This window comes from Rhea pennata, chromosome 3, assembly GCF_028389875.1.
Source record: "Rhea pennata isolate bPtePen1 chromosome 3, bPtePen1.pri, whole genome shotgun sequence".
NCBI classification, from domain to species: Eukaryota; Metazoa; Chordata; class Aves; order Rheiformes; family Rheidae; genus Rhea; species Rhea pennata.
This window is the reverse complement of record NC_084665.1, coordinates 36,417,014-36,487,869: the sequence shown is the minus strand read 5'-3', so window position 1 is coordinate 36,487,869 and position 70,856 is coordinate 36,417,014. Positions and strand designations below refer to the sequence as shown.

Here is a 70,856-nt window from a genome sequence, read left to right as displayed (position 1 = left end):
AAGCAGAATTTCAAAGAGGAGCTCTCTGAGAGGGTCTAAATCAGCACTGCTTTGCTATGCCACCAGGCCCAATCTTCAGCAAGCAGATATGACCCAGCAGAGTCCCATGGAGCACCAGTAAGCGGGCGAACACAAGGTCTGTGGGGTCACCCCAGCTGGGACCAGCAGGGTCCAGGAGTCCGGTGGGAGGGAGATCATTCCTCTTGGCCTCTGCAGGACATTACCCACGTCACAAAGGACGTCAGCTCCAAAACCGCTGATAGGAGCAGGGATATTTCTGAGTGGAGGAGTGCGTAGGGGAGAGATCTGGAAGAATATACAGACTCAGCACCCCTCCTCCCTGCAACCCTCCATTTGGGGCCCTGAACTGGGCCTGCCAGCAAGGATCAGGGAACTGGCTTTACAGCACTCATTAAATAGAAGTGGTAGAAACATGGCGGAAAAGGACAGGAGGGGAAGGTGTGGGACTGTGTCCTTCCATAGTGCTGGAAATGTGGAGAATTAGATGTGAGCAAGCTGCTGGGAGAAAACTCCACCTGAAAGAATGCAAAGCCCTCTCCATGCTTCTAGGAGCACTGGTTTGAACCTTGCAGACCTCACCTACCTCTGCTGCTTATTTGAGACATCTGAAATGGTTGCATCTTACTTTAGAAGAGTCCAAGAGGGACAGGATTTGTCACTCTCAGTGCGAACATTGCTAGTGACAATAGTAAAACCATACATAAGTGTGGATCCAGCTGCATTAAATGCCCCTGAGGTCCTGTGTTATGTGTACTAGCCATGCAGTTAAAGACTTCTCTCCTACCAGCTAATTGATCTTTACTGGACCCTTGGGCAATCTCTCTTAGGTGTTATTTTAAATATGCAAGCCCAAATGATCCCTATTGCATACTACCTGAGGTCACTGAATTTGCAGCAGGGATGTCTTTGTGTGCTGTGGCCCTTTAGGGAAATTGGTACCTTGAGGCTGCTTAACATGCAAACTACCATCCTTCTAATTTCATCAAAGGAGAGTGATCCTGATGTTAGAGGCTTGTCTTTGGTTTCAAGATAGCTACCTCTATTTTGCAGACAAATACAGCTACGCAGGCCTCCAAGTGCTTTCTCTGAGGCCATTTCCTTCAAGAGTGAAAGGAGACTGGGGGCTTTCCAAGCAAAGATGTTAATGGGAGTAAGCATATGGCATATAAGTGTAAATTATAACTCAGCTACGTGCTAACATGCCAGCACCTTCCCGGCCCTGTTTCCTGGAGTCTCCCTGCTGCCCCAGGGGTGAAGAGCTTCATTCATCCTTTAGGCCACCCAGCTCTCCAACACAGAAATGCTGAATTTTTAAGTGATGGATTTAGAGCTATTGGAGGGAAATGGGATTAGCTGGGCTAGAGGCCTTTCAGCCATGTATCTGTGCCTGCCCATGATGCTGTGAATCTCTGTCACTCCTGAGGCACTTCCCTCTGTGTCCCAGATGAAGTGCCCTGTCCTGCCTTGCAGGAACATCTCTGTTGCTCTCCTCATGCTGGCCCAGGGCAGTGCCTCTGCTTCCCAGCTGCTGGCCCACAGTTGTGGCCTGCCAGAATTCAGCCGAAATTCACACAGAGTGGAGAGGCAGCCTCTGTGTTGCACGACCTATTGTGTTTTGCCTCTCTGCTTCAAGCTCGTCCTTGAGGAAGCCCTCACCTCTGAGATACCCCTTCCTCTGAGTCCAAGTCCCACAGCTGGAGACTGTCATTTCCATGCTGACGGTCATTGTGCAGGGGGAGTGAGGGGATGGAGGAGCCAGGCGCAGAGAAGGCAAATTTTCCTTGTTGGGCCCCTCAATCTCAGCTCCGAGTGGCTCCTGCTGTTCCAGATCTTAGTTGTAGGCAGTTTGGCCAAGGACTTCTGATTTCCCCTGTTATTCCTGCCTGGACTGTTTGCCTCCCTCCCTCCTCTTCTCTCCTACACCTCTGTCCTGCAGACACCCCAGCTTCCAAGTGCCATGGTAGGATCTGCCAGTGCCCCTCACCCCTGCCATGCCCTAGACCCTATGCACACCCCAGACTGCCACTATCCCACTTCTCTCAAAAGCTGAGCAGGACAGCTGCTATGCGAGGTGAAGCCATGTTTTTTGAGCCTGAACAGAGAGGCCTAAGCCCGTTTTGGGTGGCATCATACAGTGTGGTTGCGCTCCAGCGGGACAGCCCCAGGGTAGACACTCGGGGCGCTGCTGTGCTTCCTCTCGTATTGTAGCATTGCGATTCAATAGCAGAGCGAGCAGAAGCTCTTTTTGAAAGCAATTGTCTAGCTTACATGCTGAGAGAAGGGCTTTTGTAGCTGGGACTAGTCCCAGGCAAGAACACCCCACGGGAATTGGAGCGGCCCCACTGGGTACAGGCAGAGGAAGGGGAGGGAGGCGTCTTGTAAGAGATGCACATTGTAATCCTATTTATAAATGCTGCCATTTCACTTGCTGAGTATAAAGCTCTCGTCTTGTTTATTTTTCATTAAGCCCCAAAGCTATTTCTCCTGTGACAAAGCGGAGAGGGACAGAGAAGCAATAGTCTGACTTGGTTAAGCCATCAGGCCTGTTGAATGGCACAGTGTAAAGGGAGAGAAAAGGGCCAGATAATTAGGCCTTAATCTCAGGCGCTGTTAGGAGCTTGGGCCAGGAATGGAGATGAGGAGGCACCTTCAGGCTTAGACCAGGAATGGAGATGAGGAGGCACCTTCACACTGAGGAACTTCACCCATGATCAAAGGGATGCAGCAACCCGAAGTAGGCAGTGAGCAGCCTGTTTCCAGGCAGGGTGAGGATGGTATCCCTCTCTCTGTCCTGCTTCCTCAGGAGGGAGGTGATGCCTGGGGGTCAGACATCTTCCCACCAGCTGAGGCTCCTGCCCTGCTCCCAACAAAGTTTTCCCCAGCTCTTACCATCTTCTGGAAAGAAAAGGCATGGACTGGAGTAGCTGAAAAATCTGTAGCCACCCTGCTTTTTTTTTTTTTTTTTTTTTTTTTTTTTTTTTTAATCCAAATCAGGAAAGTTGAAGCAACTGGTTCCTGCATCTCTCATGATAATTCATAAAGAAAGAGGTAGCCAGTGGGCTGAACGGGGACGTCCTGCACTTCAGTGTTGCCTAGAGCACCTCCTGCTTGGAAAGCTGAGGTGGCAATGCGCCCGCAGTCACGACCATTTGACACCCTTCTCGGTGTGTCCCAGACCTTTAAAACAAGGGGGAAATTTGTTTTAGCAGGAGGCAGACAATACTTGGCTTTGAAGACCCACTGCAGAACTGGGCCTTGTTTTTCCCAGCTCCCTCATGGCACTGGTGGCACTGCTGAGCTGGTTGGACACAGGGACCAGGTGGGTGCCCCACCACTGTGGCTGGCTGTGCGGTGGTGTGGGGAAACACCGGCTGGTGAGCCAGGGCACTGTGGCAGCCGCAGGCCGTCGGGCAGCCCCCGAAGCCACGGCTCCCCCCAGCAGCTTGTCCAGCATCCACCGGCCCCGCATACCTGCGGAGCCTGGAGGATTTCACGGGAACCAGGCCTGCTCCGCGGGGGACCTTATCTTGGCCCGAGGTCACTTAGCAGCACTCTCCCTGCTCTTTGTCCTTCCTTTAACACGAACGATGTCAAATTGCCCTGATAAGGGGTACGGGGAGAGCGCAGCCCCGGGTGAGGCCTGATTTACGGCGCTTTCGGTCTCCTCGTGCACACACACTCGCTCCTTGCCACTGCGGCTCCGGCGTGAACCGGCTGGCCCTGCAGCTCGCTGTCTGCAGGGGATGGGGCTTTCCTGGGAGACAGTGTTTATGTTGCGGGGGGTTGCCCGTGCCCTTGACAAGGGTCACATTGCTTTTTAATTTCTTGCTGGAACCGCATCTGGAAAGTTTAGTCAATTACTGGCTGGAAGCCTCCCTCACAACGCCAGCGGTATTTATGAGTCCCTTCAGCTTGGGGGGTGCTGACCGCAATTAGATGAAAAGAGGGAGTGAAAGTTGCCTGTGGTGAACTCCAGGGATGTCCAAGAGGAGGAATAACCCACTGGTCACCAATGGGGAGACAACAGCATGGGTGGTGGACGGGAGAAGGGTAATAGACCTACCGGCCAGAGGAAGCAAGATGGTAGCAGATAGTTTGCTGTGGGTTGAGGTGGTGGAGATGGAGCAGGATGGGAAAGGCAGCGGCAGCAACGCATGGCACCAAGTGTGATGAGTGTGATAGACGCAGATAGGAGAAGGAGTAGAGAAACGCCTACTCAGATGATAATGAAGGCATGGGGCACATGAAGAGGATAGTGCATGCGTATATTATATTGACCTCATTTGTTGTGCCCAAGACCCCAGTGGGATTCAGTGTGTAATCTGATATAACAGATGTTGAGCTTGAAGATTTGTGCCTATGCTTAGCCTTCTCAGGACACATGGAGGGGCTTCAAAGCATGCTTAAATGTCATTTATATCCTTTAAATGCTGCATGCTGATGAGGCAGCATTAAGAGGTCATCAGCCTGGTCCAGTCCAAAAAAATGTTTGCCTGCATAACCCTATTAATTAGGGAAGGAAAAATCATCCTGTCCCTCCCATCAATGTAGCTATACTGGCAAGAGTCTTAAGACGATGTGCTGTTCTGCTGGCTCAAATTCATTTGGAATAAGCCACTTTGCCAGTAGAAACTGAGTCTCCATGGAGAGGGTTTGCTACAGTGGCTGGCGTGTTCTTAGTGCGGACAAGGCCTTGCTGGAAATGAGAATGAGGTGTCTTGTGTGGCAGCAGGCAGAGAAGCTTGTGGAAGCTTGAGCAAGTCAATAAGCTGAGGCAAGAGATGGAATAGGACTGATTTGTGGACCACTGCACTTGGGCACTGCTGAAGAAGGCTTAGGGACCAAACCACACGGCATTTGTTTCCCTGTCCCCACAGATCCTATCTCCTCCGTGATCATGTTAGCGAGTTAGTTACTGCCCAGCTGTAACCAGTGTCCCTTGCTAGTCCATGCTGCCCCATGTCTCACATGCTGCATTAGCTGTGCTGCTTGAACACATGCACCCATCCACGGAGCTTGTCCTTGCCGGCATGTCAATGTGAGAGTAGGTACATGCGTACAGTAATTGAAGAGATCAAGGCTGAGTGCGCCCAACAGACCGACAAAGCCAATTACCCCTCAGGAATTTCTGCTCCTCAGGCTCGGATGGTGATTACAAAACCTTTGCCATTAAAAATTAGCCAAGGGAGAGACTTGTTGCCAGAATCCAGCAGGCATTTCCCATGCCCATCTGATACAAAGAGTGACCACAGAACATACACATGCCAAACCATGCACACGGCCTTTCCAGCAGGCCCAACATTCCCCTGCGCTTAAGGAAGTGGATAATATGACACTCAGATGCACGTGGATCTACAGACACATAGCATGCATCCACATATGTTGGCATGCAGAGCAAATAAACTGTAAAGCTGCGGTAACAGGAGGTTGTGAAACCCACAGTGATTGCGCTGACAGCTCCCATTTCTGGCTGTGTGCTCCAGGCCCAGCTGCGGGGTCGCAGGGTAGAGGCAGAGGAGGGAGGATGAGTAGCTGCAGTATAGAAAGGGGGAGGGTACTCTGCTGCTGTGATCCCCTGTCCTGGAGACTGACAGCAAAATCTCCACCTTGCGCAGGTGGCACTGGGACTGCTGGGTGCATGAAGGCAACAAAGGTGGGAAGGCTGCAGGCTACAAGCCTGGCTGCTTTGTTTCTCTTTTCAAGTCACTCTGCCTCCCTGGCCTCCCTTCTTAGGGTGGGTGTTCACTGCAGAGTTAATAAGATTATAACTCCAGTGCTGCTAGTAACTTGTGTCTTATCCACACCCACATCTCCATAAATCAGAGATGCTTTTTGACTCGAGTTGGCTGGCCAGCCAAGAAGATGGGATAGAGTACAACCCCTGGATCACTGACATAATTACTCTGCAATGTGGGTGCAGGCTAGCATCTCCCCTGTGTTGCTCATCCTCCAGGGTCTTCATATAATCCTTGCTACAGGAAGGACAGGCATCTCTCCTCCCAGTTCACTGGGAAAGGGTTTGCAGAGCTGCACAGTTTCCTGCACAGTGCTCAGGACCGTGGGATAAGCCTGCAAAGGCACAGAGAGGAGCCAGCGAGGTGCAGCTGCTCTCCTGCAAAGTGAGCTAAATGGGGAGGGAAACTGAACTGCAAATGATATAGGTTAACTCTGCCACGCGGATGAACCTTTGCTGGTGTAAGCTCTGCTCACTGAAAGGCCGGCTCTTGCAGTGGAAGACCTGGAGAAAGTCTGGCTGTCCTCTCGCAATGTGCTGCCAGTCCTGCTATGTTTCATTTCTCCTCCCTGTGAGATTTGGTAGCAGAGCTAGGAAACATTTTTTAACAAGCTCTTTATTGTAGGGGTGCGGGGTGAGGTTCACTCCTGTGCAGAAGGAATAGCACAGACCCAGGCACCACTGGGAATCTCACTTATGACCAAACCATACTCAATGGTTTTAAAGAGAATTAAAATGGGTGTTAGCCTGTTAGCCCTCTGTGCCAAGTGATTGTCACTCTAGTACGCTCCCCCTCTTCCTACCCCCCCTCCCCCAGCCAAAACTTCATTCTCGTTATACTGCCTAATTTCAGTTTTAGGGTATTGCTGCTGGAAACTCCTTAGCAATAGCTCTGTATTCTGGGTATTCACTGCTTATAACCTTATAACCACAGGTCACTCTCACCATTGTGGCATGCTGCTGTTTCTGTTTCCTAATCAGGGAATAAGAAAGGAGGAGGGATGGGATCAAGTCACTTGGCCTTTGATTCTCCTGTCCAGGGGAATTAATGAGAATGATGAAATTTTTAGGAAGTTTCACACTTCTTTCCTTCCAACCTTGCTAAAAGTCACTCCTAAAAACGTAATTTGCTTGTACAACTAACTCTGGCCTTGGTCCTGCAAGGAGTAATTTGTGAGTTGACCTTTGAGCCCAAGCAGAGCCCAGTGAGTTAACCAGGCCTGGAGGCAGAGCAGGGGAAGGTACTTGTGAGAAACTCGTGGTATAACCAGAGCTTGTGTTTGTAACGCCACAGGACCTTGAGAGCAATATTCCCAATTGAAAATCCCTTCTCATAGTTGCATTGCTTTCTGTTTTAGCCCAGAGGAGAGGCTCAGAGACACTATGCTGATGCAGGGGTTGTGTGAAGGATATAGCATTTTTACAAGAGAGGAACTTTGTACTCCAATTCAGTAAGAAATAATCAAGCTGCTTTATTTCCTAGGCTCCAGTTCTTGTTTTTAAGAGTGCTCCATGTATATGCCTTGCAGTCCTTCTGTCCTCTGATTCCTATTAGGACTTTGCAGTGATTTGTTATGCTTTTTGTTTCTGCCTGCCAGCGAGGTGCCCCCACACACCACTTCCTTTGTGTTCTAGTCTTTAGTAAATACACTGCCTACTTAATTCTCCGGCATCACATAGTGTAACTCTTAATGCCTGCATTTGCAGTATCCTCAGCATGTTGCTGTTACAAATATGCCACATAGCTGTCTGGAAGCAGGAGATGCTGGTTGGATTTAACAGGACAACTCTTTTATCACAGCTCTGAGAAACCAGCCTTTGTCAATGATGTCTTGGCACTTGGAGCAGCCCTGTCCTGTGGCTGTTTATTTTTAAAAAAATCTCTACTTGATTCTGACTTGACTTAGGGGAAAGCTGTGCTGCCTTAGCAGAGAGGAATGGTCTTGGTCTATTCCTTTCCCTTTTCCTGCCCCAGGTCCAGCCTCTGCTTTGGGCTTTGCAGTCCCATGTGCTGCCATGCTGGAAACTGCTCTGGCTCCATCCGCTGAGCGCTACCTCGTGAAGCTGCCTGCTGACGACCGTTACTCCCATTTCTTGGTGCAGAGAAAGGAAGTGGAGATGAAGTCACCCTTACTCAACTTTGTGAGCTCAGTTCAGCAAGCACTCACCAAATCTATTTGCTCAAAGCCTCACTGGTGCTGCGAGGGATTGCACAATTCAGGCTTCAGGAGCTGCTGTGTGGGTGTGCATGCACTTTCCTCACTGGAAGAAGCACAGTCAGTTCCTTGTAGCAGCCTTTGTTTCAAGGCTCTGGGGAACATCTCAAAAGCCTGTCCCTCTCCTATGTCAGTCGTAGCTTCCTCTTCACGTCACTGGAACACACACAGTGAGAGGGAGATGTAACAGTAGTGGAAAGTACTCACAATGCAAATACAGTTTCACCTTGAAGAAATATCATAGGAGACCCCAACAATGGCCCTGCAAGGAAGGCAGTCTCCTTCCACCCCAGTGCGTTGGCTCAGGGCAGGTCACAGATGTTGCCTGTGCACAGAGACACTGCATTTTCTGCAAGACAATCTGATGCTACTAGCAGCTCTAATGCTGCACTTGTTTACTGCAGTGTGGTGCAGCTTTGGAAATCACAGCACAGAAACATCCAAAGGTTTTATTCTTGCTGAACATCTCACAGAGCTGTGGCTTGGAAAAGTCAAAGTAGCCCATCTTTTCTTCCAAATATTCAAGCAAAATGCTTGGAAATGTCATTTTGTAGAAAGTTTGATTTCTGGCTTTTCCAATTAATTTGAGGTAATTAATTTTGGGGTAAAAACAGAGGTCTTGGAATTTCCCAAGAAGCAGATTTTCTGTTTTTCCAGTAGCTTGACTCAGCAAGAATTTTTGCCACAGGAATTTGGCCACGAGCATTTTTACCAGTTAGACAGTTCATATGAATCTCTGAAGACAGGAAAAGAAAAAGTATCTCATAAATCACCCTGCAGTTTCTGTTTCATACCCATAAGCAGAGCAGATCATCTCACCTTTCTCTCAGTTCTCCTGTGCAGCTTTCCAGGGAACAGGCTGTTTGGACAGGTATCGGAGGACCGCTGAGGATTTGGAAGGCCAGAGCTGATGGAGCTGTTCGCTATGAATTGGTCGTTGCCTACCAGCTTACCCCTTTGTGTCTCGTTGTGAATAAACTCGGTTTTTATGGCATAGTTCGTTGGTTGCAATTACACAGAGATCTCAGCCCTTTTCATCAGGGTGAATAACTGCTCTTCACAAGTAATATTTTTTTCAGGCGCCATTTGTGCTTCAGTGACTGTGCCCCAGAAATGTCAGAATCCCTGGGTTGAGAGGCTTAGGTCTGACCCCTGTATTAAGACCAAAAAAAAAGTTATGAATGATCTGGTCTGTCTTTACCCAGACAGGATGTGAAGACCAGAGTGATGGAGACTTTACCAAACTTAATCTTTATGTGGCTCCCTCTGTCAAATTTGTCTTCTCATTATCCTTACTTTTAAACTATAGTAGAAAAAAACTCAGCCAATTAATATCTGGACTTTCTCTTCACTGAAAAACAGAAGTCTTGAGGATGTTCCTGGTATTGCTAACCAAAATTTGCTGAAACCAAGAATAGGTCAGAAGTCTGTGGTCTAGGGGCAGCTGAAGGTCAGATTAGATGTTCTAGCTGTCCCTTATGACCTTAAGAGGCTATGAACCTCGAATAAAACAATGTTACCCAGAGTCAAGTTCAAAGTCTATGAATTGAGAATTTGAGCCTGAGCCTCACTCAGTGAAAAGGAACAAATTCATGGTATTTGATGACAGTGCAAGATGTTACTAGGAAGTTTCCCTGCGTATGCATAGCAAAATCCAAATGACTGACTGTGTTCATGGCCAAAACATTTATTTTCTTTATGGAGTGAAAACAGAACCTGAAGTGCAATAAATAAGTTCTGAATGTGCCTTCATCTCAGGGCCAGTGCAGGAGGTCTCACACTTCTAAAAATTTGTAGGAACCTTGTGTTTTGATTGCTGCTGTCATAGTAGCTGCTGCCTCTTCTGTGGCCTCATAACAGATGTGTCCCCTGAATTTGTGCCTGGGCCTGAGCCTTCACTCACATCCAGTCTTGTCCACCTGGTCTTCCTCATGCCCATGATGTGGTTTCAGGAACTCTGGGGTATTCTGTGTGTGGCCATACATGTACTGACCTGCAAGTACTCTGCACCTACCCATAGGGATGGATGTGTGGAGCAGGGCTCAGGCAGTTTGGTGGGGTTTGCATCACTTCCTGGCATGGCCTCCCTTGATCTGTGCAGATGCAATCAAAATTCATACAGGTGACCACGAAGAGGAATGCAGCACGTCAGTCAAATGTATGTGAGAAACAAAATCCTTAGTGGTAGCTCATGAAATGAGATTTGTTAGATAAGAGAGCTGATTAAGGCCTAATTTATACTTTCTGTCATGAAACAGTATGACCAATGCTTGTCTGGAGCTCCCCAGACACAGTTTTGATAAAATTCATTGTGCTTCTGAAATTAAAAAGACATTTTTAACAATGAAAGATTGAAGTGCCTGAAGATGGCAAGTGGCGTTTTGACCTGGCTTTTCACAGGCACTTCTATTCCCCTCTATATTCAATTTTCAATTTTTAAAGCCAAAGAATTAGTTATTTCTGTTCTTGCTTGCAAGATGACAAGAAAAACATTGTGAGTTTTTTTTCAAAAATGATTTCTGCAGAACGATGTCTCTCACTTTCCTTCAAAATCTCAGCCAGTATCAAGGTGACAGCAATAGCTATGGTGAAAAGGCACAGGGAACAACAAGACTTATTTGCTGAACCATTTGAAGTTGTTCAGGAATACAAAGAGTTCATCTTTTCAGCTCGAAGATGAACTCTTTGTTAGAGTTTCTAAGGTGGGAACAAGGCTTTCTAAAGGACCCTGCTCTGGCTCACTGTCAGCGCCTGTTGACAGACAGATGTGCAGGACCACAGGAAGGCGTGGGTTTGGCTGTCATTCTTTGAAATGGTTTATGTAGATATTTGTGGACATCCTATTTCTTGAATTCATCTCAGCAATGAAAACAGTATTAAAGTAATTCTTAATCTAGACTAGTTGGAATTTCTGAATTATTAGTTTAAGTTATGGAAAAAAAGACATTTTCTGGATTCAGTCAGGAGACTTGTCCTTTCTTCTTGATAAAAAAATCTGTTCCTCAGGCTCTTTCTGAAAGCTGTTTGATCAGCTACCCTATAAACAACTAACTCCCCCTCTCTGACCTGTGCTTTGCTTCATTTATTTCTTTCAGCTAGGCTGTGTTGCAAGTGATGTCAGGATCAAATTCGCTGTTAGCACGAAATATGGAAGAGTCCACAGCTGGGCAGGGGACAACAGCCAAGAGAGGTTTGAGCACTGGAGGTCACAGACAAGGAGAGTATATTAAGATCTGCAGCTGGGGCATAGACAAGATCTCAGACAGAGAAACGAAGAAGCAATAGTATGAAGCACTGCCAGATTAGTCTCATCTTTGCTTCCTGACAGTGCCTTTTTGCCTGTCTCTGAGCCCTGGAAACAATTTAGGGATCACTGAAATATGGCTCTGTAAGGCTTAGAGGGAGGCTATCAATAAGAAAATCTCACCTTTAAGAAGTTGTCTCCAAAAAGAGATTCCAGAACAGTCTTAGCTGTCTGATACAGCACATGCATCACTGCCACCAAGTTAAAATGGGCTAAGAAATAAGTATGAATTTCTTCACTTAGGATGTTTTCTAGGCTCTTTTTCCAGCTGCTCCGAAAGCATATTTTTGTTTTACTCTGTGCTTTGTGAAGTTCTGCATACTTTTGCTGCCTAAATAGAAAGTTGTAACTGTGAGTGGTTAGATCTGATCCAAATCTTTTATACGTTTAGGTGTAATTAACATGCCAATCTCAAGAAGCTGGGAAACTGCCAGCACGCTCCACGGCACTGCCAGCATCTAGTACGCTGGCTTGTCAGGAATCAAATGAGATGTTTCTTTCTCTGGAGGTGGAAAGACTTTATTGGCGTCAGGACTCTGCATGGTACAGGAGGGAGAAACAAAACTGGTCATTATTTTCAAGAACATCATTTGGTGGGGTCCTCTTGACTTCCTTCCCACCCAGTCTCTGTTGCTCTTCTGCTTCCATCACAGGGCAAAGCAGAAAGGGCAGAAATGTTTCTCTTGTGTCTGAACTCGCAGAACATTTTAAGTTTGGATGAATGCCTGGATGGGATGGGTTCAGGATGATCCCATTCTGCATTACGATTCCAGGCAGGGCAGTATATGTGCTCACACTGAGAATCACTACATGCTGTCCTCCCCGCTGCAATACATGGATTCACTACTTGGAGGAATGGAATAACATGGTAGAGATTGCCTAGATTACTCTAGTCTAGTTCTTATACGGTCCTCATCACCACAGTATCTGGGTAACATATCTACCTCAGCTGTAAAACAAAGCAGATGATAATGAAGGGACGCTGGATCATTAAATTTAGGATGGTGCTGTCAGGTGCATTCACCTGTGTTAGCAACCTTTATCATTGCCTGGGGCCTAGAGACCTCTATCCAGAAATACCAATGGAAAGTGCTGCTTCCTCGTTTCACAGAAGACACCACCAGAGACCACAGCCTGCAAGTCAAGAGGCTGAATATTGCTCTCTAGTACCCTCTAGGGTTCAGAAGACACAGATCTGGGAACTCAGGGCAATGAGATGAAGTCCACAGCAGCAGAGCCACAGGCTGGGCAAGAGGATGAAGGAGACATGTTGGTCACTTCTCAACTATTTCTCTTCCCAAAGGGCTCTGAAGCACTATCTGTGCAGGGGTGTAGCTTGCCTTTGTCCTGCAGGCAGTCCCAAGGCCCTCACATCACCTCCGTCCCACCTACAGGGCAGAGCCACATAGCAGATGGGAGGGAGCAACTCTCCAACCCACAGCCAAGTTACTGAATCACGGCATTTAGAGGCAGAGGCGTGGTAAGGATACTTGGGCTAAATCCTGACTCCAAAACAATGAGCCTAAGGGGTCTTTATTGTCCATCACAGAGCAGACAATAATATTTTTGTTACCAGAGCAATCGCTAGTGGGATGTGGGGACAGCAGCCTGCTATGTACCACAAGGCACAAGAAAATATTGCTCAAAAGTTGTGTCATATTTTGGATTGCTTCTCTGATTTATTGCTTTTCCCTGGCTCTGGGGACGCAATGCTGAGGCAATTCAGGAGCAGGGATGGTGCATTTTTGGAGCTCAGTCAGGACTAGACTGTCAGCATTATTTGTAAACATGGCTTAATTCTTCTCACCAGGAATAAAAGCCACTTATCCTGCGAAGAAAGCTTGTTCAACTGTAGGTCCCTTACACTGTCACATCTCACTTCTCTTTATTTCCTAAAAAGAAGATAAGCTTCTTCCTTTTTATATTTTAATGACAGGTTAGCTAGCTTTTTAGTACTGCTTTCCCATTTCCTATGTTTGGACTTGTAGCCATCTCCAAGCTTTTCTACACTCACTCCCCCCACCCTAGCAAAAGAGGGCAAGAGGTGTTCCTGGGAAAATTAAGCCTGGCCTCAGAGCAATACAAAAGATCTCTCTGAACTGGCTCTTTCCCTTAACAAAGTCTCCAGTGGGGAAACTGGCCTCTGATCTGTGGGAAGGCTCTGCTCAGTAGGGCCGTCTGGAGTAAAGAGTGAGGGGAACTCATGGAAGTAAGGCACCAAGAGGTTTTGCTGTGTGCTCCCTAGGCTGTCAGGGACGGAGAACACGGAGTGGAGCATATTCATCCCTTGCTGAAGAGATACCCCGCAGGCCACCGCTGGGCTCTACTTGGATGCAGCCTCTAGGGGAGTTAGATCCATGGGCTGCTGTCCTTGAAAAAATGAGGCTACAGGGATGACCTTTCAGTGAGGCTAGGAATGAGAAGAACTGTAAAGACAGAACCATAAAGAATGTCCTGCCCTAAATGAAGCAAGAAAGAGAAGGGCTGTGGCTTATCCTAGGGGTATTACATCCCCCAATCTTGCCTGATTTGGGGCAGTGAAAGTAGCTATGCAGCTGGACCTTGTTTATGTAAGGGGTAGCTTGAAGAGAAAGAGGAAGCCATGGTGGGGCAGAGCAACCTGAAAACTCAACAAAAAGATGGGGTGTAACACATGGCAAAACCTGCCTTGGCATGCACTGAAGCAGCCTGCTCAGTTCCCTGTCTTGTCCCCTCAAGTGGAGGGCTTGACAAGGTGGGTAAGGTACTGCCTTGCCACAGGAAATCCTGGGGAGGAGGGCGGGCTGGGCCTGAGCCCTGAACTGGAGAAATTAAATGCTGAAGAGGAGGGAAGCAACATGGAGAAAGAAAGAGCTTGAAACCATGGAAACGGATCTCCCCCCCCTTCTTCCCTACACTCCCATCTATATTTCCCAGAATAGACACTGAACTCTGGTTTCTTTTGATAAACCAGACACTTGGGTCAGTGCAGCTGTGATTAAAGTGGTCACTGTAAGGCTAGGTGAAGCAAAGAAATGACAAGCTCAGAGTCTTCCTTGCTCTTCCTCCTGAAGCTGTCACAATGTCTAGAGTTATTAACATTCTCCCTCAAGGTCAAAGTCGAGGCAGGGATTAATGTGAGGGGCTTCCAAGCAAGTGGCCTACTTTCAACATCCCTTGCTTATCTTGCTTGATGCCATGGGCTAATTTCTTTTTGCTGCAAACCTATTGGCCTTTGAGCAAAATCCTTATGTCTTAGCTTGGCTTCAGGATTTTCTTCAAGATTTTGTTTTTGAATACACACATCTCCTACTGCTCATATCGTAGCTCCAGTAACATTCAGGCTGGTACCCTATCCTCTGATCAAGCACACAAGGAAAAATCTATGCCCTGAACTATTAATTCTGGCAGGGCTGTGGAATGTAGAGGTGAAGGATGGGAGATGGAGGGAAAGTATTACAGAGCAAAGTGAGATTTGGAGAGTAACTAATGAGAAAAGAGAAAACACGGCTGAAACTGAGAACTGGGGAGAGAGGAAGGTAGAAGAGGAGAGTCTGAGCATGCGTATGTGGAAACAGATGATGTAGCTGGAGATTATTGCTCTCCCCACTTTGATTCAGCCTTCAGAAGCAGTGTGTTCATCCATGACTACTGGAAAGGATCAGTTATGCTTACATAATGTTTGAAGAAGAAGGCAGCACTGATGGATGTCTTGTTCAGAACATACCAGGAGAATATTGGACTCATGTGAAAGGCCATATGGAGGGGGTATGATAATCATGTAATAACACAGTCAAAATCCCTTCATATGTGTTCAGAATGATCTTATCACTCCACTTCCCAAGATGAACCCAAATATCACATTTAGAGATATAACTCCTCCTTTTCCTCTGCTTGGCTTACACTAGCCAAACAGCAAGCACAAGAATCAGTGCCCCACCACAGCCCATCTCTTCTATTAGAAAAAACGAAAACAAAAACAAAAAAATCTATGGAGATCAGTCCAAAACAGCCTCTTAATATTGATGCACCTGGCTAGTTATGGTATTAAAGAGATAGATGCATAATCCAGGTAGAAAGCTTTGCACTCTGTCTTCTCCATTGCCAAGTCACAGATGTAGACACAGGGAAGCTCCTCTTGGAGAGGTGAAAGGTTAAAATCAAAGCTCTGTGAAAAATCTGAAGGTGAAAACAGGATAGAGTAAGTGATGTCTCCCTTATCAAGTACAGAAGAAATGTTCATTATATGGATGCATACAGATATACAAATGGTATATGTATATACATACAGGTGTACAGGTGGATGAGAAAATGTTTAATTTGAGATGTACTAGATCATCCAGTGATGACGGACAAACATCTAGATGGCATCATTTCTAGTTAAATGAGGTTCAAAACTGAGGCAAGTTGTTTTTATGGTGAGCAAGGAAGGAGAGGACTCTCTCACTTACTTCAAAGACTCTTGCACTCAGGAGAGGTAATGAGTACAAGGAGCACTCCTGCAACTACAGACAAACCCTGCTTCTTAAAACAGCGCTGAACACACTCTGTTCTTGGCAGCACTTGCACTTCAGCTGTGCTGAGATCAAGCTCAGCTGCACCTCTCCATAGTAATTGCGTGTGCAGATATGCAGCACACGCAGCACTGGGACTTCATGAAGAGTACAGCCTCTTAGATGGATGCTCTGATTGCAAAACACCACACTGAGCCCCCCATCGGTTCCAGGAAGTTAAGTGTACAAAGCGCTTTCAAATGTTTTCATCATGATAGACACCACAGGGGGCTGAGGAAGAAGCCTGTGGTCATATTAACCTGTGCATGCTGGGGATCCGTGGAAAAAATTATTTCTGGCCTATACAAGGGAAGCCTTCCTCTTTGCAGTGGTTTTTCTGGCATCATTACAATCCCAGAAGCTGCTGAGAGCTCCTGGCTGGAATGCTGTGGGCACCTTGATACTGGAGAGAGCAATAAAAAACAACCATGAAGCTCTGTTTTATATAAGAGCAAGAACATGCTACAGGTGCCCTGCCAAGACAAAATACAGCTGGGTTTAGGTTGTTGTTTGTTTGTTGACATTCCATGATCAGGACAAGAAAGAGAAATGGGAAGCGGGAATGATTTGCTTGCCTCTCAGCTAGAAACAACAAAGTTGTTACATTTGGGTCTTCCTTGATTTTGATGGAAGGCCTCACATATGCTTCAGAAGCAACAGATGTCTCATATCTAAATTTACAAAGCAACTGTTAACAAAGATACTATTTTCTTACCATGTTTATTATGCACCAATATTAAGAAAAACAAATGAGCCCTTCAACTTAAAATGCCTAAAAAAGCTTTACCTTTCTCTGCTATTCCTTTTTTTCTAACAACAATAAGAACTGTCAATAGGTCTCACATTATCTCTCGGTATTCAGGGTATTTGAGGCTGAGTTTGAGAATGAAGAGAAATGACTCTTTTTAAAAACACTAAGAAAACATTATTAAACATATATTTCATAAAATCTATGAATTCAAAGTTTTATTTTTTGAGGTCTACTTTAAAACATTCTTAAAGGATGATGCCATAATACAGAAACATGCAAGAAGCATTAAATTTAGAAATAATAGGAGACTTTGAACAGTTGTTTTTCCATGGTTTTGATTCCTGATACCCTTTTTTCCTTCATACCCTTTCTGTTCTGCTTTTTAATTCCTCCTGGAGGTCAGAATTTTTAGGCATCCAATTCTGATTGATTGCTGTGGAAATAACAATGAGGCGAAAGTGAGAACAGTGACATCATGGGAGAAACAGATGGTAAGAGCTGATGATCTTCTAAGAAACAAAGACATTTCTGACAATAACTGTTCCTAGAGAACAAAAAAAAAAAAAACAATCTTAGCATCGTGCAAAGAGGGAATACTTGGAAATCATTCCTTATCCATAGACTGTCTGAAAACAAGAACAACTAGCCTTTGTGGATAGCTTTTTGGCCCTCACTACACCTTTGGCTCAAGGAAAATAAGAGCAGCACTGAAGTCTGGAAGAACAGAGAGTAGAATATCCAACAGCTTGCAAGATCTCCCAGACATCTTCACATGATTAGGAAGGTAGCTCAGAGTAAGCTCACCAAAACCTTCCCCCTTTCCTCAGACATCTTTGAAACCTTTACTTTTGGAAAAACAGAGTCCTCACAATGAATCATGCTCTTCAGTTATGGGTAATATTGTTTTCTTTAATGAGGTTGTTGAGACTATGACATTGTGTGCATGTAGATGATTATGAAGAAGAGCACGGATAAATCTACAGTCAGCTCTGGTATCAAAGAAAGGAAGAAACAGGAATCTGCACAGGTGGTTGTCTGTTGTGTTCTAGTGTGAAGAAGATGAAGAAAGCAGCTTGAGGAGGGGGCTGGTAAGGCTTTTTATGTTTATCACCTGTCATGATATTGACATTACAATTACTAGGGCATCTAAATATGAGCTTTGTAATTACAAGCTTGATTAAGTGCCTGCTATCTAGAGTTCCTGGACTCTGCCTTCTATATCATCAGCGAGCAAAGTAATTGCAATGCTTATGCCTGGCATGATATGGAGTTGGTGTGAGTGTGGCCTCCTGCTTTGAGATGGACAAGATGAGGTCACAAACTGCAAACTGTGCTAACAAACGCAACAGAGCTAATAAACCTTCTTGATGTGAATTTAGTGATCAGGAGGAAGTATTTTGCCTTGCATTCTTTTTGTGAAAGATAAGCTGGCATAATGGAAGACTGCATCATATTAACATCTACTTAGTGGTTCCAGACATACAGAGCTTCCCATGAGAGGAGATACCTGTGGAGCCATTTTCTTCCGCTTGCCAAGACAGAGCAATCTGACTCCACTGATGGCAACAGAAATGCCTGAAGTGATGTTGCTGGGACTGGAGTAGATTTTCAGATGGGGACTCTAGTTGTTTACTGTCTAACCAAAACTAGGCTCCCTCTGCAGCTGCTTGGGAGAGGCAGGAGCTCCCAGGAGGTAGTTCATGCCCTCATACAGATGATCATTCAGTTGGGTGAGACAAATCGCCTTCTGGAAGGATCTATGTCTCTTGCCCAACTCTAGAGAGAACCTAAAGGAGCTATGTAGACTTAGAAGAGCTGAAGTTAGTTGAATCCAATCTTCAGTCTCTCACAACACCTCTCAGCTTTTATCTGTAAGAGAGGCATGAGCACAACGTAACAGTCAGCCCTCTAGGGACAGATAAATTCAGACTTTAAGGGAGGTTCAGGTTTTTTACAGATTTTAAATTGGTGAGTAGGAGATGGTGACCTGTCCCCCCGCCCTGGCTCCAGTTGCTGATCTCTGTTGGCTTGTGTAAGCAATGCAGCAAAGGGTATTTCAGTATCATTCATGTCCCCCCTGCGAGGCACAGCTTATTAGTCTTCATGCTTCAGGGCTCAGGTTGAGTATACCTGTAGCGATCAGTTAAGAGGGTCTACCTCTTCTGCTGTCATATCATTTTCTACAGGCTGTATCATCTCTTTGCAGAATATATTGGGTGCCTTTTGGTGTCTTCCCCCTTTTCAACTCAGTTCAGACATATGGAGTATAGGTTAGCTGCATACCTAACACTGCAGCTTAACCCTAGTCCTGTCTTCAGGCATGGGAGTAGATGCAGCTCCCAGACAATGAGGATACTATTTTGATTCCTTCATAGAAAAACCTCTTCCTTATTTTCCATTACTATTTGATCACATCATGGAAAACACAAGCATGGATATTACTTCATGCACTACAAAAGACTCAAAGCTCCATGAGTACTGAAATGCCATTGTTTGAGGTGCTTTGAGGACCACACACTTTCATCTCACCTAACTTTTGATGTCTGTATTTGAACTTACACTCCAGGCAATCTTTATAGCCAAAGGAGAGAGATAGGCACTTCAGTACTTGGTTCTTCTGAGCTGTTTTCAACATCTACCTTAAAGTGAGATTACCCATGCCCCGGAATGCCTGTTTCTCTTCGCTGACTGTTAAAAAGTCTAGACGTCTAGCTCTGATGTAAATGTCAACATCTGGACAGGTTTATCCCACCAGAAAAACGTCCCCTGGTAAAATCCAGAGCAATTACTTTGTTCTCTTGGAGGGACAAACAGATAATTCAAGGATGAGAGCAGAGAAAAGTGAGGCAGAAGAGAAATTTGGGAAGAAAATAATAAAGTGATCAAATTACCACACCCTATCTGCGACAGTGGGGAACAAAAGCCATTTAGAAGCCTAGCTCACCCTCTTATCAAGGAATTTGGTGGGAATAATTTATAGATTTCACAAGGAGGAGCAGGAAGATCTGAATATTTTGATATGGACAGTATAAATAAGCTAATATGTCATAGCCGTATATGTAAATTAAGTTTTCACTTTAGCCTAACTCTATAATAGTGTTGTAGCTGTAAAGCACAAGCTGTTAAATACCAAGAATCTACACACTATTAAAAAAAGTATAAAAGTACAATAATACAGTCTTCTAAAGGAAAACAAAGCTTCTGTGGGTTAGATCATCCAATGACAACTATCCTTGCTTATCCAAAACAGGAGCAAAACAGCAGTACTAGGTGGTGTGTCTCTGAAGAACACAGCTTCTTTTATCAGATCCCACAGAACAAAAGAGGTTATAGATAGCTGGCTTTCTCACGTACTTGAGAGTACTTGATGATTTTTTCATTTCTTTCTTGTGTATAACATGCTCTATCTTTGCTCTTCCATCAAACCAACAGACTCTGAATTTTCCCTACTCTTTAAATTTGATCCCAGAAGATACTGTACTTGCAGAGTTGCTGAACTTAACCAAGACAGTACAACAGCAGAGCAGTACTTCGCATTCACTCATATAGGAATACATTTTTATTCTTCTTCTGTTAGATTTCTCTCTTAAACATAAAGATGCATCTGTTCCTAAAGTTCTAGTATTCTATTGCTTACTTTTAAAGGAAGTTATTATTATGTGTGAGCAACATTATCTGTGTGACTGTAGTATATATTTATTATGGAGTTTTCTGATGTAATGTGGTCAGTTAAAATTCATATAGTGTAAGGTGTAAAATGTCAGTGTTACTGATGGAAAGTAAACCAGCAAGAAATGTCTTACATAGGTGTATTCATATATGACTTGTTATAAAATACAACATAAAATTTGAGAGGAAGAATGTTGCTGTAATTAAAAACAAAGGACTGGAAGCAAGAATATCTGGTTTCTGCTTGTGACTGTGTTACAGACGCTCTGTGTGGCTATACAGAAAGATCACTTCTCTCTCACTTGGGTTTCCCCATCTGGAAAATAGTCTAATGATACCTTCCAAAAAAGTGCTTGAGAAGCATGACTCATTAATATTTGTAAATATGCAGGGATGAAAGGGCCTGTAGATATACAATGTAACATATTATTATGAGGATGTCTTTTGCCTCTTTCCCTGCTCTGTGAGGATGAGCTTTTTGTATTTTTTGCTTTTGACTCATATAATAGCCCCATGGGACTACATGTTTTTATTGACTCCAGATGAAGTTTTGTCAAGTTTACAAATACAGTGATAACTTACTGACCTCCAATGCCTACTGTGCAAGCCCTACTTGTGTCTGGCTCCCAAACGTTTTTCTTCCTGGTGCATGGCAATAATCAAAACGCTGCGTTTCTGGTGAGCCGGATCCAGTTTTCTCTCCCTCATAGCTCCAGTGGAACTAACATCGAGGAAAGAGCTCTGGGCAGGAGTTTACAGAGTGAGCAGTGCCAGGCAGGCACAGGGAACCCTGCTCTGCCATAAGGAGCCGTCTTTGTTGCATTGGCAGGCCGTGATATGATGCTCTTCTAGTAAGGGTTGGTCCTGTTTTCCTGCAGTGCAGACAGTTTACTGCTCAGTCACTTCTATAGCTTCTCTGCTGTGGGGATGTTTCAGGGTAAAGAGAAGAGCCAGAGAGCAGCTCTTGTAAAGTGATTTCTCTAGTTGAACAGAATGTATTACCAAACTGGAATGGTCCTGGAAATGCCTGAAAATAACAGCAGGGTTATAAACTTTCAGCTACTGGAGTGTATGAGAAAGTATGAATGCGCTGGAGTTCACTGGTAGATAACAATTCCAGAGACTGGTTTTGTACAGTTGCAGTCAAACTGAATTTGATCAGCCTTTAAAAGGCAAAATTTACTTCAAAATTTACTGATTGTTATTTTGTTCTCCAGGGACAGCTGAAAGCGTTCGCAATCTCGTAAAATGAACAGGTAAGCTTTTGCTTGCTGAAACATTTATTTCTTTTGGAAATGGATAGAAACTGTTTTGCTTAAAATAAAGTGCTTGAATGTTTCAGATATAGCTGCATTTCTCCAAATGCACCATACAACCCACTAGAGAGGACACAAATGTGATGGCCTAAAGCCAGCATTTTCTAAATTAGGGAGAGAAGTTTTACTCAGGGGATGACTGCATTAGTTTGGGGTAATTTAAAAAAAAATTATCCAAAAATGTTATCTTCATGGGAACAAGAGGTTGCAGGAGAGGCCAGGGCCGACCACTTTGAGCAGGAAATTATTAACGATTCTTATCTTCTGGAATTTGAGTAGATTTGGTTGGTGATCTTTATAGAACAATATTTATCTTTCCCTGATGGACTTTCTCTTTGTCTCCACTAGCTATCTGAATTATAACATGGCGTTCTGCTTGAATGTTCTTGTAACTGTGAGCTGAGGGACCAGGGAGTAAGGACAATAGAATTATGGTTACGGTTGGCAAATTGTGAAGACCTTTTGTTTAAAGGTTGGATAGTAATCACATGAGATTGGGTTTTATGATTACTAATGGTCCTTCACTCCCCTTTCCCATGTGAGTCTTTGCCTGTCAAAGCTCCAGAAATTGTGTAGTGTGTGACACTCTTAAGACTTTCTTTTTTTCATATATGTTATTAATGTGAGTTAAGTTTTTAGAGGTTTTTTTGCATGTTTATACTACTTCTGTGTTTACAAAGGAGAGGAAAAATACAATTGTTCTTTGGTGGAAATTGTCTGATGTTTAAAAATTTCTCATTCGAATTTGCATCTTCCTCAGTCTCTCAACTGTCCTGTACAAAATCTCTCATTTTCTTTTCTTCCTACACCACCTTATCTGTCCTTCCTCACTGTGCTATCTTGCCCCATAAATACCCCAGAATCTATATGTTTGTATGATTTCAACTATTTTTCTTACACTATCTTGAGCTATTCCTGCTGCATATGCAATAGTAAACAATGATAGCACAAACTGATGGCGTTTTTTACTCTTTGTATATAAATGTGTCTAATCTCAGTTGTTGGGAGAAGTGGCTCTTCACTTTCTTTCCTGAAAATTGGTTATGTTGAATGGGCTAACACTGTGAGAAGTATCCTACCCCAGAGGAAATCAGTGCTGGCGCTGGATTCCTTACCAGATATGCCAGAGATATACTAAAAATGTAACTTATCACTAGTGGGGCCATGCTGTCCCTGTTACAGTGAGATCTGTGCTTTCTTATTGCTTTAGTCAAAGTGTTTTGGTGACTGTATGCAGCCCACAGACCAGACCACAAGTTGGTCTGTTCTGCTGATAGGAAGATCTGAGTCCTTCTGTATGAAAGCCTTGGCCGTACGTGCCCCTGGGGAACAAACGTCTTCTGAAAGAGAGTGGGTTTGGGTGGGGGGAGAGTCAGTAGAAGATGGCAGCATTATTTTTGCGGAAAGATACTGCCAGAAAAATGGATGTATCCCTTGACCTTCTTGAGGATGTACTCTCAGCTCTTTGCAATGAGTATATGAGCCCCATTTTCTTTTTTGGGGTTTAGCAGCTTTGTCCTAAAGTCCTCTCTAGCCAAAGAAAATACTCAGAGTAGCTTCGGCGTGCTCAGGGTCAGGCCTTCTAAGGCCTGATGGGATCTGGGGAGCACAAGAAATATGAAGTGCAAGGCCAGTTGGATTTCACTCTGGCATTTTTCCATTGCAGCTAGAATACATTCCCTGGAAAGTCCAACTAATGTGCCCCTCCATTAGCCACATGTTAATTATTACCAGTTATCTCAGAAACGGAAATCTTCACTCATTTTTTTCCTTAATCTCTGTCTTCAGCAGAAAGCTCCTGTCTTCAGAGGGCAGCTGGCAGGACAAGACTGGGTGACAGGCTACTCCTTTGAGTAAATACTCCAGGATCAGGCTTCTTAGTAGTAATAGCAACAATAATAATAATAGAGTTAATTATTAGCAATCTTTCTGCTGGGGTTATGACCATACTATCAGAGTGTACAGGTAATGGGACTGTGCTTCCACTTCCAGCTCTGAGTCATGCCAAGCATGAGGTAACATTCACGTGAGTTATGACACTTCTCTTTCCACGCCTGTCCTGTGGCCCTCTATAGCTCTCTAATGCTGTTGAGTCTTTGCTACAGTGGAGTTTACAGGCTTGTTTCCTTGTTTTGGATGACAGTGTTTCACAAGCTTCATTTTCTTGCTAGCATCAGCCAAATAAATAGGCATTCCTCATTGCTCTCCTTGTCCAGCCTGAAATTCACACCCCCCTGAAGAGCATGGGTGAGGGATGCTGTAATCCTGTATACCTCCAGGCACGAGAGCAGATGCCTTTACAATCTTTTTCTGTATTTCACCTCCAGAATTAAAAGTAGCCAGAAAACGGATACAGTCAAAAATGGGCCAGTCTCTGTAGCAAGGGCAGAGTGTCAGTGTGTCCAGCAGGGGGGAGTGTGGGCAGCACGAAAATTTAGCTGCCTTGCTGTTAGGGGAAAAAACAATCAGGCAAAAAAATACCATCCAAGGGTTTGAATGCTGGTGCAGGAGGTTGGTATCTGCTCAGGGTCAGTTCCCTTCTGTGCCCCAGACCGGGGGTATGACCCTGGGTAAATTGCTTAGCATAGCTTTGCCTTGCCTGGCTTTAGTTGCCCAAAAGGTTGACACTTAGTCTAAGCCAGTAGCACAGACTCTCTTTGTGGCCAAACAGTGTGAGATGGTCATCTTTGAGGGCCAGATGTATCTTCTCCAGATATATCTCTTTGGATGTAAAAGCTTGTTGTAGTAGCAGGGCTGGTGGAGTGTAGAGACTTAGGCAAGCTGGAATGGCCAAGGAGGTGTGAGGAGCTGGGGGTCTCTTATGAGGACTGAACCTTATAGAAAGCAGGAGGGAAGGTAATGAAATGTGCTGCTGCTTCTGGCTGAAGAGCTAAAAAAAAAGCAGAGAGGCTGTCAGGAAGGGGATTGCTACTAGATGCATAGAAATGGCATCTACTGATCAGCAGCAAGGCTTGAATCCCTAATTCAATGAGTACAAGCAACCAGTATACTCACAAAACCCATCAACTTCTATAACTATCTCATATGGTCTGTACAACACTCGCCAAAAGATCTTCCTGAATTAATTCCATATTTGAGTTAGGAAGAAACATTAAAGCTCTTTTCTAGAAAATACTGGAATAAAAGATTCACAGTTGTCAAGAAATCCACCAGAGCTTCTTATAATTTTCCACAGTTGCATTTTTGCCATATTTCTAATCTCTAGGATTGCCTTGCATAATTTTTCCCCATTGGATCATTTCATATTTTTTTAATGATAAACCAAAGGGAATCATTTGTTATTGCATTGTTCTCTCCAGTGTAAGATTTCTATACACCATAACCAAATCACCCATGACCTTCTCTTTTATACAACAAGCAGGCTGCGTCCTGGCAGCTCTGCTCAGTGGCATCTTTTCCAGCATTGCAGTCATCTTCTGGCTCTTCTCAGCACCTTCTTGACTCCTCCCCACCCAGCTCACAGCGCCCGGACCGCATGCAGTGATCCCAGCTGCAGTTGTCTTGGTGCTAAAGACTGGGATAATGCAGCCTCTTTGCTTATGCAGCCCAGGATCTTATTACCCTTGACCCCATATTTCACACTGGCAGATATATCCATAACCTCCAAGTCCTCTCGAGATTTCTGGCTTGCTTGAGTAGAAATCCCCTTTTGTTAGGAGGTCTCCTGCTTTGTTCCACGGCATAAGTCATGCATTTCTACATTAAAATGCATACTGTTTGTGTAAGCCCAGGTAATCTGTATTGTTCTGTATCAACGACATTCTGTTCATTACTTAATAGTCTCATCTCCGTGTTATCTTCAGATTTCAGCAGGAATGATTTCATGTATCTTTCTGAGCTGGATCTTGGGGACTGTTCCAAAAGCACCACCTGTAAAATGCTGACTCTTCACTAGGCATACTAGTTAACCAGTTTTAATCCATTTAATAAGATCCTTGCTTATTTTGCATCCTACCAGGGCCAGAACTAAAGCGCCTTGAAGACATCTAAGTAAATTATACCAACCCTGTTACCTCTGTAAAACAAACCTGTAATCTCACTGAAAAAAAACTATCTAGTTAGTCTGAGTAGATGTTTTCTATACATCTAGGTTCATAACCATGAGTTATGCTACCCCTTTTAATTCATTTTCCCATTTCTTATGCCAGCCCAGAACCAGTCGTCAGACATACACTTACTTGCTTTCTGTTCCCAGACTCACAGACACGCTTGAAGCAGGACCATTGCCAACATAGATCAGGTCAGCATGGCTTTGTATAGGCGAATATTGAAAACCTCAAGGATGGAGATTCTACCACCTCTCTGGGTATCTTGCTGCAGTGCTGCACAACTCCACTTGTTTATGCTTTTTAATACTGGCACCATGCCAGCTCTTTCTGGGCCCTTGAAACAAGTTTCCCAAAACTTCAAGCGGCCCAGAGTGCTCCTCTGTCAGCACTTTTGATCTTGTGCAAGTTTTTTTGGTCTGTTCATTCTAAATTGCTGCCTGCAAGTTTCTTACACTTAGCTAATTTTTTCAAAATCTCTGTAGCTCCAACGGGGAAGGAAAATATGCATTGTCATTGTCATCTGATACAAATACATAATCTACCTTTTCCAAAGTCTAGATCATTCACATTTGTTGGCTCATCTCTGCTTTCTGTACTATTACCGGATAATTATTTCCCCATTATTTCCATGTAGGAATGGCCCAGAACTGTTCTTATGATATTAAAAAAGCTCTGTCTCACTGGTCTTAAACCTACTGTCTACAAATGTCTTCCTGTCCTTTTCATTCCCTTTACCAATTTGCTACAGTTCCAATTTTTAAATTATTAATAAAATAAATTTATTATTGCTATTGGCTTCTCCCTGCCCCCTCATATATACATACACACAAACATGTTATGAACGAGCAACATCTTTATATTTAATTTTTGCAAGAGCTTTTATTTACCTCTGCCCAAACCAGCCTTCTTTCTCAAATATGATATTTCAGCACCAATAAAAGTATTCTGTTTCAGAACTATTCCATTTCTTCTGTTTGCATTTCTCTCCCAGCTGATTTAGCTCAAAAAATGAATTATTTTCAGCTTTGGAAACTGGCCCTTTTAAAGCTGCATGTTTGTACATTAGCAGTTTGGACTTTATTCTGTTTGCCCATAACAAATCACATTGAGTCACACTCATTTGGCTCTAACCAATCAATAATTCATTTTTAGTTCTGTAGTTAGCTCTTCTTCATCTAATACAGAATATCAATAGGGAATGAGTTTCCACTAAAATAAGATGTTTTGGAACATCTACCTTGACCCCTCTTACTCCGTTCTACCTCCGTTTTGCCTGCAGATGTGTGATAACTGCTGTGGCATCACCTCCCCACCTTTGTCTGGGCACTTCTAGAAGTAGTCAATGTAAAATACGCAGAAGCTGCAATTCTCCAGGGACACCATTGGCTGTTTTGCTCTTAATGCTGCAGTGCTTTAGAGTCGGACATTTTTGATGCCTTTGGGGCAGGAGCAGCCAGCAATAAACAGCCCTGGCTAATTTTTTTCCCCTCTGCTGACAGCCTGTGCCTGTGTCAGCAGGTGACAGTCCCGAGGCTGCTGCAATGACAGAAGCCAAGCCATCTTCTGAAAGATGTGGAGTCACTGTGTCTGCCAGCACCAGCCATGCTCTTGGGGGCCTTTGGCTACTTGTTTCCCAGCAGGGCACAGGGACCATTGCATGGCTGACATCCTGACTGGTGTCCTTGAAGAGGTGGTTCTGATTTCTGCCACCTGGACACATGCTTTGTAGGTTACCTCTCCTGGTGAGGGGAGTTCTCCAGGACTGGATGGCCAGCCTCACTGGTGACACCATGGGAGACCGCTGCTTTCCCTAGCCTGACTTGTTCAGGTGGGATGCCAGGAGAAGAGTGTTAGAGCGATTCTCATGACCCAGCCTCTGCTGCGATGAGCCTCAGACCTGAGAGAGCAGGCAGTTGATAGCAAGCTGCTCTCCAAAGCACATGCACATTGTCTGAGAAAGTCGCAGCCAGCTCACGCAATCTCAGCAGCTGCTTAATGAGTCCTGAGTCATCTGAGTATGCCAGACATCCAGGCGGATGAAACTGGCACTGGCTAATGCAGCTCTTCCATTTCCACTGCTCAGTCTGGACTGAAATGAAAGGCAAGTGCTTTTGACCAAAACTTGGCACAAGCCCCCAGCCACCCAGCCTTAGTTCTGTGTGCTATAGGATGCTCTCCAGCAGCAAGGCCATCCTGCACATTGTCTGCACCTGGGTCAGCAATATGTTACTAAAAAAGGCAACTCTCTTCACAACCACTTCCTTCTCCAGGTTGGTAGCCCTATGGCTTCTCAGTGTCTCTGGTGTATCAGAGATCCTCTGTTACATGGTGATTGACTGGTTGTCCTCTCTCCATGAGATAGTGTGGGCATGTTCCCTTGGGTCAAGGGCTACAGTCTCTCTACCAGCACATCTTCCACAGGCTGTACTCCATCTCATCTCAATGTACTCTGTGTCCAGCCTCATGTGCCCAGACTTCCTCAGTCCTGGTCAGGACAAGAATATGGGATACACACAGTAAAGGTGTTCATCAGTGCAAGAACTGAAATACAGAACAAACAAGGTATCTCTCCTCTGAAAGTTACCTCTTCCCTGCAAAAACCTCATAATCACCTTCCTTTTGAAAAGAAGAGATGAGCTAAATCACAGTCACAAACTCTGCTTTGGTAGAACTTCACAGGTTGAGCCTTTGCCATTGCAGAGTCCCTCCAGTTGTGTATGCCAAAACTGCAGATGACAAAAGGGGACGCTCTAAGCAATGATGCAGTGAAGTGGGTCAGTGTGCAAGGGGGAGAGTGAACAGAGGTGTCAGAGACAGAACTGCCAATCTGCAGGGTAGGGCTAGCTACCAGGCATGGTGCTGCATGAAACCCACTTACTCTTGCATTGAGTTTGATGCCTGACTTTGTTTGCTTAATTGTTTGTTTTCACAGATAGCACTTGGTTGTGAAATATTTTTTGTTAAAAATGTGATCCAGCTCACGTTATTTCACTTAACTGGGCTGAGCAAAAGCTGTTTTGCTGACAGATCCCTGGTCCCCAGCCAGTGACAGACATGCAGGATGTTGTCTTGGAGAATGGTTGTCTTACGCTGGTGTCAAGTGTGTTCCTGGAGGCACCAGCATAGCACTGTGCCTTCCAGCTGGGAGATATAAAAGCCAGTCCAATAAAAACTAGTGGCACACAGCTGCAGCTGTCATGTAAAGGTGTTATGAACAGGTAGGAGGTGCTTTTGCTATCCAAACTTCTGGGTTATGAACATTAGAAGATGAAGTGGTTTAAGGGCACCTAGCCCTGGGTAGAGAGGGTGTTTTAGGGCCTTTGAAACTTGTTGGGGAAGATGGAAAGCAATGGCGTGCTGTCATTTCCAAAGGGTGAGGAAAGCTTTATTCTGGCTCAGTCTGCTTCTCTTGTATTTGCAAACTGGCTGGCTTGGGAGCTGGGCTATCCATATATAAATACATCATGTTAAGAGTCGTTTTATGGCTCATTTTCAGGGAAAACAAATTGCGAGGTATTTCCTCACAAGTGCATTGGAGCAAGGACTGTGTCTTCCTCACTGCTAGGAAAGCATCTTTCTCTTTTGAGTGCTGCTACCTCACATAATAATGATAAGACACCACTGCCCTATGCCGGAATGAATCACTGCCCTGATCACCATGTGTGACATAAGGCAGATGGGTAGGATGTTAGTGGATAAGATACCAGTCCATCCACAACATAACTCTCATGAAATGTCCAGGAAGGAGATGGGATAAAGCTCCACTGTATTCTTGCTTCTAGAACTGAAACAATAGGGTAGATTCACTGGACATTTGCAGGCTCACATCCCTTTCTCTATCCATCATGCTTTGGAAGAGTTAATATGGTCCCTTTGGGAAAGAAAAAACATACATGGGAATACAGACAATACTGTAAGATAGAACTGAATGGCTTTTATGCCAGTAAGCTCTGAAGTAACTTTTCTCTATCAAACTATAGATTTCAGAAGCTAAGCTCTTTGACCTCTAGCTTAGTTCCAGAATGAATACTTGTTTTTAGAAGAGTAGAAAATAAGCTGGAAGTGATGAAACTGATCATATGTTTGAACTTTGATTTTGTTGATGGATGACAGTTATGTGAGTAGCTGCCCTTATGGTTTTTGATTTAAATCATCTGGGCTTTTAATACTGACCTTTCTGTGAATTAGTGACATCATGAAACCTAGTACCCAGTACAGATTTTGCCAATCTTCTTCAAAAGTGATTTTATTTCTGACTATCATATTTGTAAGAGAGAGGGTATTTCTGGTATCTTAGGCATCTTAAGTCCTGACTATTTTTTGCCCTAATGATGTAAATGAGGTTTTCTCAGAACTGACACTAGTGAAGTGTTGTCTCAAGTTGAAGCTGTTTGGACCAAAGTTCTTTCCTCCAAGGTTTGCCCTAAAAACTTTGTTTCAAAATGCTGAAAGGAAAAGAGAATTTTGGAAATTATAGTTAGCAAGGAGGAGGCTGATGAGCCTGGCCATTGATGAGGAAGGCTCTCTTTCCGATTCTGTTCTTGAAGAATGCTATATAGGCTGTCTTTCAGTTCCAGAGCGGAGAAATACTCCCCTGGGAGACTGAAAGAGCTGGAGAATTTAGGAACCTTCTATCAGTTTATCTGTCCTTCTTTTGATATTTTATTATCTGGAATGTTGTGCAGCCTTTCTTGGGTGTGAAGGGGTGGCTCTGGGCAGATGGTCACCAGGGTGTGTGGGCATCTGTAAAGTCCTGACACAGAAGGAACTTAAGTCATCTGCTTTGAGCAACCTGACATGCTCTCATGAAGTTGCTCATTGAACTGTATTCAGTATGCTCTATTTAAAGTCCCTATAAAATTGAAACTTTATCTTGTGTAAACTGTGATTCAAAAGAGTTATCAAATTGCCAGTTATCCAAAACAAATTGTTAAAGTCTGCTATTTAAAGAAAAAAGCGTGTTTTCAGAGTGGTGAGCCAGACGTTAGTATACCTCTGAGATGGAACTTTATAAATCTATCTATGGTTTGTGGTTTACACATCAGATAGATAGGAATCTGGTTTCAGTATGAAAACATTTAACTGACATCTAGTTATAGATTTGGTTGCAACATCCTTCAATTGGGGTTAATAACTTGCACAGTAGAGTGGGCAGGATTTCCTGAAGGGATCAGGCTGCAGCTCATTCATAGAGGTGACTCTAGGATGATCATGGGTTACTTGTGGGAGAGGGGGTGGAAGGAGGAAATGATGTGAGGATGTCTACAGTCATCTGTGCAGAAGTGGTATTTAGGGATGGGAAAATTCCCTACCTCAGACCCTAATTGCTGAGGAAGAGGCATGGGGGTTATTTTGGCACATACACATTTCGCCCCCCTCTGGTACCTGGGATGGGGAACCACAATTGGCTGGCCAGTAGCCACTCCCCAACTTTTCACTCTGAGGAAGTTTTAACCTCCTCCTTTCACTTGGGAGGGGTTACTGGGGTCTTTCCAAGCAAGTTGAGAAGAGGTTGAGTCAGGATTTGTTGGCACCAAGCCTGTGCAGCAATAATCTCATGCTTCCTGGACGGAGGCAGAAAAGGTGGCTCCTGCCTGTGAAGGGTAAAGAGGCTTTGGAGTTTCTGCTGCCGCTTTTTCCTTCTTTGAGGGCCCTGGTGAGCAACCAAACTGAAGGCATGATTTGTGACACGGTGCATTCATGCTCCTGTCCTCACGTCCACAAGATACAATCTGATTGTCAGATCTGTGGGCAGCAAGGAGTTTCTCCTTGATCAGACAGACACCACTGGTTGAGGTTTGCTGCCTTCCACTTTGGTGTGGAGCACTGACAGTTTTTGATGGTCACATGGGACATTCGTGCAAACAGCCTGGTACTGCCAGGGCTGGCTGCACTCCTCTCTTTCTGTGACACTTTACGTTTGTGGTATTTGGCCTTTGCTACAGCTCTGAAGTGAAGAGTAAGGTGCTAGGAAGGACATTGTGGCCCATGGCATGAAGAACAGATGTTTTGTGGGTTCTTCTAAACTGAAGTGGCTGTGTCCTGTGTGCTGGCACTTGCAGAGAACTGCACATGCTGACTGTCTATCTTCTGTGACCCTCTGCTGCAGTGCTGATTGATTTGACAGTTCACTGATTTGATTCTAGTTTGATTGTTGTATTGGTTTATTTATTGTTCAAGTCAACATTATTAATGGCCACTTGAGAGAGAAGGATAGATGTGCTTGAGCTTAGGTTTTTTTTTGTAGTTACTGAAATGTTGACACCTGATGCCAAGTCATACCTTCTTCAGCAAGTAACACGTGTCCAGCATGCGGGACAAACGTCAAATGATCAATCTAAAACAAGAAAACTAATTTTCTGAAGTTAGCCTTTGGTTCTTAGGCCCAGACCCATGAAGAGTCCCCCTTTCCAGTTCCCCAATACTGGGAGTGTAAAATACAAACTCCTGGACAAATGATAATAGATGAGCCCAAATGAATTCTCCTTTCCAGTAAATGATTTAATACCACAGGCTGCTGCGTAAGACTTTTCTTCTGGGACTGTGATGTAACTGTAAAGTGAAGTGTTACCTGCAGCGACTGTATGCGTACATTCCTATCAGCTATATTAGCTGGGGACATACAGGTTAGGGTCAAGACGTTTGTATCCTTAGGCTGATGATACATATAGTATGGGCAGGAAAAAAAGCTGTTTTGGCCTCTTGATCTCTCTGTAGATTAAAACAATTCTGGTAGCTGAGGGCCTTTCCTGTTACCTCCACTTGTCACCATCTTTGCTGCCTACTGCTAAAGATCGTAAGAAGATCCAGAGAGAGACAGGAAAAAATAGAAGGAAATTTATAAGGAAAGAGGAGCAAATCCTCATACCTGATGTAGTCATTGACTATGGGAGAAGCAGCTAGTATGTAAAATCAAACCAAAAGGACAAACTGAGTGATGGTGCTGCACTGTCACAGATGTTTTTCTTCCTTCCCAGGAGCTGAAGATCTTTGGACAAACTCTCTTGTGACAGAGGCAAGTGAAACTGCCAGTGGGTGGTGCATGGGCATCTCTAATGCCTACAGACACAGGCCGAGCTGCCCGTGCCCGCTGCATGTATTCTATTTATACCACAGCAGAGGGAGTGTTGGCAAAGCATCTCCGAGGAGCAACCTTTTGTTTTATCTACAGCTGCTCCTTGTTAGTGCAACTGAAACACGCATAATCACTGTAATATGGATGGTGTGATTAACCAGTTCTGTCTCCAGCTCCCCTGCTGCAACTGACTGTGATCACCCAGTTATTGCATCTTGCATAGGAGCAGTTTCTTACAGTGAGGAAAGCACCTGAAATACCTGTGGACATTTTGGATCTGCTCACCTGCCTGCTTCTCTCAACAGCTCATTACATTCTGGCCTTTTTTCCATGCCTGTCAGGAGGCCTGATCAAGACATTGCATTTCTGTGTGCTCTCCAGGCTCTGCACTGAGGGACTGTATTGGAAATTAGAGAGTGAGCTGTGTGTTAAGAAATAACTCTGGCACAAATATGTTTAAAATTACTCTTTGTTTCTCTGACTTCTCTCCTAATTTAGATTATCCAAATCCAGATTCCCTCCAGACAAGATGGAATTCTAAGAAAATACTGAAATACTGTTATGTTTCATTTGTTTTTTAATGTCCACATTTTTCGCATTTCCTGTTCCAATTTCAGACTGAGTCTGAGCTTCTCTACTAACATTGCTTGGGCTATTCTTTTGGGGATCCAAGAGAGGGGAGAAAAATAAATGATATGGAGAGAATGTGTTTCTTGGATTAGCCCCCTTTGCAGCCACAGGTTCTTTTAGACAAGCTGGTAAAGAGTTACTGACATTCCTCTGTTTTCAGGCCAAATGGAGGGATTAGATAAAGGGTATTAGTAAGATGGGTAAAGATATTAAAAAATGGATGCCTAAATTTAGGCTCCTAAATTTGTATTTTGAGCCCCTAAATAAGGGCTTCATCTTGTGCCCTTTGAAGTCAATGCCAAAGCTTCCACTGAATTCAATCTACAAGATGAAGCCCTAAATTATGGTCAGGTTCTTAAAAGTTCTCAGTGTCTCATAGCTCCAAATAAGTCATCACTCAGCCTGTTTGCAAATCACACCACTTACTTAAGTGCCTAAACATGGAGTCTGTGCTTTTAGGTATTCTATATTTAAAATCCTGCCTGTTGATTCTGTCTTACTTTCCATCTTAGGAACCATTGACATGAGAAAGATAATAAGGCTAATAAAGAAGCATAGCCTGCACATGCGTTTATTTACTTTTTTGGTGAGTGGTACTTAGCACCAACATGGTGGATTCTGTAAGAATGTTGGTATCTCCCGTCCTCATATTTATTACAGTGTAACTTTAACATGGAAAGCACACAAGTGCCTTTGCTTGTGCCAGGATTCATGAAAGTACATGACCATTTGCACAAATTTCTCATACACTATCCTCCTGGTAACAGGATGTTGGCAGGTGGGAAGATCACAGGATCCAGATGAAACATAAGCTGGGATGAGCAATCCTGTAGTGGTAATTTTAAAAGCTGGGTTTTGTACATTATTTACAGTACCTTGTAGCTTTAAAGGTATAAGGCTCCCCTGCTCCACTGGTGAATTTCATCTTTTTTTTTTTTTTTTTTTTTTTTTTGGTTAGATTTCTGTGTGAGACTTTAAACAGTGCACTGGGGATTTCATCCATCCAGAGGAATGTTAAAATTACAGGTTATTTGCAATAAAGATACATTCATTCATAAAAGCTCACTTAACACGGTGAAGGAAGGCACTTTGAATCTTCCATCAAATAAAGAAAAAGAATGAGTTTCTGCTTTCTCCTGGTCAGAAGCTCGGAGGCCTGGCATGAGGAGGGAGCTGCTCACAGTGAACTCTGTGACAGAGTCGGAAATGGTTCCTGCCTCCAGGAACTTTAATTTGGCTTTACCATCAGCTAATGAAATATTCCCTTTTTCCCTGGAGGCCTCAAAGTCTCCCTATCTCTTGGAGGACATGTTTGGCAACTGCATTTTGAGTACGGGAAACTCCAGTTATTTTGGACGGATATTTGTTTCTTCAAAAAGATTTTTTGCAATAATTAGTAGGAAAAAAAAAGGAGAGAGAGAAGAAAAAGGGATTCTTTTGCAATGTTTGAACAACACTTACCACTCCTCTGTAGAAACGTGATCCCTGAGGGGAAAAGGGTTATATTCTCCTCCAAGCTTTTAAACGGGCTTGACTTCTCCCCTTCACCAGACAGAAGGCGCTGGGTACGGGCGGCGTGGGGTACAGCTCTGCCACGGGGGGAGCGGAGGGGCTGCCTGGGCGCTGGCGCGGCTCCTCGCTCAGACGGACCTGTCACTCGTCTCCCAGCCTTTGTCGGGATCAGTGAGACCCCGGCGACATCCCCGAGGACCGCGCGAGGGGGTGACACAAAGTGTTTAAGAGAGAAACGAAGGGAAGACCGGGTCTAAGATCTACCGAAGGCAATGATTTTTGTTTTGTTTTGTTTTGTTTTGTTTTGTGTGTTTTCCTCAACCAGCAGGTGCCTCTATAGAGCCAACGCTTTGCCTGTATCATTCGGAGCCTGTGGCACTGCACTGAAATACCTGCTTTCTAATGATAATACAGCCTTTTCTTTCTTTGGTGCCTTTTTCCAGTTCCCCTTCCTCCAGCCTGTGGCGAACCCCAGGAATTTACCCAGTCTGGACTTCCACCCATCCACCACCCAAAGTCCTTGGAGGATGGTGGCAGGAGATAGATTTATTTATGTTGACACTCGCACATTGGTACAGTATCCCATATGAGGAAATTTTGTGGATGACACGAGTGAAGGAGCCTAGCTAGGGAATGCCAGCGTTAACTCCTTTGTGCCCTTCAAATACCTTCCCAGAAAGCGGGACGGGGTTATCCGACGACATCTTCGCCCCTTCAGTATGATGTCCTCCTGTACACTCTGGCACCCGATGAGTGAGCGCAAGCAGGCCCCTTGAGCTAAGCAGGGTTTATGCCGGGTAAAGAGAAATAAAAGCTAACTAAGGGTAAGCCCCCCTCTGCTTTAGCACATAGGTGCTAAAAAATCACTGTCTCCAAAAAGTGGAGGTCGGGGCGGGGGGAATGGGACTGTAATCACGGTTCGTGCTCTCCTGCCCCCTCCCCCAGATGATCCTGCTGGACTTTGGAGTGATTCCCACGGACAAGGTGAATTTTGACCTGAAGGTGCGTTTTGCCGCCGGGGCAACGCGGGTGGGGGAAGAGTGGCTTGCCGGGGTGGCGGGTGTGTGTGTGTGTGTGTGTGTGTGTGTGTGTGTGTGGAGGGGGCGAGGGCGGCGAGGGGGCCGGGACGTGGGGGCCGCGGGCGGGGCCGCCGGGGGGTCGCGGTCACGAGTGGCTGCGGCGGCTGGGCGAGGGGAGGGGAGGGGGACGCGCACCCCTTTACCTCCGTGGCCTTTTTGCTGAGCGCGGAAAGGGATGGGAGGGGAGGAGGGAGGGGAATCGGCGGCGAGGGTGGGACTTTGCCGGAGCGTCTCTCCCTGCGGCCGCGCCGAGCAGTTGCAGAGCGCCGGCGAGCGGGCGGTAGGGCGGGCGCTGCGCGGGGAGCGGGCGCTGCGCGGAGCCGCGCCGGCGGGGGACAGCGCGCCGCGGGAGCAGCCCTGCCCGGCACCGGGACCTGCTGTTGGCTTTCCGCCTTCCTTTATCCTCTCGTTTAATTTATTTTTCCCCACCTACACTTTGATCCGCTGGGATTTTTTTTTTCTCTTTTCCTGCAGAGCCTCCCCTCGCCCCAGTTCCCTCCCTCTTTAGCCAGTTTGGATTTTTTTTTTTTTTTTTAATTCTCATTTTTCTCTGAGCGGTGGACAGAGAGAGGGAGAGAGAGACAGAGACAGAGAGGGCAGGAGGAACGCGCTCTGTTCGTCCCCTCCGCCTCACCGCCCCGAGCTGCCGGAGAGGGGTCGGGCCGAGCCGCGGCGGTGGGATCAGCCCCTTCCCCCCGGGAAGGCGACCGCAGCTCGGGGAGCCGCCGGAGGAGGCCGCCGCGCAGAGGGGGCGCAGGACGAGAGATGCATTGAAACTTTCCGCGCAAAGTTTGGCGTGTGCGCGTGAGACCGTGCGAGCGCGGCGCGGGTGCCCGCCTGCCTGCCTGCCCCCGGCGCGGGGAGCGCGGCCGCGCACCGGCGCCGCTGTGGAGCTCGGATTGCCCGGCGGCGGCGGCCGGACGGCGGCGGCGGCGGCCGGGCGGCCGCGGAGCCTGCCCTCGGCCCGGCGGAGCGCCCACCCTGAGCAGCAGCGGGGGCCGGCGGAGAGCCGGCCTCATGGAGGGGTGAAGTCGGCGACCCCGAAGAGGAGCCCCCTTCCCCTGGACCCTCTTCTCAGCGCCCGGCCGGCGGCACCCCAGGAGGCGGCGGCGGCGGGCACGGAGGCGGCGCGGGCGAGAGCGCGGCGGGGCGGCGGCGGCGGCGGCGGCGGGGCGGCGGCGGCGGCGAGGCGGAGCGCGGCGGGCCCCGCTCCGCGGCGTGCGCCGGCAACCATGAACTTTCTGCTCACTTGGATCCACTGGGGGCTGGCGGCGCTGCTCTATCTGCACAGCGCGGAGGTAAGCGGGGAGCCGCGGCTGGCGGGCGGCGGGCGCGCCGGGGGCTTTTGTGCCGGGCGTCCGCGGTGGGGGGGGGGGGGGGGGGGGGGGCGGGGGGGCAAGAGGAAAAGAAAGACTTTTCTTTATTTTTTCCCCTTCTTTCCCCCCTCCCGCGGCCCACCTGCTCGGTGCAGTGCCCCTGTACTGCCCATTGTGCTGGCACTGGGGAGCCCGAGTGGGTGCTTGCAGCGCGCAACACGCGTGTGTGCGTGTGTGTGTATATATATATATGTATATACATATATAGAAATATATATATGTATAAACATATATAGAAGTATATATTCGCATACATGTATAGATATACGTGTGTATGTGCATGCAATGTGGGAGGGGGAAAAAGTGCTGCCCGGCGTTTCAGAAGCGCCCTCCCCCTCCCGAGGAGCTGGGATTGCCGCGTGGGGTGTCCGCACACGTGTGCGCGCACTGCACGCCCCTGGCGTGGGGCTCCCGGTCCGGCGCGGAGGGGCCGGCGGCATGGGGTCTCGGCCGGGGCCGGGGCCGAGGCCGGAGCTGGGGCGTTGCGGGCGGCGCGGGGCAGGGAGGCAGCGCGCTGGCTTCTTGCATCAGCCTCGCCTCCCGTCCTCGGCTCTCCTGACATTGCAAAAGGGTGTTTCGGCGGTATTTGCCTTGAGTCCGAGTCCCAGCTCGGGTTCGTGCTGCCGAGTGGAGTTCAAAATACCTAACTGGAAAAACAAATAGAGATCAAAGAGGACAAAATGGATCCTGAATTTCTTCCAGATTTTTTTTTTTTTTTCAAAATGCATATCTCCTGCACGGAGATTACAAAACCCCACATTTTTCTCTTCTCTTCCTCGGTCACTTTTACTTTTGCCTCATTGTCATTCCTAAGGGATTAGAAACCAACTGTTCCTCCTTTTCTTTTCTTTTTCTTTCTTTTTCTTTCTTTCTTTCTTTTTTTTTTTTTAAGAGAAAAAAGCTTTCTGTGGAAACCTGTCCTATAAATCTTTCTGTTTTTAGAATAATCAAGAGGGCTGTGTTGCCAAGAGATATTAAGGGGTTTAGTCAGAGTGTCCACGTGAAAGTGGCAGTATTTGCTAGGCGGACATGGATTATGTTTTAAAGGCTGTAACTGGTTAGTTTTCTGCTGCCATTTCTTCTCAGCACTGGGAGAGCATGTTGGCTAGATCATCGCTCAGAATCATGAAAATAAATGCCGTTTGCAAACTAATCAGTTATTCACATTGTTTATTTAGCACTAATGCTGGAAGGTAACTCCCCAGTTAGGAGCCATTTCAGCTGTAACCAAAGTCATGCAGGCATTGCACGCTTTGTTTGTAGCCTGTTATATCTCCACTTTCTTTAGTGACAGGCGTACGTTAGACTGGGCTCGGTAGGAGCCACTGCTCAGCTCTCATTATGAATGTGTCACAGAGCAGGTCTGTGTAGCTTGTGTGCCAGATCTGGTTTATGGGACAGTTGTTTCCGCTCTCTAAGAGTTTTTCGCCATCACCTAAAACAGCGTTTCTTTGCCTCCCAGCTCCTGAGTAAACTCCTGAGTACAATAGAATCAGTTCCCTGCCTATCAGTTGGACACTGTATCAGTGTCTAGTGATAATACTGCTCAACCCTCCCCTTGCTCCTTCTCCCCTCCCCTTCCTCTTCCCCAGAGATGAAATTGTGGATCAGGTAGAGTCCAGGTCTGTCTGTCCTCTAGAGTTGTGTAAAAACCTCATGCTGCCTTTTCCCCTAGACAAGAGGGTGGTGCTGATGGAAAAAAGGAGGAAGATAATGGTGGGAAAAAAGGTATGGAAAAATTCATGAGGATAAGGGGAAATGTTGTGGACATAAATATATGAGAGTATTGCTGGAGTTGGGACATGTGGGCCATATAAGTGGTCAGACAGATAGATGGTAAGGTCTGTCCTTCAGTTCTGTCCTTATTTGTCCGTTGGTCGCCTGGGCACCACGGTGATGGGAACGTTAGAAATACCAGCTTAGAAATACCAGCAGATCTCACGTAGGCAGCTTGACGATGGTTGTGGGCATGGCAGAAAGCAAGACTCTTCACGTTGGGAATAGGGCTTTGTGCTTTGATGATAATATTTATCTGTACTGTTAATCAAACTGTCATGCCGAATAAAACCTATCTAGCTAGCCAGGCGTGTTGGAGAGAATTAAATAGAAGCCCTGGCAGAGGCTGAGTTGGGAAAGCAGGGTCCAGTGCTTGTCAGGCTGCTTTCCTAAAGGTGAGGGGGGAAAGGTGCTGGAATCATAGTGCTCCCCTGGTGAAGGCAGCAGGGGGATGTCTCTGCTGTTGAAGGAGTTGTTACAGTTGCTCCTGCAGTGAGGCTGGAACAGTGGGAAGTTGTGTCATGCTCCGGGCTGGGAAGTGCTGATGCCACAGGTGTCTGCCACCACTTGCGGCGATAGCCTTGCTGTCTAGGACGGGGAAGAAAGGTAGCTTCACAGTGCAACCGTCCCAGCTATTTGCCATTGCCTCAGCTGTGCTGTATGGTCCTCATGCCCTGTGGAGTCAGGGAAGTTGAGGTTATTGTCCCCTACCAGGCCTCTGTTTCCTACAGAATGGGGAATGGCCGGTTACTCCTGATCTTCCTTTGTTTGAGGGTCTTGGCTGCAGCTTGGTGGCAGGTTACTGCTGACAAGGGTCTGGGAACTCTTCCCTTCCTGCTCTGAAAGGCAGTGGGACCTGGCTACGCCAGCTGTATTGCCATAGGGAAGAGGCAATGATCAGACACTGAGGGAGGGAGAGCGAGCCTGTGACTAGACTGCTAATGATCACACACCCACTAGGCCCGCTGCTTTTGGTATGTCTCTGCGCCAGGCCATGCTGGGAACCACCAGAACGTGCCTCCCGAGCCCTTCAGCAGACAGGACGCAGCAGGTCACCTTCCTGGAGCTGCTGCTCGCCCTTGCTCCGAGGACACGCTGAGGGGAGAGCTCCTTGGGGAACACAGGGAAGCCCATGCTGACACCTCAGAGAGGCTCACTAATTCCTCAGCAAACCCAGCTACCCTCTCCTCTCCATTCTGCTCTGTGTCAGAGGTGCCTCTGCTGTGCTGGCAGCTTGCAGGATTACCAACCGCTGTCTGAATGTACAATGGAGAAGGAGTGCAGTGAGTCTCCCCCCCCCCCCAGCCCTTAAGTAGAAACCGCTGAGAAGAATTTCTAGCGCCTAAGACGAAAAGTGCCTTAACTCCTGTCCCAGAGTCCCTCTCAAAGTGGATGGATTGTTTGTTCCAGTCCTAAACAGTTACAAAGCTCTTTTAATGAGGCTGCACAGATTAGGGGGAGGGGAAAGGAGAGAAAGAGTACTGGTGGTGTTGGTGAGGGGGGTTATGGTTGTAGAGGAATGACTTGATTAACCTTTTCTCTCCCTCCAGAGAATAACTTGCTTCATACTGGAACCGAAGGAAAAGGGAACACAGGGAGAGGCAGGTTGATTTGTCAGGGCGAGTTTTGCCCCACTTCAGAACATGCATTTGCTTTGACCACCAAAGGGCACAAGAAGAAGCTTCCCCTTGGTTAGCCCCATTCCCAGCGTCATTTACCTCTCTCAGGAGCTCAGGGTTGCTTCCACACCTCCGGGAAATGTTGAAAATCTGTTGGAAAGAAATTGTGTTGCAGAGCTGTTGAGTAATTCCAAAAGCCAGCAGAGGAGCGCATGACCTTCAGGCTTCTATCGAAGGGCATGCTGGGCCTGCTTGTCCCTTGGAAGGCTTTTGGTTTCCAATTGCCCTGTGTGATCTGTAGCAGCTTGGTCTAAAGTGAGACAAAATCCCTTACCCCATCTGCTGTTCTGGTGGACAGGCTTTGAGGGCACTAGCCACAGGTGAAAGGCACTGCCGAAAGGGCAGAGAAGTTTCTTAGCATAGTAGGCGGACACTGTGTTACTGGTATTTCTGAGAAACCTTCTGAGTTTCTAATGAGAGCTCCCCTTGAGTGTTCAGAAATGACGTGCAGAGTTCAGCCATAGGGAGCCCAGCTCCCTTGTTCATCCCACTCCTAGTAAGCTTTGTACCTATCTCAGTTTCCTTCCTCTCAGGGTGGAATTGCAACCTGGGAATAGGTGAGCTCTGGGAGAGGATTCAAGCTCTTGTTCCAGGTACATCAGGGCAGGGAGAGGTGCTGGCTAGGTGGCAGGTGTGCAGTGAAAGTGTGTGGCTTACATCTACTTTCTGACATCTGTGTACTCTGTGTGTGTGTGGAGGGAGGCAGGGGGCTTGGCAGCAGAAGGCTGGGCAGCCTCACATGGAGAATGGGCAGAGTGACCCTGCAGATATCTCTGAGCTAATTTTGCTCAGTCCATCATGGTCATTCTGTGTGTGAAACAAATCCCTCTGCAGAAGGTCTTGGGGGCATTGTGACTTGCATGGGCTTACTTGGATAGTGATTCTCTTCCTGTGCTGTGACACAAATTGGGGATTTTCTGACTTGGTGCAGTTATCTTTTGACCCATAGATACTGGGGCACCGAGTGGCTTTGGAAGGCCACCGCAATCTCTGCTGCCTCCATTTTGTTTGTGCTGTTGCAGTGACCTTCACACTTCAGGAACAAAACTGTTCCTCAGAAAATGTTTTTTAAACTGTTATCACAGCCTTAGCACTGCGATCGGGCACACGGCTCCTCCTCCCCAGGGAAAAAAGAGATGCATGGTGTGGCTCAAGCCTGGACTAGTGTGTTACGCCCAGGTACAGAAGGACTTAGCCAAACTGAGAAGCAAGGAGCTAGGTCAGGAGAGCCTTAGACAAAGGGAAGTGTGCACAGACACAAAGGAATGGCTGGGAGAGGGGCTTCTGGGGCTTAGCCAGCGCTCTTTCGGCCTCCTTTCAGAAGCCGACACTTATAAAAGGTGTGCATGAGGTGGTACTTACCCTGTGTGCAGAGAGAGCCGCGTAGAAGACCATAGGTAGCAGATTCCTGTTGTGAGCTTGAGGTGGACTTTGCCTGCGTAATTCAGTCATGTTTCTGGCTGGATTTACAACTGTTGAGATCGGGGGGCTTTTTCTAAGTCTAAACGCAGTGCATTGTTGATAAAACCATATTCTATGTGCATGTATTGTCACTGTTTTTAGGCCTCTGCTGAAATGCAGCCGTGCCTGGGGTGTGTGGAGTCACACAGGTGGCAGTATACGTTGTACTAGTGAAGAGTGGGGCATTTTCTGGTTTTGGTTCAGAACTGAACAGCAGGGGGAAACCTGTCTTGGCTGGAAAGTTAAAAGTCGGAGCTAAAACCCTCACACAGAGCAGGAAGAGTGGAGTTTTTTGTTACACTTGGGAGTTGCAAAGACTTCCTTAGCAAAGCGGTCTGACATTTCTCCATCCCGACCTTGGGGTGGGTTACCTGTTTCCACTGCTGCCTGCTCCAGCTGCTTGGAAGTGCCCCTTAGCAGCAGGGAGGAACGTGGAGCTCACCGTGGTGGGCTGGGGGCCTTTTTGTGTTCGGGAAGTAGGTGGGGGCCCCAGGCACCCTCTGCGCCACGGGCAGAGGAGAGGAACCAGGGCCGTTTCGTGGAATTACTCGCCAAAGCAGTGCTGTAATGGTTAACCGCTCTGACGCGGGGCCAGATATCGACACCTCCACGGCCACCACTGCTCAGCGACAGGCGTATGTGACATTGAAAGAGGAGCGATGCCCTTTCGAGCCGGACAGCCTGTCTCCCCCCCCCCCCCCCCCCGCCCTCCCCACTCCTCGCCTCGGCAGGATTCACCTTTATGGTGGGGAGAGGGAGGCTCGAGGGTGGGGGGAGAAAAACGAGCCGGCGGTTGCCGCTGCAAAGGCGGCGCGCGGGCCCGCAGCCCGCCCGGGTCGGCCTGGCGAGGCAGGCCCCTTTTGGAAATACCTTCCGCCAGCCTGCCGCGGAGCCCGAGCGCGGACAAATCTCCCGGCATATTTGTCATGTCAGCGTGAGAAGGTCACCAATGTTATTTTTCTCCTCCGCCCCTTCCTCCCCCCCCCCCCCCCCAGCCCCGATTCGCGCTCTCGTTTTTGACCTTAATCGTTGAAAATGCCTTTTGAGGGGATGGGTTTCCCCCTCCGTGGGGTGGGGGTGGGGGGCCGAGGCCGGGCCTGCCTCCCCCCCCCTCCCCCGCGGGGGGCTCGGGCAGCCCCACACCGCCCCCTTGCCCCGCTTCTCCCCTCCGGCCCCCGCGTGATTTTTTTTCCTTTTTTTTTTTTTTTTTAACCTCGGCCCCTGCGCCGAGGGAAGGGGAAGACAAAAGGTCCCTGTGTGCCCGTCCGGGCCGCCGGAGGGGTCCGGCTTCGCCTCGGGGGGCGCGGGGCCCCCCTCCGCGGCGGGGGCCGCCCCCCAGCCCGCGGCAGCCCCGGGGAGCGGGTGGCGGCTCCGCGTTTTGACCGATTTCTCTGTTATCTTTGCAGTTGTCGAAGGCTGCCCCTGCCCTGGGGGATGGGGAGCGGAAACCCAACGAAGGTAAGCGCTGGGCGTCTTCCCTTTCAGCGCCGGCCGGGCCCGACGCGGAGCGGGGGGCGCCCGGGGGGCTCGGGGGGAGGCGGCCCCGGCCGCCGCCGAGAGCCAACACCGCCCCCTCCCGGGCGGCGGCGGCGGCGGCGGGGCGGGGGGCGCCGCCATTAACCCCTTCGCGGCGGCGGCGTCGCCCCCGCCCCCGCGCGCGCCGCGCGCCGCGGGCCCGGCCCCGCCGTGGGGCCGCCGCCGCCGTGGGGCCGGGCCGCGCCGTGGGGCCGGAGCGTGCTGCGGGGCCGGCCCAGCCCGCCGCGCCTTTCCTGTAACTCTTGAAAAACTGCGTGCGTGCGCCTGTGCACACACACGCATTCATATATAAATATATATATATATATATATGCGCACACAAAGAGCTGCGTAGCTGCGAGCACAGTTTCCTAGGGATTCGCCACAGTGCCGTAGGAACAAATTTGTCATCGGCGCTGCCCGCCTCTTTTCCCCCCGCCGGCGCCCGGCTCCGTGGCCAGGGCTGATCCCCGAACAAAGGCCGAAGCAGCGCCCCGACCCCTCTGGGACCGCGAGGTCTCGGAGCGGGGGGAAGGATGGGGGGAAAAAAGAAAAAAAGGAGAAGCAGCCCCAGCAGCCTAGGCTGATTTTCCAGAGTCGTCCCTCCCAACAGTCCCCGGCCCCCCCGGCCGGCCAGGGCGCTCTTGCTAAGCCCAGAGCTAGGCTCAGAAAACACTCCCTTTCTCTCTGGGTTGAGCTAGCAGCCCCAGCGGGTCGGGGGACCGCAGCGCGCCCCGGTCGGCCCTGCGCAGCTTGCCGCTGGCAGTCGAGCACGAGTGGGAATATCACCCGGTGAGGAAACGCGGCGACGCCTCCGCAGCCTCTCTGATTTTGTGTGCCCACGGGCCAGGCCGCGGCAGTGCCCCGTGCCCTCTCGGACTGTGCAAGTGCATCTGCGTGTAGGCCAGAAGAGCAGTTAGCACCGGGGTGATCGGGGTGCCTCCTGCTAACCCCTGGCCCCGTGCAGCCAGTGCTGTGGACCTGGGTAGCCTTCCAGCTGAGGTGATCATCAGCTGCTTTAAGACCAGCCTGAGCTGTCCGTGTTTTTCCTATACCTTCACAGTGGAGCAGTCCGCTAACCGCCTTTCTGGGTCTTGCAGGGGCCTGGCAGGTTGTGACCTCCCAAGTTATTCCAGCTGGAGCTCAGCAGAGGGCTCCAGCAGTGTGGGCCCAGATTGGCTTTTTTTTTTTTTTTTTTTGGTCACGCTTTATTTCAATATCTGTGGCTTTATTAGTATGACAGACTGCCTGTGTGCTGGCAGAAGTTTGTGGCAGGCTGTGCCGGTGATAGGTGTCCATTTTGTATGGGCATCCATTTGTGATTTGCTGGCGGGCTGCTGTGTGTTGTGCTTGACCCTTGCTCCAGCTGAAGTCAACAGAGGAGGGTTCACTGACTCCAGAGGGATCAAGATGGAGCCTGCTGTGAGGCTTATTTTGGTAAATGGTCCCACTACTGTTGGTGTAAAAGAGGTAGTATACTCATCTGTGCCATTTTTTTGTGGCCATCCACCTTCCTGCGGATAGAAAGAGTTGAACAGAATGTAATTTGCTGTCACAAGAAGGCGGCTGGGACAGGGGGAGATGTGAGTGTTGGACTTAAGTGCTCTTGCCATGGTGCTATTCCTGGTTCTGCAATGCAAATACATCTGTGAGCTAGAAATCAGGACTCTTGGCATTACTTGGCTGTACTTCTGTCCAGCTCTATGACCTTGGAGAGTCTCTCTCTGTGCCTCAGTTTCTGCTCTGTGAAGAGGGAGCAGTCCTCTGCATCTATGCAGACATGCCTCTTTTCCACAGGGACAATTGTGCAGCTCCTTCTGCTACAGCTCGTACGGATTTTGGGGTGGGATAGGAGGTGATTTTGTGTCTTTGGCTGTTTTGTACTTGCTCTGAGATGTCAAACTCTGACAAATTTTAATTTGGGATGGACTTACTCTGGTTGGAGTCTGCAATTTTAACTTCATCCCCAACCCTTTCATGCTCAGAGAGCCTTCCCCATGTTTTGTGGCATGGGAAGTTGTAGAGGAGTCGGACAAACACTCTTTGTTTGTTCCACGAGAAAAGATTTTCTGGTATAAATAAAGGAAACCACCAGCACTTGTGGCTGCACTCTTATTTTTAAAAGAACAGTGTGTCTATATTGCTGCTAAGCCATTGACGGGGAGGGAGGCAAAATGATCACAGACTTGCTCCTTCTCTGGTCTAGCTTATTTCCACTCGACTGCTCCAAATTTGATCCTGTCTGCTGTGGGTATGCCTGCCCTGAAGAGTTAATGTGGGCCCTGACTAGGCTTTAACCTTGCTTCCCTCTCCATTCACAAAGAAGAACCTCTGACTCAAATGTGGAGGTGTTTTACAGGTTAGGAGTGTGGGTTAAATGTGGGATTGAGTTTTAACGTGGTCTGAGGCCATGCAGGAAGGGAGCATTTCAAGTGGTGTTAGTCCTTCAGTGACCTTCCTATATTTCCCTGTGAGAGACAGACATGTTCTTCCGTCATCAACACAGCCAATGGAAAGGAAGCGTAGGCTGAATCAGCGTGACAAAGTGTGGGATATGACTCCAGATATCTAGGTGTAAATGTCGATACACTAGCAGGGGCAGGGCTGTGTTGTGGGAATGACTGTACCTCAGTCACATGCTCAGGTTTGGGTACCAATTGTGCCAATTAACTATGGAGCATTGCATAGTGCATGTGTTGAATGCTCTATGTGCCCAGTGAAATCAAGGCAAGGGGACTTTCATGGCAGGATATTCTGACTAGCAGCTGGATGAAGGTTCCCCTTTTCCTTTTCAGAGGCTGATTCAGACTTCGGAAAATCATCATATGTTAAGTAAAGACAGAAAATCCCGGATTCTTTCTGGGAAGCATTTGGTCCTGTCAGCTCTCCCAGATCTCAAGTATAGTCATCAGGGCACAACCATGAAAGTAAAGACTCTGCAAAAGAAATTGAATGTTCTGTTTTGTGGTCAGTCTGTAGTCCACATTCAGTGTTACAATCCAGCTGCTCATACATTGCAAACCCTTGGAAAGCATGGTAGACCTGAATCAGTTTCACTTCAGTTTTCTGCTCGGTTTCTGCCTCTTTACGCCCCAGACTAATCCAGGGAGCAGGCTTTGTTTTGCACAGGTAACAGTTGCTTTTCCTCCCTCTTCTCTTCCATCCCTCCCCTTGCTGTAGGCCCATGAGCATTTTTATCCAGAGCTGTGTCTTTAATGCCAGAGTACCCAGATCCCTTCTACAAGCACAGTGTGAAAAATCTACAGTGCTGATCTGTAGCTGTCATTGTGACAGCAGAATTTCCCAAATACTAAATTGTTCAACTTACTGGAACATAGGCAGTGACTAAGGTCACTCTGAAGGGGAACAGGAAGAAGAAGGTGGCACAGACAAGACAGGAGAAGAGACAGGAGGCATAGTGCAGTTAGGGGAGAAGGGAAGAAGAAGGGACAAGAACAGGGACATGCTGTCTTTTAGGCTGGGAATGCCAACAAGAAGTCCATGCCTGCTAGGCTGTGTTTCCCTTTCATAAGCCACTTTCTCTTTTAATAGCTGCTCACGCTCTCTGACACTTCAAGCTCCCTGGATGGGAGCTCCTCCCCGCTTGTACGCGCTCTCTCAGCACTGTGGCACTGTCAGCTCTGCATGACCTAGAATTAACTTTCAACAATTAACTGCGGGCTGTGAGCTCCAGGCCCTGCAGCTTTTGCATTTTTGTGGCAAAGTAACCTTTATGCCAGTTTGTCACAAGTTCAGGGCACTCTAGAAACGCTTACCGGAGCCCATTTTTTTTCCATGATGCAAGCAGTTTGTGCTTATCACACAGAGTTATCAACCTCTGTGCTGTAGGACTCTGCATACTGTACAGGTGGGTCATTGCAATGCCTAGCAGCATGGGGCAGGCACTATCTCTTTGTGCGTACACTTATCATCTGCTCCATTTGAGACATCTTCCTTGCCTGCATGCTGGTAGAGCTAGGAGGCCTAGTGGGCTCCAGGTACTCACTGTTTGCAGAACTGTACTAGCAGCTGGATTTTGTGCGTGTGTACTTATCTATCCTATCTCTCATCTCTTTGAATCTCTCCAACCCTTGACCAAGCAGCAAGATGAAGCTTTGGCAAGAGACTGGGAAACATTGAGAAATGTTTGTGAAATCAGTGCAGATCGCAAGCACTTAGTGCTTGCTCCATTCGGAGGGAAGGCAAGGAGTAAAGGCAGATCCACCCTGTTCCCCCTCCCACACTGTATCATTGTGGTTCAGTAGTCGACTATATGTGGTCTAGTTAACCCTGGGGGTGCTGTGAGTTTGCTTTGAATTTTCCAGTGGGTGGCTTGATTCCTTGGTCTGGGAAAGCGGTCAGACATGGAGGCTGTGACTTGTAACAGGTGTTGTCGTGGTTCTGAAGGTGGCATATTGAGGTGGATGATCTGGGAGTGGGAGGTAGCTGAGGGGAGGGGTAAAGACATGGAGTCGTCGTTCAGAACCGTCTAATTGTGCCCAGGAGTGCCTCTGTGCTGAGATCTGTGGAAAGGATGCTTCTGCCTCTAGTTCATACCCCTGCCTTCTAAAACCCACTGAATCAGCAACTGGCTGTTTAGAAAGGAGGTGAAACACAAACCAGTGAAGGGCTTTCATCTAGAGCCCAAGTCATGTGCAGTAGCCTGAGGTGCTTTTTGGCTGAGCTAGTATGTTCAGTGGCAGCATATCTGAGAGTGTGGGGAATAGCAGGGGAAAGGGTTTGGGGAGGAGCCATTATGGGATGCATCATGGTGTCAGGGAGGGTCAGTCCATGTAGTGAGACTCTCTGGCCCATGTTGTCTCTGCCATGAAGTAGCAGTAGGAGGAGGTTGTCCCCTCTTCCCTGCCTGATTTGTGTGTGTGTGTTCCTGGGTGCAGATATATGTGGAGGGCAGAGACAAAGGACTTAGGCCTGCAAGACTGTTAGTGAAGAGCATAGGGTGGATGTGTTGCAACTGTCCTGTTCTTTTTGGCATTAACTTTTTCCCTCCATTCCTCCTGGTAGTTATCAAATTCCTGGAAGTCTACGAGCGCAGCTTCTGCAGGACAATTGAGACCTTGGTGGACATTTTCCAGGAGTACCCTGATGAGGTGGAGTACATATTCAAGCCATCCTGTGTGCCTCTGATGAGATGTGCAGGTTGCTGCGGCGATGAGGGTCTAGAATGTGTCCCTGTGGATGTGTACAACGTCACAATGGAGGTGAGGACCCACCTTGCAAGCTGGCATGCCAGGGTGGAGGGTGCAAGTTAGCCAGCATGACCCTCCCGTGTCCCAGCTCAAGCTCATCTAGAGGAAGAGCATCCTATTCTGGGAGATGGAGACCTTGGAGAGTGTCAGATCAGGACGGTTCACCTCTCACTTCTCGCTTCAATCTTGTGCCCAGCATTATGCCACATAGGGTTGAAAATGAGCTGATCTTCCCTGTTCAAGGCTAAGAGAAGAATTTGATTGTCAGTGGCTCTGACCCTGCTAGCAGCAAAATACAGAAGCTTAGGAGCATGCAGAGGAGCATTTCTGAATGAAAGGAAGGATTTCTGATGTTGTTATCTCTGAGGCTCCCAAGAAGACCCTTTACAGGCCCTTGCTCCACTGTAGCTCAGCACTTGGTCCACACAGCTGTTGCTCTGAAGGCAGCTGACTAGTGCAAAAGGGAAAAGCCTGTCAGTACTCTCTCTCCTGGAGGGCATGTGAGGTCAGCCTTTACCAGCAGAGCAGGGGATTTGGGTCATTAGCTGCATTGGCACAGCAGGGGTGAAAGGGGGCTCTAAGAAACATACTGTTGCAGTGTCAAGTGTAAAAGCTTTTCTGCCTCTGGGCGTCCTCCTCCTTTGTTTGGAGGCTGCTGAATTCATTTCTTGGAAGAGACAGAGACTGGCTGTAAAGGCAAAGGCTGTGTACATTAGGAAGATGCAGACTCTCCTTAGAGAGCTTTGTCACTGACCTTCTCTGCCAGCCTGGATCCCAGCTCATATCCACAATGTTGCTGATGCTCATTACTCCTAACTGTAGCCCCCTCCTCCTACTATTCTGTCCCTCAGCCTCTAGAATAGGCGCTGTAAATATTGTCATCACTTTGTGATATGGACAAGAGACATGCAGGACTATGTGATTACCAGAAAGCTGTTTTTACCTGTGAGCTGAGCTATGTTTAATCTCTCTGGCAGAGAACCTGTCCTTTTGCTTCCATGGCTCCCCATACTGCTTTTCCACTCACAGGCTCCAGTCTGGGCCAGGCCCTACTAGTGTGATGTAGCTAAGGATAGTTTTCTTCCTACCATTCTTTACTGAATTACAGTTGTTGACTGGTATGCCCCTATGCCTGTAAAAGGTCGGTGGCATTTGAGCAGATTGCTAGTGCAAATGCTAGAGCTAGTGGTCCAGTCAGGTTATGGGTTGAAAGGCTGTGGCAATACATGTACTGTCGTGCATAGCTTCCACTGTGACTCCCTTGGGGGCAGCAAGGGTTTGGGGGCTAGTTAAGTGTTTGGCTCTGCAGCATGTTTTAAGCACAGAGCACTAGGCTTATCTGATATGTCAAGTCAATGTCAGCCAGGACGGAATGGTGGTTTAGGGAAAACATGCGGAGCATGGAGCTTTGGCTTTGGGCTTTTGCTTTATACTGGAGCATGCCTCTTATCTGAAAGCAGGTTGGAGGCTCTGTTATTGTAGCTCTGGTGTTGACCAGGGGTGGCTCGGTGAGAATCTTGCTGTGGTGTTAGGCCTGCTCCCCTGTCTGTCTACAAGGCAGTCCACCAGTTCTGGCACTTTGCATGTATGAGCAAACAGAGCTTTGCTGCTGTTCATGATGAAAGGCCTTCTCTGACTGGGAGAATGGGGCCACAAAGCCAGCTCAAACTCTACCATGTTCATTGCAGGAGCACCTAGGGTGCAAATGCTCTGCTGTGCAGTAGGCAGTTTGAGAGCTGTGAGTGTAAATAGTGAATAGATAGTGACACTTCTTTTTTCTTTTCTTCCAGATCATGAGAATTAAACCTCATCAGAGCCAGCACATTATGCCCATGAGCTTCTTACAGCACAGTAAATGTGACTGCAGGTGAGAATGGAGCATCACTGGTTGCACTTGCAATAAACTTACCCTGAGTCTTTCCTTTTTCCGGCCATTGGTTTGGTACTATTGTCCAGAGGCTTCTATACTCTCCTAAGCTGGTTTACAGTGGGATGGCTGAGCCTGGGAAAAGAAGTCCTTTGCTGGTGAGGACCCTCCGTCTCTAGGTATCATGGGTGAACAATGCTAGCCTACAACCTAGGGACTGTTGGCACTGCCTGCCAGCAAGCTGCAACAGGAGAACAGAGACTTTGAGAACGATCACTTAACATGTGCCATAAGCATCTTGCAGTGGCAGCTGTGCATGGACTTGTGGGAACTGGGGATATGCTGAAAGTGTATTTGGTAAGCTCCCTTCTAATAAGGCTTTTGTTCTCTCTTCCCCCACAGACCAAAGAAAGATGTCAAAAATAAACAAGAAAAGTAAGTGACAAACCTTTCCTCCTTTCTCTTTTGGTGGTTGGTTGGTGTTTCCGCTCCCCACTGCCCCTTGCCCATTTCTTTAATTGGTTGGAGATACTCACTTTGAGAAGGTGTTTTTGGAGATGGCATACAATAGTGCATGGGCAACACTCTGAATCCATTCCAGGTGGGCACAGAAACCCAGATCTGATGGTCCTTCCTTCATACCCCAGAACTGGAACTTGCATGACCCACGACCATGGCAGTCATTTCTAATGCTTTACCCTGAGTCAGGGAAGTCCCGTCATGTGTGTCCTACCGGAATGGATTCAAGGTGCAGCCCCTGCTCTTCCTTCCCTCTTCCTGGGGTGTTTCTGGTTACTGCAAATTGCTGCCTTTCTTTATTATTATATTTTTTCTTGCTGCTTGAGTGAGAACTTGCTGGCTTCTGTCACAGCAGCTTGGGTAGGAACTCTGCTGGCTACAGGGAAAGGTGGCAATAGAGGCCTGGTGGAGGCAAGGCTGATGCCATGCATGATGTGATACTGTTGTTGGTTGGGTGGGGGGTTCAGGAGGGCAGAAAGGGAAGTGGATGTCCTGGTGGGGTCTTGGTGGAGGCTTTCACGAGAGTTTTGTTCAAGCTGATGGATTTGCTGTGGTGACCTGAAGGAGGTTAAGCACAACTTTCCCTTTCCTTCCTCCACAAAATAAAAAGGTTGTGGAAAGTAGATAAATAAGCTCTTGTCCTGCAGTAGTTGCAGGAACGATCACAGAACATGGAACAACATCAAAAAAAGAGTGACCTCCCTGGGCAAGGGGGTCCACTGGACTGTGCATGGCTGGGATAGCGACTCTGCCATTTAGAGGTGCGGAGTTGGAAAGGAAAGGGGTGAATACTGGGAGATGAGGCTGAAGCAGACAGAGAGAGCAAGCGGGAGAGAGAGAGAGAGATCTCCTTTCATCCCTCTCTTGGTGGTTGTGTATTTCTAGCTGCTTTCCAGCCTCTCCTCCTCCTGCTAGAAATCTGCTTGTGGTTGCACTGGGCTGTGTGCAGCCAACACTCCTCTCTGTGCAGGGCTGTGCGGGGACCGGTCCGGTCTGGGTGGCTCTGTCGTTTGAAGGTGTGCGAGAGTTGGGTCTGTGTGAACTCTGGTGAGGATGGGGTGTGGGTGAAGCAGCCAGCCCAAATCGTGTTGCATTTCCCTCTTCTCTAACAGTACCTTGCCTGCTCTTTGCTGGTTCTGCACTCCCTGGGAAGGATGGGAAGGGGTGGGAGTGACTGCTGTGCTTTGATTAGTGCTGAATTGAAAGTCCATTTATATTGGTGCCCCTCTCCTCCCTTTAGGTTGGTTTCCCTCCCCTCACTGCTTCCCTGTAACTCCTGGAAGCTAGGGCCAGAGACTGGTAGGGAGCCAATGCTCAGACACTTGTTCCAGTGAAGAGACTAAGCAACGCCTCTAAGGTGCTTTCCTTTCTGTCCCCCTATATTCCCTCCACTGCCATCTCTGTAGGTGGCTGTGCCAGGGAAGGAAGGAGGCAGAGCAAGGAAGAAGGGAGTGTTTGCTGAGCTGCCACGTGCTAGGGCTCACTTGTCTGCCAAGCTCTCACCAGACTGTAGAGATCAGTGCTTAGTGTTCAGGCCTGTATGTCCCAGCCCTTGCACAGAAATCAGAAGCAATTGGTGAATTTTTAAGAAGCGAGTCAGTGCCTTGGCTCCACTTAACTCATGTGGAAAGTGAGGGGAGGGAGGGGATGGGGAAGGAAAGAAGGGCAGGTCTGAAAGCCACTTGCTGGTTATCATCTCCTGGGTGTCATAACAAGGTTGAACCTCTCTCTTTCTCCTGTGGGGATCAGGAAGGAGGATACTGGAGGGGCTAGTAGTGGACAGTGAGGTCTCCTGGAGTCCTTTGAGCCATTGGCAGGAGGCAGATGGGTGAGCAGAGTGTTCAGGCTAGATAGCCCCCACCACAGCAGCCCTGTGTAGACCAGGTCTCCCCCAGGGTCCGTTCGCTCCAGTCTCAAGGCAGGAGCAATGCCAACCCTGCAGCAAATCTACTTGGAGTTAGGCTGCCCCCTCCTCAGCCTGGTGCTGGGCATTGCTTTGAGTCTGAATGTCATCTTTTCCCCAAGGCAGGAGATGTGGGAGAGCCCCTCTACTCAGATTGCCTCTTGTCAGTCAAGTGATGTGTGTCTGAGCTTATTGCCTGAAACAGCCACCTGCACTCACTGCAGTTGTGTGATGCTTTCACGAAGCTTTCTGTTCCCTTTCCTCCTTCCCCCTCATCCCTTTCTCACTGCCCCTGTCTGGATGAGCAGGCACCCTCTGAGACATCAGCAGATCTGCCTTTGCTGTGGCGGCTGGCGATCGCCCTGTGTGGAGGTGGTTCCTGCGCGCGCTGTGTCCCCTGGCACTGGCTTGGTTGCGGGCAGGCTGGCTGCAGTACTGACGGGAGCACAGGGGGCAGTGAATTTGTATGCAAGGTGGAGATCTGTGCTTCAGCCATGAGACTTGCCTTCCAGTCCTGCCTCATGTGCTTCCCCCTCCCAGCAAGGCACATGGCTGTATTTTTTTTCTCTTCTTCCTTGCGTTTTCTTCCATTTTCTCTCTTTCTCTCCCTTTCTTTCCTTCTCTCTCTCTTTCTCTGTTTTTTTTTTTTTTTGTTGTTTTTCTTCCAGAAAATCAAAGCGAGGAAAGGGGAAGGGTCAAAAGAGAAAGCGCAAGAAAGGCCGGTACAAACCACCCAGCTTGTACGTTTGTGTCCTCTGCCTGTAGACTCTCTTCCCTCCCTCTCCCCAAACCAGTCCACCTGCTTGCTGCTCACTCAAAATCTCACCTTCCTCTTCTCAGTCACTGGTGGGCTGCAGACCCTGCAGGGGCAGCGCTGGTGGTGGCACAGCTCTGGCACTAAGGGAAGCTCAGGGAAGGTGGCTTTAGCTTGCTTGGCTCTCTCTAATCCTCAGTGGTGACTGCTTTCCCAAGGCATGAGAATATGGGTGGGTGGACGGGTGCTCTGCACCTCTTTTCCACTTCTTCCAGTTGCAACTCTGTCATCAACTTCCCCTGACTTGTCTTGTGTCCTTGTTGCTCTGATGACTGGTGACAGACAGGCTGGCATCTGCTGTGCATGCGCGCGCACGTGTGTGTGTGTGTGTGTGAGTGTGCGTGTATGTGTGTGTGTCTGGTGGAATCACAAGTGAAGAGGAGAGGTGGGATGGTGGGAATCTGGAGAGGAATGTTGGGGAGATGGTGGGGCGCTCTGTCTCTCTGCTGGATTTGGTGGCTTCTCGCTCTCTCTCTCGCTCTCTCTCTCTCTCTCGCTCTGTCTTTCTTGCTCTGTCTCTCTCATGGTGGTTCACAGAATTCTGCATTGCAAATTCACCGCCCTTCCATAGGAGACTTCTAGGTGGCAAGGTGGGATGAGGCTTACAGAAAGAAAGGCAGTGCAGACTGCAGGGGTAAGCACATGATGCTGGAGCCCAGCTGCTTTCCAGGGGAGGAGAGCCCCTGTGTATTTAACTCTTTTAGCTGCTGGCCTCTTTCTACTCGAATAGCTCACATCAGAGAATGCCTTTCATTGATACATCAATAGCTAGTTGGGACCTCTCACCTTCCCATCCTTGCTTCCCCCTTCCTCCTCCCTTTGGCCTGTGTTCACTGGATCCAATGCAGCATTTGTGAATACTGTGCAGAGAGCCTGTTTTCTTTCTCTTTACGCTAATGCAAGGGGTTGCTGTCCTGAAGAAGTCCTGGGACTGCAGCGGTGCTGCTGGAAAACCCATCAGCCCACGACACTCTAGTGGGCAGCATGGGGGCTGTGGGAGGGGGCAAGGGGATTGCTTTGATGTTTAGGGTGTTGCATGTGTATTTTCTTTCTGCTGAAGCGCTGTAGCTTAGACATCTTTCCTTTTGCCTTTTTGCAGTCACTGTGAGCCTTGCTCAGAAAGGAGAAAGCACTTGTTTGTACAAGATCCCCAGACCTGTAAATGTTCCTGCAAATTCACAGACTCACGTTGCAAGTCGAGGCAGCTTGAGTTAAACGAGCGCACTTGCAGGTTTGTGTCCTGAAGGATGAAAGAGAAATACACAAAGAGAAAGAGAAAGAAAGAGAGAGAGAGAGAAAGAGAAAGTGGGGGGAGCTTGCTTCCTGCTGACTTCTGGCACCAGTGCTCTGTGATCACTTCTTTTCTCTGTCCTACCTGGGCCAGAGGGCAGACGGTTAACGGAGATAAGGACAGAGTTTCTGTGTCAAATGGTGGCTGTGTGTTTCTGATCTGCTGTCAGGACTTGGATGGGGATGGCTCCCAGAGACAGAGTGTTTGTATCTAAGGTATCCTTTCCCCAAGAACAAGATGACAGAGTTCACATTGATGTGGTAGGCAAAGGAAGGGTCTGTAGCCCTCTGTACATTATTTATGTGCAGCTCTGAGGGTGCTGTTGTACAATGCCAAATCCCTCCTAGCTGACCAGGATTTGATCCCTGTCTTTCAAGCAGCTTTTTATGCAGCTTGTGGGCACTCTGCTGTGCACAGAGTGAGGGAAGCCAGGCCAGAAGCCTGCTGCAAGGCTGTCTCCATATTCTCCTTTGCCTCTTCCTCTCTAAAGCCAGGGAGAGGACTCTGTCCTCTTGCACTGTGCTCAAAGTTCCCTGCATGGCCAGAGTTGTAGTTTGAAGGGCTTCACACAGGGCTGTGATGTGGGATACAGTGGGATTAAGTCTGTCTCCAGATGAAGGCAGAGATCTCTATTTCAGATGTGAGGGAGGAGAGGCAAAGCAGATGTGAGGAGGAGATGCAAAGACGCTGTGTCTGTTCAGAGATCCATGCTATGTGTGTGTTGTCTGAGTGCTATTTGTCACCCACCGTCTATGGCATGGACATGTGCAGGAACTGAAATTCCTAGCTCTTACCTCAGTGCTCAGTAGAGTCTCCTGACTCACACTAGCTGTGTGTACATCTCTGGTGTGTGATCGTCCTACTTATCTATAGAGATAGACATAGAGATGAGGTCACTAATGAGCCTTTGGTTGTGACTCTAAACTTGGGCCCCATTCACAGCCATCTAGGAGCTTTCTTCCTATCAAGGGAATATTGCAGTGGCAGTGGTTAAATGAGAAAAGGGAGAGAGAATCAGGGTCTGCTTTGGTTACATCCTGAAAGAAGAGGCATCCATTTTCCTGCCTGGAATTGGTAGGGTGACTAAGACTGCTACAAGTAGCAAGTGCTTCCATTAAGTGTGACAGTGCTTGTGTCAAAACCCAGAGAAGCCTCTGGCACTGCCAGAGCTTTGAAAACTGCTCTGCATACAGAGGAATTTTCTCAGGTGTTGTAACTTGAGTGAGTAAGTAAATTGATGGATAGGCCAGAATAGAGCAGCTTCCAGGTTTACACTTCTCCCAGCAAACATAATTCCTGAAGAATGAGACTAGACCTAACCTTGACCTTTTCTGCCTGCTCCTCTACCCTGTCCCCACAATAGCTGGAAATTATCTCTACAGAGTTTGAAGGATGAGAAATATTCCCAAGTGCAAAGAAAAAAGAGACAACACCCCAAAGTAGTCATGATGGCTCAAGTATTTTACTAGTTTTTCTTGCCAGTTTCTCCCTCTGGTGGGGTTACAGGCACTATAGGAGGTTTCCAGAGCTGGTGTGTTGGCCAAGAGGATAGGAAGGAGTCATGGGAGCAGGTAACTTATGTCTTTCTGGGTATAAAGTTGGTTAAGCTGAAGTTCCTCTTGCTCCTTCTCCTTGTAGAGTTTGAATTGGGCCCTACAAGGAAGGGAAAGTTCTTGTTTCTCCTACGGCTTCTGCGAGCTGCTGCTGCTTTTCTCTGGCGCTAACCCCTGTTCTTGGCAGCCAGTGGAATGAGAGGCGCTTTCTTTTCACATTCTTGCCTGCATGAGACTTCGTTGTCTGCATTGCTTCCAACCCAAACAGAAGGCTAGGTGAAGAGCTGAGGGAGTGTGTCCTTCTGCATGCATTACTTAGCCTTGTTTTTCTGTGTGTGTACATACATATGTATGTGTGCATGTGTGTGTGTGTGTGTGTGTCTGTGGTGTGAGAGGGTGCAGATAAGACACTCAGCACAGTTTGTATGTGGGGAAGGTTGTGATTCTGCTTCTAAATTTATCCCTGTACCTGTATCTCCCCAGTTTAGGTGGGTTTAGGGGAGTAGAATTCATTTAGTCATTCATGGATTAAGATTGTCAGCTGTTTTGCCCCATCTGCACAGCACCTCACCCCACCAGTGACATCACGCCATATCTTAACACCATGTGCTCTTAAACACATCAGCCACCTCCCTTCCTTCCTGTCCCTACTGTATTTGCCTCCCCTCAAGCCCCTCAATCACAAGCATTAACCTCTCCTCTTTTTTTTCCCTTCCCTCTCCTCTCTGGTAGATGTGAAAAACCGAGACGGTGAGCAGCCGAAAAGAAGGGGGAACAGCCCTGTTTCTGGAGCCTGATTTCTCGCCTGGACAGAAAAAAAACAAAACACTAATCCAAATGAACCCTAAAAATGAAGGATCGGTAGAGCACAGCACTTTCAGTACGGACGATGGACTCCGGAAGGAACATTCCCCAAGGCACCCGCCGCACAGAATTCACCTTTGGGTTTTGAACTGTTTTATTTTATTTTTCTTTTCATGCTGCTAAATAACAGAGCCAGGAAGACTATAGGGGTGTATTTGATGGGTTTTCCCATACATACATATATATGTGTGTATACATACATATACATATATATATATGTATATATATTTTAACCACATCTATATATACATATATGTATATCTTAACCACAAACACACACACACACACACACACATACACACACATATATATATACTGATTATTTTTTTTAACATTGCTAATGTTATTGGTGTCTTCACTGGATAATACTCGACTGCTGTGGACACAAGCGGGCTACTTGGGGCATAAGAAACAAGCTAAGACTGGACTTAAGTAGAAGCGCTGGGTGTAAACTTCTTAACTCTAACTGACTTGTGCGGCCTCCGCTGTTTCTTTGTAGAGTGTGCTGTTCCACAAACCGCCTTCTCCTTGCCTTGGACAGGGCGGAGAGGTGACGGAGAGGATGGGCAGGGAGTTCCAAAGAGAGGCATCCTAGGGTGCGATGGGTCAAAGGCCAAGGAACAGGCCGTCTGCGTGATCAAGGATTCCTCCTCCCCTCTCTTCCCCCAACTTTCGCCCTTATCGTCTCATAACTTGCCTGCCTTGCTGGGACATGGGATGTCAGTGTACATTTTGCGTTGACTTTATTCGCTATAGAAACTTTGCCAGAAAGACGAGCTGGTGTTTTTTAAGGATGGTGGGCAGCTGATGCGCACTAACTTTCCATTCAAGGAAGTATCACAGGAGTCTAGATTTCCCGCCCTTGGTGGCTGCAAAAGGACACAAGGCCTACAGTGTGCTGAAGCAAGAATGGGGACCGGTGCATAGCCACACAATTGTTCAGCACTGTCTGCTTTCTTCATGCACAGAGCTGCCACTCAAGAGCATCCAAGATGCTTATGGAACATTTCTGGAAAGGGATATTAATCAAAAGTATATACACAGTCGGGGTGTGTGTGTATGTGAATGTGTGCATTTATGTCTGTGTGTATGTATGTTTCTCTCTTTATATATATATATATATATATTTACATATATGTATGTGTGTGTATGTATATATATATATATAAATATAAATATATATATATGTGTATGCCAAGATTGAAGGGGGAAAAAAGGAAGCAATTTTTGCTGCCTTCAGTTTTGTGTGCCCAGTGTGAATGACCCTTGAGAACGTCAGATTTTTTTGCTTGACATTCTGCAAATATCAGGCCCCTTTTCCATTTCTTGGGCTGAGGAATCAAATGTGAAGGCAGCAGGAATCCCTAAGTTGTGTCTGAAAATCTTGGCTGTGTGTGTATCTGCAGTATACCCTGTGGTGTATGTGAAACCCACCTTATACACGTGCGCACACACACACACCCCTGAAAGCGTGTTTGTACATCTGTGTGGATATATATAATCTAGTTCTGTGATTAAAATTATTAATAATAATAATAATAATCAAAAAGGTACTCGGTCTGTGTCAGAATGCTGCCAAACATCATCTGCAACTGAACTTTCAACGCTTGATAATGTACAACACGGAAATCTTCCAAAAAGACAAGACAGTCTAAAAATAGACTCACAACAAGTGACTACTAACCACTAGGAACTCCCCATCCGACTGATGGTTTTCAGAAGGAGAAAAAACACACGGGTGGGTGCTTGCATCTACAATGTATAATACTCATGCTGCATCATGCGCAAGACAGAGGCTTCCGATGGGGGGGAGGGAAGAGAAAGTGTTTTATATACTTATTTAATATCCCTTTTTAAATTAGAAATTAAACAGATAATTTAATTAAAGAGTAGGGATTTTTCAGTATTCTTTGTTAATATTTAATTTCAACTATTTATAAGCCGTACCTCCTTTTTTTTTTTTTTTTTTTTTTTTTTTTTTTTTTTAATTTGTACTGGTTGTGTATAAATTTTAACTTTCCTGTTGTCCGATCCCATCTCTCCCCAATTGTTGGCAGAGTCAGTAGCATGTTATGGGCAATTATTTAATTAATTTCTCTAACACCTACCCCTACACATTCCTATTGAGACAAGGGTTAGATATACATCTACATACTATATATATATTTGGCTATGTGTTTGTATATATATATATATATGTTTATGTATATGTGTGATTCGGATTAAATAGACGCTACGATTTTTTTATATATGTAAAAAGAAGAGACAGGAAAAATAGAAAATTCTACATCTTGAATCTCTCTCCTTTTTAATTTTAATATTTGTTATCATTTTATTTATTGGTGCTACTGTTTATCTGTAATAATTGCGGGGAAAAAAGATATTAACACTACATATTGTGTCTAGTGAATTTTTTCAAGATATTCCTTAGTACATATTTATTTTTAAACAAAGAAATTACAGATATATCTTAAAAAACAACGACGACGACGACAAACACTTTTTTTGTATTAAAGAATTTAATTCTGACCTTGATTTCCTTTGCCTTCTCCTTCTGCCTTGCATCTTAGTTTTCTTCCACTGTGTAACAGACCCTCCAGCATTGCCTCTGGAGGCTACAGGGCACAAGCAACCAGTCAGTTGGACTCCTGAGTCTGAGCCTAGAGCCTCCAAAAGTATGTAGTTACCTTAAGCTCCTTGAAATCAATGGGAGTTAGGCACCAAAATACTTTTGAAGGGCTCAGCTCAAATTCCCAGCTCAGGGAGAAGAGGGTGGTCTGAGGGGCCTGAACAAGGGGAGCAAGACTCCTGGGTTCCTTTCCAGCCCCTAATACAAAGGAATGTGGTGACAGTCCCAACTCTGCCTCTGCCTTGTCAGGAGCCAAGCCCCGTTGTGCAGACGCGAGTAGACGTTGTCTCAGTGGAACTTACAAACCAAGATGAGAAGCGACACCCTGAGCATCCCCTGCACTGGTAACGGACTTTGTGTTCACTGTTGGAGCAGTGTGTAAGCTGCTGCTAGTGACAGCTCAGCAAGACCACACCGTCCTGGACAGATAACTCCTAAGCAATTGCCATGCTTGTTGCGTTGTGAGGGATCTTGATACCATTGCATCTTCTATGATTTGCTTTGGAGTCTGGGAGAAAAGGCCCTTTGCAAGCGTGTCCTTTCCTCAGCCCTCATCAGCCATGGAGGTGAGTGAATCACATGTTGCCAATCTGGCTGCACTGGAGAAGAGCATATTGCAGGCTCCTGGATTTCTTGGAGGCAACTCTCTTGGGTTAATACAAACCACTGCTTTCATGGCTGCCTCAGTGCTGCTTTTGCCGACATAAAGGATCTGGCTTTTACTGAAGGCCGGTTCATGCAGCTTAGCAGGGGTATTTGCAGTGCCTCTGCGGGGGACAGAGGAGCAGTGGAAAGAAGACAAGTACTTCAGGAGGCTGTTTCATCTTGTCCAGTAACATCTTGTAGAGTCCAGCAGTGAGGTGAAGAGGTGAGCAGGCTGTCCATGGATGTCTGGGATAAGGAGCCCCAGGAGCTGTCTGCTTTGCATCTTTGCTTTTTGGCTTTTGGCGTGTGAGGATCTATGGGCTATTTCATACATGTCTGTGGAAGGTAACAGAGGTGACAAGCCTGTTGTCACTAGATTTGCACTGGCTGTACAGGAGCTTGGAAATATTTGTAAGTTGGCAAATCAGAAAAATTGAGGATGGCAGGTCAGCAGTGCACCAGTGGGCCCAGGTGTGGAGACCTTTCTGGGTGTGAAATCTCATCCCAAGGAAACACAAGACCTTCCTACTGGATGCATTAGACAGTGGGCTCCTTACTGGCAGGTGTGACATGTCAAACCCTGCCTGCGAGCGGGGCTACCTGCTCCTGGCATCTGAAGGAGAAAAGTGCTATCCATCCCTCTCTCTTCCTGCCTCTGAGGGCTCAGGAAATGTACGACGTTTACAGAGCAACATAATCTGCTACCAACCAACTCTAAGCAAGCAACTCTAAGCTCTGCTTGCTTGGATAGTGCATTTTGCCTAGAACCACTCTACCTGCTCAAAGGACTGTCTTGGTGTGGGGTTCTCTCTCACCCTCAAAAGTGCCTGCAATAGAGCTGAGGCAGCTGCCTCAGACTATGTATATTCACACAGCAGTCATAACAGGATGGTAGCACGGCAAAGCAGCATCCAGGCCAACTCCAAATGAAGTTCTTTGGGCCCTGGAAGCCATCCAACTCTTCTGATTTATCCTCTGGACTGGATGTGGCTGGGGCGTAACTGCTCACAAGGGGAGTGATTGCTGTTTGCTTTTGGAGGGGGGACCTCGGCCTCACTGAAGAGCCTGCGTGCAGGTGAAAATCCTGCTCCTCCATGGGAGCTTGGCTTGCCTTCATCCTGCCTAGCCTGAGTCCACGTGTCGCACCTGACTTGCATGGGCTGCATCCCGAGGTGATGTGAGGACGTGTGGAGCCAGGCCAGGTTTGCAGGCCTGTGCGCTAATCCAAGAGTACAGTGTTTCACCCCGCACAAAAGAATTTCCTCTCAAAGACTTTTGGTCACGTCCACATTTTGATCACTGGCTAATTAAAATGCTATCTCCAGGCAGCCGGCTGCTGCTTTCTAAGTGCCTACTTCATTTATTCTGTGGGGTTCAAAGAGCAGAGGTACCAAAAGTGGGGGTACAGGTGCCCCAAGCAGAGAAGACAAAACCTTGCCCACAGTGGAGAAGGGGTGCTTTTAGGTAGAAACTCCTCACCATCTTTCCCATTTGATGCCTGTTTTAACCCCTTGTTGTTGGTACCTTGTGCTGCCCAGTGAAACTAGGAGTCTACCGTCAAGGAGAGGAGAAGAGAGAGTGGTACGGCAGAGAAAGTCTGTAGGGATGGTGTGAGCCAAGCTGTGCTAAGGCTCTTCAATCATCTGCAGGGTGCATATTACAAATGCCTGTAAGGCGTCTATCCTTTAGCATGTTCCCAGAAAGTAGCTTGGAAACCCACAGGAAATGGACCCCTCTTTAGAGTGAGGCAAGACCAATCCAAAGCTCGGGCACTGCTCTGGTCCTGTTCACAACAGGCTTTGAGGTGAAGGCAGGGCAAACACAGAAGCTGAGCACAGGCTGCTGCTGAAGCCAGCGCCACTTTTCTTTAGTTGTCTAAAGGTGGTTCCTAGCCACGTCATCTGACAGCAGCAGCCTTTGGGTTAGATGCTATAGACAGGCCCTGCCCAGCGACACTGAAATGGTGACAAGGTGGGCACCTTATTCTCTTTCCACACATGGGAACTTCAGTAGTGAGAGATGGAGTATTTTTATCCAAGGTCATATGGAGAGTCTGTGCAGGGAGCCTCTCTGTGCTCCTGGATGCCTTAAATACAAAGCTAATCCCAGTAACTCAGTCTGCAGTCTCAGCCCATGCAGGGTCCACACTTGCTCCCAGGGCTGTGTTGGGGCCAGGCCCTGTGCAAGAACAGGCCCCACAAGCATCGGCTGTCCCCAGCCATTGCCCTCTCAGACCTCCCCCTCCTCCCCCCAATGCACACCTAATACCCTGCAGCGCGAAGAGCTGCTGAACTGCCACATCCCAGAGGGTCCAGGCACTTTGCCTCATGCCTGGCCTCCAGCAGAGGCCTCAGTATCTCACAGGAGGTAGCAAATTGTGAATAGGAGCCGGGAGGTGATATCCCCTGCACGAGGAGGGAAGCGACAACGTGAGAGGAATTTGAAGAGTGCCTGACCGGGCAGGGGGGCTAAGCAGCAGGGTTGCAAATGGCTTTGCCTTTGATTCAGTGATGGGGAGCTGGGAAGACCTGGGGCCTTTGTGCCTCGGAGGTGATGTGGGTCCAGCCCTCCCCTCGAACACTAGGGCCTCACTGCTGTGACTTGCTGGTGTTGGGCATTAGGAGGGGGTGCTGCAATGTGTCCTAGAGTTGCAGCTCACCATGTGAGGAAGTTACAAGCTTGTACAGGCAAACTTGGCAGATAAATTTGTCTAGCACGTGTGACCCACTTACCTGCTTAAGGCTGGCCTCCTTAGGCCCATAAAAGTCTTCCAATAACAGGTCCCCGAAGGACTTCTTTTTAAGCGCTGGCTGAGATGCCTCTATACTTTCAGGGAGGCTACCCTGCATGTTCATAGCTGAGGGCCATATTTGGATGTATCTGTATTTCTGGGCTATATCTGTATGTTGTGATACCAAGCTAATTTTGCTGGTTCATGTTCTTTATTTTTACCTCACTTTTTTGGATAGACACGTCTTTGCAGGAGGAGGGAAAACACTCCTCCCCAAAGCAAGAGTGTTCAAGCATCTCCTCAGGCATCCAGGAGTAGATGACAAAACATCTGGGTTGCCTGATGAGATCTGCTGCCAAGAGATTCATACATACCTTCAGCACATAGGTACCTCTGCTTCCCACCACCCCACTGCCTAGCCAGTCCTATTTTTTGGCAAAAACTGTTGCTTTAAGGCAGTAGGTGGAAGGTGTTAAGTTGTGAGTTTGATGCCAACATGGCAAAGATTCAGCTAAGGCATTCTTTAGACATATTCTTTGCCAGCTATTCCAGGAGCTGTTTATGTGTCTTGCACTTGGAGCATATTGTGTGGTAGGACTCAGGCTGGAAAATGTGTCTGGCTCTGCTGAAAACCCTGCCTGAACCACTGAAGAGCTGTGATGAAAAATCACAGAGGCTGCATGGCAATCCAGCTGAGCGCTCAACCCCTGGCCCTGGGGAGGCCTGTGTAATGCCAAAATAATCTGGATATGCAGGCAATGATATCTTGCTCTGAACCTGTATGTTACCTTGCAGCAGGGATGACAAGACCTCTGAAACTCAGTTGAACTGGTCTATGGTGAAAGAGTGGCTGGCTTGGGCCTTCTGTGTGTAACTCTGTTCAATGGGAACATTATCCAAGCGAAAGGGGAGAGTCCTGACCCTTAGCTGTAAGCCTTATGGAGCAGCTCAGATGAGGTGACACAAGATGAATGAGGTGATCAGCTTAAGCAAATATTCCAGTTCCACCAGCTCTTCAGAGTTTTAAAGGCCGGAAGTCTCATCTGCATGGACTGAGCAGAGCCCTTCACCTACGTCTTGCCTATAACTCTTGCTTGAGCTGTGGTGTACACTTTGAAAGACATCCAAGCTGCCGTCTTTCATTCTCCTCATCTACAGGGAAAATGTGGGCACTGGAGACAACCTGTGCTGTGAGCGTATCACTGCCCTGGAAATATGTGTTGGTTTTTGAGGCCTGTTCTCCAGAAGCTGGACTCCCACCAGCACCACTCTAGCTTTCCTGGCTGTGTTCAGCTGTAACTCTGTGAGCACAGAAGCAAAAGCCCCAACAGAGCTTTGTGATGGTCTCATTTCTTCCAAAGAAACTCCTCATCTGGCTGCTCAGAGGCCAGTGTAGGTACTAATTTATCGAAAAGCCACTAACTGTTGATTGCTTCCACAGAAGCTGTTTTTTCCCCCAGCTTGAATTGGCTTATTCCTCCTCAGGTCCCCGTTCTTATTTCGGGCAGCTCACCTGGATGTTCAGGCCTTCTTTATTTGTACTGCAAAGACTTTACATCTGGGAGAAGTGGCCTGGAAATCTCTGGGCAGATCATGTTTCTTCTAAGGTGTTCTTGCTCCTGGGGAATAAGAAGCCAACTCCTACTTATATTGTTTTATCTCACCATTGAAAGTGCGATGAATTGGGGTCAGCAGCACTGAATGTGATAGTTCCAGTCTCCACAGACACCGTAAATTACGTGCCATAGGATCATCTTGAGTCATTTGGTGACTAATGTGAGGCTGTTCTTGAGGCATAGGGCCAATTTCTTGCTTATAATATTGGCTTGCCTGAGCTCTGTGCTGTGAATATACTGTGTAAGCCTAGTCAATACAGAGCACCTAGGAAAACTCGCTAAACTGCAGGAGGTGGTGCTGATGAGTCAGTGAGTGACATTGCCCGCTGCATCAATACCCCACTGGGGTGGCTGGACGTGCAGTGTAGGAGGCTGTGACGTACATGAATCACTTTAAGGGACTGAGCATGATCCACACCCCTGCTGAATTAATGGGACCAGCAACAGACTCAGAGACATCCCAAGAGGAACAATTTCTGATTTTAGGTTGTCCTCTCAACTGGTTGTAAATGTGCTGCTGTTCTGAACATGTCTGTCTTTTGTGTAGATTCTATCCACACTGCCTGGATGTTGCCCTGCTGTTTAAGCTCTGTTTTGTCTCCCTTAATTTCATCCTGTTGTTCTGCATTTGCAAATGTGACTGTAGATGTGCTTCCTTCCTCTTTGATACTGACACCTCAGATACCTGTGGAGTCCCATCACATCTCCTCTACAGACTTTTCTTGTTTGGTGACATAAAGTGGAAGTTCTTCAAAACCTCCTGCATCAGCTCATCCAGCTCTGCCCTCAATCATTTCTGCTCCTTGTCTCCTAACACCTTTCATATTTAGCAGTGACATTTCCCTTTCATCTGTAAGCAGGTGTCTGCAGGTGAGTATACTATCTCAATGTGATCACCTCAGGAACCTCAGGAAGGGAAATAAGCAGCTGGCTCTGAAAAAGTAGCTCCTCTTGTGTCTCTCTCTGGTTGCTTCATGGTTGCTCCTTCTCAATCTCTACTGGCAGCTCTGCTTTCCAGGGTGTTCCCTCCCACTGCAAAGCATCTTTGCCCCAGATACATTAGCTTATCTTTTTTCTAGTTAAATCTTATTTTGTTTCCTGCTCATTTCTAATGTCTTTAAATCTGTTTGGGAGATTTCTCAGTTTGTACTGGAATTCACAATCACTTCTACTGGAGTTGCCAGCTCTGGAAGTTCATAGGGGAATGTTCTCATTGGTGCTGCATTCTCCCAGTGCTAGGGGAAGCTGGTGCCCTGTAGTGTGGGTGCAGGTGCAGCCCTGCACATAGCCGTGTTCAATCATCTGGTGAGCTGTATTTCTCCCTCATCATCAGATAGGAATTGCCTAGTGTAGATGAAGGGCTGGAAGAACAGTGGGAGTCAGTGGGTTCCGGGCTATAGAGCAGAACAGAGGCGTGGGAATTGAGGAAGTCTAGTTCAGTTCCCAACTGTGCCACCGATGTTCTGCTTTGCCCTCCGCCTTGATTTCCCCATGCATTAAAAAAAATCTGATCTTTTCTCAAAGTATGTGCTATCATCTTTTGAGACCCTTGGCAGATTAAGCACCATTCACCTTGGTACTTTATTTTTATTTAATAGATGGCTTGCCATCTCGCTGAAATTGTTAGGAATCTCTGTGTAATTTCTCCAAAAGCAGATCAGTCATTGTTCCCTTTTGGTCCAGTTTCAATGATATTCCTGTGTCCCTGCTTCTCTCCATCATCCATTGAGAGAGAACCACAACAGGTATTTTTATACTAATAGCACATCTCTCCATTTTCAGGGCTCTTTGAGAAGAGAAAGAGGTTGTTGGGACAGTAACAGACAGGTAATATTTACTTTGCTGGTATGTTTTACTCTCACTTGTCCACCCCCTATTCTTTTACTGTGGATAAATATCCAAGCCTTGTTATTATTCCCTGTCTCTCCTGAATGGTGGTGTGAAGGTGCTTTGTGCCCTCATTGAAAAAAGCTTGCACGAGCCATGACCTTGCCATAGCCCTTGAGACAGGGCCATTTATGAAACTTCTGGATGTTCACTGCTCCCTAGGACAGTGATGCCAGGGTATCTATTTGTACTGTAGGAGGAAAGAAATAAGCTTTCAGCCCCTCCTCCAAAGTGATTTGCAACAAATGTGGTAATCACAAGTCTGGGGGTTTAGGCCCTCTTCCATCTTCCATCTTCCTGGTAAGAACTGAGGTGCTGCATATGGTGCATCATGGCTAGTAGGGAGGGGAAACAGCAAGGCACATCTCAGGAAGAGCATTGCTGACCTGGAAAGCTGGCGACAACACAAGACCAACAGAGGGAGAAGATAAAGGGAGAGGGGGATGCCTTGTGAGGTGGGAGAATGAGGAGGAATAGGCTACATCTCAGAAGTGGGGTGGGGCAGCCCTGAGATAATCTGTCAGTCCTTGACGCACCCTCCCAATTACGAAACCTCCTGCCATTCTCTCATTTGAGTAAATTGCTTTGAGTACTGGAAAACTCACAGTGAGAGTTTGCAGGAATGCCTGAGCTGCCAGCTTTACCAGCACTCAGGGAGTTTGTCCTGGGCAACTCCTATGGCTCCTCATGAGCTCCTGTGGCTCCTCATGACAAAATGAGAGCTGCTACCGAAAGCAAGGTCCATAAGATGCTCCATGGCTGCTTCTCTGAATATTGATTCCCTTGAGTCTTTCCTTGTGCCTCCATGGGGTGACTATGTAGGTGAAGAGGCAGCAGTTAGAGTCCATGGTTGTCAATACTCACAATTTTATTGAGAATCTTGTGCTATTTACATAGTTAGGCCTCAAAAGGTCCAGCTCCTAGAGCTGTGTGATATGCAGGACTACCAGCTTTTAGTCATATCAAAAACGTTTCTAGCCTTCATGCTTGTGAAAAAATAAAATTAAACATGACCCAAGTACATGCTATAATCTCAGAAGATAAATATTCCCAAATTGTGTTAGTTTTAGAACCTCTGTGGTGTTCAGCTGGGCAAATGATTTGCCAGCAGTGACCTTCCTTCCTCACCTTAAATCCTGTCACTGAGTTCCCTCTGGCATGCTTCAGACTCTGCTCTTCAGTCTCTTGCCATATCCCTTTACATATAAGTTCCACCCTATTTTTAATCTACTCCCCAGCTTCTGGTGTTGTCAGTCTCAGACCTTTCCTAAGCCTAGGAGAGGATTGTTTATACATCTTTGTCTCATTGTGCGAATTTTTCAGACTTTCCCGCCTGATTTTAACTCACTTGAACCCTGTTTGCCTTTTAGATTGTAGCTACACACAAAATTCAGACATCTAATCTGATGTATCCATAGCAACTACAAAATATTTTTTCCAGAGGGGACCTTCAAGGCCCATTGGTGGAGAGGTGAAATTTTGGCTGTACCGTGCCAAGGTACGTCACCTTGCACCTCTTCCAGGGCTGTTTCAGAGGGCTGTTGAGCAGCTTGATTCCAAGTCCTTCACAGCTCCTCAGACATCTGAGTGCCATCAGCCAAATACATTAGATCCTCATCCCCATTGTCACGGGATCTTTCAGTAGCCACCAGAGCACAGGCATCTTGTGGCTTCCTCATTGGATGCTCTGCTCTGAGCAGCAGGTTTTCACTTTTTATTTAATCATGTTGCTTATTTCTAATGCCCAACAAGACTTTGACCCTTATCCAGGGATTATTTGTTTTTCTTAAAAGCTTTCTGTGGCAAGCCTTATAAAAGAACCCCAACTTCAGAGAATGCAGGCAAATCATGTCCACTGGGTTAATTTTCTTTATTAGATGACTACATCATTCTTCCACACATAGCTCTTGGATATATTGTCTCCTCATTCCAGGAGAAGGGCCATTCCCATCAATTCAAAGGAAATTCACTGCTGGAATCCTTATTACCATTGAGCAACCATTGAGATAGCTGGGGTTATGCAGAGGTAGCAAAGTCTATTCAACTGTTTAATAAGTTGTCTTCATGAAAAGAAATGTGCATATCTGTCTTTCCTTGCTTTTGTCTATCATAGCCTATTTCAAGTGCAATCCTATTTAGCAAGCAGTATTTCTAGTAAAGCATAAAAGCAGCTATTTCTTCTTGTTATCAGCTGTTACTTTTCATGTGTCTACAAGGTATTCAGATAGGGAAAAACTAGAAGCTGTGTGTTTTCAGTTCTAAGTAATTAAAGGCAGGATTCACAGGTATATTCTGGCTGCTTTCAGCCTTTCCCGTGACAGAAAGCAGCTGCACACCCAGCATTAGCCAATCTGCTAATAGGCTGTGTCACAAGACACAGCATCACCCTGTCTCACAAAGCAGTTGCATTGTCCTCCCTAAGCTTATTGTGTGAAATATCATGGGAACACCACCAAATCGTGTCCCACAGACCATTCCAGACTAAACGTCTACAGCCTGACTCTGTGACCCGGATGAGAGAGGAGGTATCTCATTTTTGCCATACTGCGAGAATAGTGAGTGGGAATAGGTGGCTCATATGCTCATACACTATCTCCACACAGAGCTGCCAGTAGGCATAGGCTCTGATGCACCCTGAGCCTGAAGGACACTCTTCATTTTCTCAAACAATAAGTGAATGGAACATGCTAATTAAAAAAATTGCTCTGTGGGTACCTCTGCATAAAGCACTTGGCTCTCCCAGCAGGGCCCAGGTGGCCAGGCAGACCAAGTCCTCCATCAATAAATAGTAGATTCATTGAATATGGGGTGCTGGTAAGCACTGAATGACCTGTCACTAACTCTCTAAGGGTGAAGGGATGTGGATAACGATGGAAGATGGAATAATGAAATCTTCATGAAGATTAGGAAAGAGAACAAAGGAAGATTTAGTTAAGCTCTTTTAACCAAGATGAACCAAAACTGTGGCTTTTATGGAAGACATGCTTTTGTCAAACCCTGTGTTTTGGTCAGTGTAAAAGAAACTGGCTGAAAGTTATGGACTAGTGCAGTACAGTAATTCAGATTACAAGACAGAGTGCTCTGTTCCGCCCACACAGCCTGTACCTTAGACCGTTTTTGTAGCCCTTTGCCTAGTTTGCTCATGAGGGCCTGTGTCAATCACTGCTCCTGTCTGTGCCTCAGTTTCCTCATCTGTTAACAGAGAAAACAGCACTGAGCTACTGCAGGAGATGGTCTGTAAATGAACCAATGGCAAAGAGTTAAAAATGGATTGGTAGCCACTGTCAGATGCTCAGAGATTGCACGATAGCAGGCAGCAAGCAGCAAGCTGAAATTTTGTGTGCTATGCTAAACACAACTTTTGCTTACATTGCAGCCTGTCTCTGAGCCTTTGCTCTACTCTGCCTAGCTCCAAAAGGAAGTTATACTTTGATTCCAACAAATGCTCATCAGTCATGTAATGTTATTTCTAGGTGTGCAGCGGTCTGTGTGGGCAGGATGGAGTAGCTGCCTAGTTGCAACTGTCTTCCCCTGAAGAAATATGTAAAGAGAAAACTCATGGGTAACTCTTTTGAAGACCACCACATGCTGCATGTAATAACAAGGAAAGG

General features: G+C 47.1%; 1 protein-coding gene across 7 annotated transcripts; it reads left to right on the top strand.

Moving 5' to 3' along the window:
* The first annotated feature begins 37,085 nt into the window (after positions 1 to 37,085).
* Positions 37,086 to 59,624, top strand: VEGFA (vascular endothelial growth factor A). 7 transcript variants are annotated; one of them, XM_062572007.1, is made up of 9 exons: positions 37,086 to 37,207; positions 43,608 to 43,659; positions 48,742 to 48,938; positions 50,717 to 50,793; positions 51,196 to 51,228; positions 51,395 to 51,541; positions 53,884 to 53,955; positions 55,129 to 55,260; positions 57,606 to 59,624. In XM_062572007.1, exons 1-9 carry the CDS (start codon positions 37,142 to 37,144, stop codon positions 57,625 to 57,627), a joined length of 798 nt encoding a protein of 265 aa, XP_062427991.1. In that variant the 5' UTR covers positions 37,086 to 37,141; the 3' UTR covers positions 57,628 to 59,624. The 7 variants fall into 7 exon arrangements, with proteins under 7 accessions (XP_062427991.1, XP_062427994.1, XP_062427993.1 ...); XM_062572008.1 differs by lacking the exon at positions 37,086 to 37,207 and adding an exon at positions 38,986 to 39,013; XM_062572010.1 differs by lacking the exon at positions 51,395 to 51,541.
* Positions 59,625 to 70,856: the final 11,232 nt, after the last annotated feature.

Excerpts from the sequence above, each read along its gene's own strand:
- VEGFA (XM_062572007.1), top strand. The coding sequence starts at position 37,142 with ATGAACTTTCTGCTCACTTGGATCCACTGGGGGCTGGCGGCGCTGCTC. Across the intron at positions 37,208-43,607 it reads TCTATCTGCACAGCGCGGAG|TTGTCGAAGGCTGCCCCTGC; the intron begins GTAAGCGGGGAG and ends TTATCTTTGCAG. Across the intron at positions 55,261-57,605 it reads TTAAACGAGCGCACTTGCAG|ATGTGAAAAACCGAGACGGT; the intron begins GTTTGTGTCCTG and ends CCTCTCTGGTAG.